Genomic DNA, 72089 nt, shown 5'->3' on the forward strand with positions numbered 1-72089 from the left:
TGAATCAGTATTGAAAATAAATTAAATTGAATTATAATTGAAAAAAATATATAATTCACTTTGAAACTTTATAGAAAAAGTTAAATCTTATGAATTGTATCCTATGCATCATGTTTTTACCAAGCATATAAAATATAAATAATATTTCTACATCATTTTTCTTCTTAGAAATAAGAAAATGTTTTCTTAATAATATTTTACAGAAACTCAATGCTGTGGTTTAATATTAAAAACAACAAATATCAATACTTGGTGATAGATAATGCAATGAATTAATCATTTCTGACTTTTAACAGCTAGGTCAACCAATGTGAAACTTTTAGAATTCGACACAAAATTGTATTAATTTGAATCTTGGTATAAGCCACATATGGAGTATATATATAGCTAAAAAAAAATTTAAAAAAAAGCATTTTTAAAGCACTAAAAGAAATACTTAGAAGCAATTTTTTGTAAAAAAAGAAAAAGAAGTAAAAGCATGTTTAAATAATCATGATAAAATAAGTTGTTTCTAGCTGAAAACTGTTCTGAAATTTTTTAGCCACCATTAAAACTTAAATGCATAGTTATAAATTTATTCAATATGCTATTGCTTATTCTATTCTTTAAAATAATAACTACTTTATTCAATTATGTAAAAAAAATAATTTTAAATTACAATTAGTTACACTTCATTTTAAAAAAATATTGGGAATGTTTTTTTTTTTAAATATTTAAATAAAAAAAAATTTATAAAATATATGTTAAAAAAAATACTCATAAGATTAATTAATCATGCCGAATTAATAAAGATGTGTAGAGAATAAAGTAAACTAAAAAAAATCGAAATAAATTCTAATTACTAATGTAAATTAAGTGACTGTACCCCTATTATACTTTTATAAAAAATTTTAATATTGTTTAATACTTCTTTAATCAAATGATAAAAAAAATAGTTTCAATAATTTTGAAGTTAAAATATAGTGAGTATTGTAGCTAAGCATTTTTGTCCGAAGATCCTTATATTCAATATTATTTAACAAATCTGAGATACATTTATAGTTAATTTTAGTTATTTTTAAATCAGATGATAAAGAGATTAATTAAATATTTTAGAAATGACAAATCTGAATCACATAAGATTCCTTACTGCATTTGCTATAAATGTTTAAAAAAAAGTAAAAACAAAACCTAAAATCTTACTTATCTGAAATCCTGTCTTTAGAAATTATTGAAATTTTATCAATAACTAGAGTAAGAACAAATCCAGCGAAATAAGATTACAATATAAAACCTAAATATTTTATACAATTGGAGAACAGTCTCTCAGATATGAACTCCCAAGATTATAAAACCGTAATTAATTCTTTATTGAATTAAATGGAGAGAAAAAAAAATTTGAATTGATGAAGCACTGGAACCATATGTAATTAGAAAATTAGTGAACAATCCTCAAGTTAAGTTCAAGGATTTTGGTACTGTTCTACAAGTAGACCAGAGAGAGAATGCTGTTGGTTTTAATGTAAACTATGGCATTACATCAGCAAAGAAATTATCGAGAACTAAAACAAAATTTATTTTTGTTATTGAGGAAATATTAACTAATGTTTAGTTTGTCTTTGTGATCAGCAAAAAATAAGTCAGGTTTTTGGATTGATTTCAAAAGGCGAAAGATAAAGCCTGAAATCCGGAGTCTCTAAAATGCAGCAAAATTGCATGCATGAATGTAGGAATCCTCTATATCCCTAATAAAAACTAAATGCTCCCTGAATTATTAAAAGAAACTGATATGAATTGTTGAAAAAAAACATGTATAAAAAGAACACCCAATTAAAAAAAATAAAGATGTTTGAATTACTTTCATTTCAGTCACTTTTATGGTGGCAGCTTTTTTTTTGTATGAAAGATAATATATATTTTACGCCTTGAAATTTGAATGACTAAAAAAGTTTTGTTTTCATTTCTTGAATCTTTCTAAAGATTCAATGTTTGTTTTTAAATAATGCCTCTAATTTTAAACCCAACATTACGCTAAGAATAATCTTTTTGCTTGCAAGAAATATAATTAAAATTATGCTAACCAATCAAAATCTTGTACTTATACAAACATTACTTGCTTCCTGTTAATATCGTAATGTTTATAAATGTTCGATTTCATATATCTTATGTATGATTCTTTTTAAGCTCTGTTGTGTAGAAAATCCTTATTACTGTGTACACATTGTACTATTAATTTAAATCTTGTGGCATGAAGATTGTCTTCTATATGTCTGGTACTGTATATCTCAGATTTTATAACATGAAATTCGTGTGCAATGTCGATACTGTTTTAATTTTAAAAAATTTGTCTAGGAATAATTTTGTATAATTTATTTTTCAGGAGTTGTAATTGTTCAGTTTCGTAAAAATCATTTAAAAAAACTTATTTTAAAATACTGTAAGTATAACAGAAGTTTTAAAAGTTCTGAAATTATTTTTGTTGAACTGTTACAAAAGTCAACAACATTCTAATAATTTGTTTTACACATTTTTTTTATTTGATATACCACTTCATTAAATGAAGTAAATTTTTTTGCATTCCAAGTTCCAAAGAGTACAAAAGAGAGCATTAGGTGAATTGATCTATAAGTTTTCTAAATTGTCCTTAAGTTTTTTAAAAGGGATATTTTTTAAACTGATGAGCATATAGAAAAAAAAAAATTTTGCGTTATAAGGGTTACTTTTCTTATAAAAAAATGGATATTTTAACTGAATGTTTCTGTAAAAATAAATACATAACTTGTTTTCTTTTATTCAATAGGAAAAATATTTGATGTTTGAAATTCAAATTAAGTTTTAAATATGCCTAACATAGAATGACTAAACAAGGTTACTAAAGCGTTAAATAAACTAAAATTTTTCATTTTTCTGAAACTGTATTTTAGCAGTCTTGTTGCAGTTATTTATTGCATAATCAATGTATCTTGATTTCATTTTATGTACTTTTTAAAACCTGTAATAAATGAGTACTTCTAGTAATTTAAATAATTTTATCTATGAAATTTATATTAAATTGTTTAGTAATTCTTAATCTATTGCAGTTTATTTGCATTAGAAGTAATAATTTCATATTGTATTTTTTTCCTTGCTTCCATTTTTATAAAGCTTTTGTTTTCTTTTTTGTGTGCGTTTTTTTTTAACATTTTATTCTAGTACTATGCTTTGATCAAGCATTTCAATAATTTTATTTAGCCAACTTTGCAATTTCAATAACTTTTAACATAATTAATGAAACATTGAACATTTCCATGAGACAACTTAAAACTTTATGTATCTTATAATTTATCAATTATATTGAAGATTCTGATATATATAAACGATATAAATATAATTTATAATAGAAGTTCTGAAATAACCAAGAGCATAATAAGCTATTAGTTTTAACTTATTTTATTTTACAATTCATGGATTTAAATTTTGTTTATTTTTAAAATAATTTTAGCAGTATTTTGCGTTATGATGCAAGTGACATTTAAACTTATTGCAATCAATTGATATTTATCATAACACTCTGAAAATTTTCATAATGTATAAGCTGTTCAATTTATTTATAACATACCTATTTATAACTTTATAAAAAATTAGCATTTCTCAGGACAAGGTTTATTTGAAAAAATTCTTCATTAAGATTTTTAAAAAAAAATCTGCTTCCAATTTTAAAAATATCAAAGATAATTTAACAATTTTGAAATAAATGTTCTAGTGTAACTGTTAAACCCTTTAATTAGCAAGCTACTTGGGGAAAAAAATTTGTCGAGAGAAGGTGCAAAGCAACTAGGTTCAATCTTATACTCATTCCATTATAAAAATACTTTACTAAAGATGCTGTACCTAATTAGCTTGTTTCAGATTAGGTCTAACTATATGCATACCTGCCAACATTTAATCCTTTCAAGGATGATTTTTCCCAGTGGTAGTAAAATGGAATTTAAATTACAATTTCAGGCTGAAACATACGCTGCATTTTGAACAAGCTTATGCGGACTATCACAACAGCATTACATATTAATTTATATGCTTATTTTTTTAAAAAAATTGTGGTTAATCAAAAAGATTATAAATTAAGTTTATATAAATGCAAGGAATATATAGAAAGCATAAATTTTACTACCGCTTTAAATACAGATATAAAATTTTTAAAGTTAACAGGTATGTATATGGGACCACATTTATAAAGTTAAGTTATTGTATCGAATACATGTTTGAAAATTACTTATTATAAACACCAATTTTTAGACTTGTATTATCAATAACAAACTGTTGATCTGACAAGATCCTTTTTATAACCTAAATTAGTCAGATTATTTTGGAGATTAATAATTTTAAAAGAAAGGCTTAGTAATTTTGCCTTAAAATCAATAAAGCAGTCTCTTTTGTTTGATGATGTGATTGAAACTTTTACCTATGTTAAGCATGAATTTTTTTCAATAAATATTTTTTCATTATAAAAGGTTCTAGTACATTTATTTTAACAATATGTATTATTTTATAAAGTTAGTTGAAAGGAGTATAGAAAATGCAAAATTGAAATTTTCATAATACTTAAATGCCTTGCATTTTATGATAGGAATGTAGTTGCATTTATAAATTGTCAAGTGTGACTTAACTGATTTTAAATTTAATTAATAAAATATTGATTAATGTTTTGTTCCCATTAAAAAAACTTTTGTCTGTCTCAGGTTTTTTTTTTATATATATATCAAAAACAAATTATGTGTAAGTAACCAATTTCAATGTTGTATTTCGTAAAAATGGATTTAGTCACAAAATGAAGCAGGAAATTTATTTTTTCTTCTAATTTATAACAATGAAATTTTTAAAAAAGCAGCTACATAAATTTTTTAATACAGTAAAATCCTGACTAACCTAAAACTTCAAATAACCAGAATTTTTGGAAATTTATGCAAAAACACTTGTTTCATTTTTTTTCTTTCAAAAGATCAATTAAGTGCTCAAAATCCACTGTATAATACCAGTAAATTTCAGGGATTCGGAAATTCTTCTCTTTATAAACATAAGATAATGGGAAAATAAAGAAAAGAAGAAATTGAGAGGATTGTATTTAATGGTTTTTTGATTTGTGCCATTTTAGTTTCTTTGAATTAAACTTATACAATCTTTGATATATATTAGAAAAATAAAACAAGAGCAGGAATAATGAATATTAAGTAGATTTGGATTAAATGCAGACGGTTTCTGTAAAAGAAAATCCTTTTTTCCGAAATATGTAAAAATATGACGAACTAAGATTTTCAGCATTAGTTTTGTTTTAAATTAAGAAAGAATGATTGTATATATATAAACTGTTTTTTTATGACTCTCACTTTTTAGGAGTGTTTCTGATAGTCTTTATAGTCACTTTTTTTTCTGAAAATACAGTAATAAGATCATCTGCTTTAAAGTTTAGTTTTAACAATTAAAAATAGTATTTTTCAGTTTCTTTTTAATGGCACTGCAATTTTAAGAGAACTTCTGATGATTTCTTTTTATTGTCACTTTATCCTAAAAATACAATATAGAAAAATGAGTTCTTCAGTTTAGCTTTGTTTTAATTCTTTTTTTAGTAGCTACTAATAAGTCTTTTTATTTATATCTCATTATTTTCTATAATCAAAGATTCTGATATATTTTTTCTTTGTGGCATTTTTTTTATTATTATTGTTATTATTAATTTTCGTTTTTATCACATCTTTGCCTGGTAAAATCAATAATATAAAGTAGCAGGAATTTCAGTATTATATTGGCAACTGATAAAAAATATATAAATATACAAGTTGATAAAAGAGATGATAATAAACTAAGATTTTTTTGTTCTTTTTCTTTATCCATAATTTTTATAGACAGCTACTTAATTTTTCTCTAATCATAATTATTTTCATAAGCCATAATTTTTTATTTTTATCATGGCATTGAATTATTTGCCCAAAAAATACGATACTATTACAAATTTAGATTTTTGGCGCTCATGGACAATATAAAAACAAATGGACAAATATAAAAACAAAACATAAAAATATTACTAGCCATATCATCGAAATGTATTTAACTGTTGCAAATGCTATACACTGCTTATTATCTAATTCCTTTATTGCTAGAATATGACCATACTCCTCTGGTCCAACTGTCTTAAACATGTTTTTGTCATTCATTTAAACAAAAATAATTAATTTTACTTTAAAAAAATTATCTATAGAGTTGTAAAAACAAAAAAGGGAATGTGAAGCGTCTGTATTTAGGTGTTCAAATTTCATTAAGGGCCATAAAGGATTAATTTTTTTTGGTTTTTTTTGTTTTAACATCTGAGTAGGTGAGACATCAAAAAACTATGAGGGTAGTTTTTTAATTAAATTCCACTAGGAAATAAAAACCAAATGAAAGAAAATTTTCAAGAAGCAAATTTGTTTTCAGATTCTATTTACGTATCTCTTTTTTTTCAGCATATTTGCCAAGTTTGTTTAAACACTTACCATACCTTACAACTAGATTTAGAATACCCTCTTCATGCAAACTTATCGCCGGCTCTGCTAACCTAGAGGTCACATCGGTTTTTTCGTATTTGTCATCATTGTAGTGAATGAAGTCAAAATGATGTTTGAAATATCAGAAAAGATGAAAATCACTCAGTTGAGATCTGAACAGCGGAGAGAGTCGCTGTCATAGAGTAGCAAAATTCCATGTCGCTGAGCACAGTTGTTATTAAGGAATTCTGGAACAAGACACAAGCACGTCACGTACGCGTGCGTCACCTATTAGTTTACACAACAAAGCAGCCCTTACTTAAAAAAACATTGTAATATTTTAAATAAGATAGACACTTGGAAGTCAACGAAAAGCTTTATTTTAAATACAAATTAAGTGATTTAAAACATTCTTATGAGAAAAAAACTAGATAAAAATTTGAAATCAATAGGTTTAAAATTTTTAAAAAAATAGGATACATAACCATGAACACCAGCTACTCCTTAAAAACCTTTACGTTTTCAAAATAATTTTTTGCTAAAAAAAAATTAATAATTAGCATAAATTTTAGAGAATAGAAACGATAAACATTTTTAAGATTCAGTTTTGAAAAATTATTTGTTCTTAATTGATATTGTTCAGCATCAAGAAGTTAAAACTTTAACTAATTTTAATCAAGTAAATAAAAATCTCATTATAATTCCTGAACTCAGTAAGAAATAAATACAGCTAATAACTAACTGGTCAATCAAAAATATGTGACCTTAATTAAAAAATTGCACATTACAGCAAAAATATCTAAGTATTTAACAGATGTAAGAAAATTATAATCACTAAAAATTAAATGAAAAAAAATGATTTTGAATTTATTTCAATTCCCATTAAACAGTAAAGAAAAAAAATATTCACATATATTAAATATGTGCGATTTTTTAATCATTAAATAAAAAAAAATTTATACATTTTGGAGAAAAAGATAAGAACAAAACTAAAATTGGTTTTTACAAAAAACACCCATTTTACAGATAAAAATCAAAACATTATAATTTTAATATTCCTATTAATGAGAAATATAAGTTGTAAGAATTATGTGTCTGAAATGAAGAGATATTTTTTTTAAAAGAGTAATGTAAAAAATAAATTTTCAGCAATAGCTTTTACAAAATACATTTCAGGTAGCAATAATTTTTTATTTCTATATGAATTCTATATTAGGGAAACAAATACAAAACTATTTCTAATTTTCCTCTGTTTATCAGAAACTTTTTGGTTCTAGGAGCATAGTTTTTTAAATTCATCAGACACGATATCTTTTTAATGATAGAATTTTTCACTAAGAAATACAATTACGTCATATATATATATATTGGGTTGAGTAAAAAATCATTGCATTTATTTTTTTTTTTGGCAACAGATTACAATAATGCAGTTTCTGAAATTATTAAAGCATTTGATATATTTGCTGCTATATCATTATGATCTAACTGTTCATTTTTACCCTATTTTTCTGATTTGTTTCAAAAAGGGGAAAAACATGCTTCAAGCTTGTGAGAAATTCATAAAGTTTACAGCAAAAATGCTCTACAAGAACGTCAAGGCCAAAATTGGTTCAGGAAATTCCATGCTGATGATTTTGATTTGAAAGATTTTCTTCAATCAGGAAGGCTTACCAAGATTGATGATGACATATTAAAGACATTGGTTCAGTCAAGCCCACATTACACGAAGCAAGAGATTGCACAGATATTGAAGATTCATCAAAAAAGTTTTTGTGTCAATCTAAGGAAACTGGAATACGCAAGCAAGCTCGATATTTGGATTCATCATGAACTCAAAGAAGTTTAATTGGTGACTCAAATAAAGAGCAGTGATAGGTTCATGAAACGTGAAGAAAATATCATTTTTTGAAGAGAGTGATAACTGGTGGTTAGAAGTAGATTGTTTACAATATGGCGTGCAAACTGTTTTTGTCTGGAAGTGATAAATCATCCTCAATGAATTCAACAGCAGAACTTCATTAAAAGAATGTTATGCTCTCAATTTGGTGGAATTTGTAGTGTTTTTTATGAGCTGCAAGAAAAAAACGGTGTAATAGTTTCAGATATGTACTGTAGACAATTGAGCAGTTTGAACATAGCTATCATCCAGAAATGTCCGGAACTAGTCAAACATAAAAGAGTAGTATTCCTTCACAACAACGCGAGACCAACTCACGTCTTTTGTGACCCGTCAAAAAATATAGGAGCTTGGGTGGGATGTATTGTTCCACCCAGCATACTCACTAGACATTGGGCTGTCAGACTTCCACTAGTTTTGATTTGATCAAAACTCCTTGAGTGGAATAACCTTAAATTAAGATGAGGCTGTAAATCAGCACTTTGTTCAGTTTTAGCAAATAAAGACAGGTCTTTCAATGAACCAGGAATTATGAAGCTCACCGAAGGATGGCAAAAGGTATTTGAACATAAGAGAACATACATGATTGATTGACCTTTAACCTTTATTTAGACCCGCTATGACTTTTTACTCATCCTAATATATTAGCATAAATTCAAACTATTACATATTAAAAACTAATTTTCCAAATTTTACCTTTTTATTTACGATAAAAACAATTAATGGGGATATCAGGGAATTAGTGGGTATTAGTAGCTGCGAGTATTTAATGCTGTTCCAATGTATATAGGAGCATATCCACAAAGTAAAATTAATTTTATCATCTAAATGTTTATAATACTGAAACAGGGTTCCCACTCTTTTATCAAAGCCAAACTTAATGAGTTTTAGAAACTTTTCTGTTGAAAAAAATTAAGTACATTTTTAAAAGACGTTACAATAATATAATAATTATTTATTATCAAATATACATATACCCACAGTAACAGTTATCTACCTTTTTAAAAAAAATTTCATTATATTGCAAGTACTGATAAAATTGTATTTATTATGGAACTGTTTATTTTTCAGTACAGTTGGGCATTTTAAAAAATATTTCTGCTTTTAAAAAATTTGCAGCTACTTATTACACTTTAAAATATCATACACATTTAATTCTTCAAATTTTTTAGAAATAATTGCTTCCTTTACGAACTATAGTTCAAAAATTTTGGTTACTTCTTTTCTATAAACGCATGCACTACCAATAGAATTGAATTTCTTGGACTCTGTCGATATGGTAGATCAATGTGGGTACCTCGATACTGACAAAAAAAAGGTACAATTTCTTTTTCGCATGCAATATCTCGCTCACCCACACCCTATTCTATTCTTTCAGAAAGCTCCACATGGGGCCTCATTCGAGGCAAAAGGAAGAATATTTTAATAAAAGAACTACAACAAGGGCATGTTTTCTTACCTTTGCCTGTATTCTTGTCTCTTAAAATGCTCTACCCTAAATGCAGAATCTCATTTTAGACAAAAGAGAACTGAAATCTTAGTTTTAAACATTTTTGTAAGACTAAAAAATTGTCTTAATCAACTAGTGATGCTTGAAATTTAGAACTTTTAAAAACCTTCTAACAAAAATAAGTATCCTTTAAGGGCCTTAATTTTCTAAAATAAAATTTAAGGACTTTCAATGACCATGGGAACCCTGTGAAAACAAACACTATTATTAAAATCATACATATATATATATATATTTTCACTAATTATACACATAGAATTACTAATTAAATTTATTTCAATAATTAAATACATAAACCTTTTGGTAACCAAGTCTTATGGAAAAAGAAATTTTTTACTATACATGAATAGGATAGAAGGCTCTTATTAGGGAAGAATTTGAATTTTAATTTAATTGTACAACATTTATTTTAATTTTCAAACAAGAAAAATATGATTGATAAATATATTGAACCCTTTCAAAATAAATTTTGAAACATTATGATTATGCGGGAAACTACTATCTCTAAATGATAGTGCAATACACATTTCTAATCATCAATCATGGTGAGCAATCGATATTTCACAGTTCTTTTGACATAGATTTCGTCCAAGATCTCCTAGATTGATAATAGGTGGTCCTATCACTCTTTTTTTCATGTTTAGAGAATTCAAGATGTTTCATGTATATTGAGCGGTGAGATCAAAATAAATTGTGGTTTGAATTACATTCTCGAGACTTTTGTTATCGATTGATTCATTGTCATTGGAAAAATTTCAGTTTGAAAAGAGCAAAAATGTCTAACGCCTGTATTTGGAGTTATTTTTCAGGGAATTAAATAAAATTTTAACAGTTCAGTAAGGACACTCTAATGAGTATTAAAATAACATTGCATTTATAGAACAGCAAACGGTACTTCAGGTAGCAATGGTTATGATGAAAGGGCTACACTAACAGGGGGAGGAGGTGTTATTAAAGAGCATAGACTATATATATATATTGCGCACACACTTAAAAAAAAATTTCTAAAAACATAACTAATATAATATTTTACTAATAGAGATTAAAATTGGCTTATACTTACTAGCAACAGAAAATTAAACACTTTAATTGATAAAACTCGCAGCTTACTTATGAAATATACTGTATATAATACCAGGGGTCTGTTTAGAAGAAATTTGAGTCCGTTAACGGATCCTTCACAAAATATCTTTTCATAAATACGGATCCTTCACATAATAATTTATCTTTTAATCGGACCCTTCACAAATTTGCTTATCTTCATTATTGTTTTGTTAATGGAATAAACCCTTCCTGGGGGTGGGGGAAAAGACGGTTCGAGACAAACTAAGTTTCCCTAAGTTTAAATTTCAAATATAGTATTCTAAGAAAATATTTCTACTTTTATAAAACATCATGTACACATTCTTATTAATATTAAACCATATTTTTTTGTAAATAATTAATTGATCAATTTATATTTGTTCATAAAATTAATTAATAGAATATTATGTACATAACAATTAATTTCTGGCAATTTTTTAAACAAAATATTCCAAATTTAAGAATTGCTTAAGTTTATCTAATGCGTAACACATTAAAAGTGATACATTTCTAAGTTGTGTTATTTAAAATACGTCAATTGAAATTATTAAAAATGTGAGTAATTATGTTTTGATTATTCGTCCAAAATGAATATTCTATGCTGGGCAGTTTAGGCTAAATGCCAAATATAGGTAAGTTGCATCTCTAATTTAGTAGCAACAATTGTTGAGCAGAATCCTTTATCTATTTACAATTTAAAAACATTTTGAAAAGGTTTTTAGCAATTTTTGCAATAACAGGACCCTATTTGCACAAATTCAGAAAAACAGGATCCTGGTTAAAAGAATGTGACTTAACACTTATTTTATATTCACAAATTATAAATAGTTTTTTTCACAATTTTACAAAAACAGGACCTTTCACAAAATGTCTGGACAGACCCCTGAATACAATAAGTAATAAACTGCATAGTAACAAACAAAACAAAATATTTAAAGAAAAAAATATTAGTATCCTTTTTATCATTTGAATAAGTTTCACATTTTTAAATAAGCAAATTCTTAATTTAAATAATAAAAGCAATAATTAAGGGTTTTTAGATTATTAATAATAACAATAAAAATACCTGCATAGTACAATTTGCATTAATAATACATTTTATGGCACATGTATGTATCACAATGGCAAAATAAAATAAAATGAAGTGATAATGAAATAAATAACATGAGATACATAAAATAAAGCATAAAATGAATTTTCTGTATTCATAAAAAGAATAATCTCTCTTTAAAGGGCAACCATAACTGACGATATCTGTGGGTCAAAAACACAGCTAAAAGCTGGAAAAGAAAAGAAAAATATAATGAATAAAATATTAAATGCATAAAAAATATCCAATTTCTTAAGTTACAAGCAATTAGAAGGGAATGTGAAAAAACTTTTTGAATTGCTTAGTTTTTGTATTAGCTTGTCTCACACTTTATTATTTAAAAAAAAAAAAAAAGAAAGAAACTAGTTTCATATTGAATCAATGTAATTAAGTATTAATTTAAAAATGCAACATTAAGTTATATTTTTACATAATTAAATCAGTAAGAATATCTCATAACTTTTGTATGGAATGAAACAATATATTTCTTATGGAATGACACAATGATCAGGAACTTAATCTCTGACATGGTGGGGTATGAGGGTGAGTGCAGTCATCATATCATGCAAGTCGTGATTCAATAAGCTTCCAGCGATCCTAGTGGGAGGAACATAGTGCAGCACTTAAGTTAGTCATAACCAGGGTGGGTTGGTTTAAACCAAATGGTATTTTCAAAAAAACCAAACTTGTTTTTTTTAAAAAATAATCTTTATAAAAGTTCAATTTTTATTATTTATATAAATAGTTTTAGTTTGCATAAAACCAAATGCAAAAGTATTTTTTCATAAAAAATTTTCCACTTTTAAGTTTAATGGGAATCTGTATTTCTTTATATAAACATAAATACATAATTTTGAAATGTTTAGATATAGGTTTCCTGCAAATATATCTGGAAAAATAAATTGATGTGAGCAAAATGGTTAATAAAAAATACAGCATTACTAAATTCATTTTCTGATTCCTTTTAAAATAAGTTAAATAATGTAATAATTGAACAAATTAAAATAGAGTTAGAGAAACTTATTTTTTATCTTGTTAAAGACACTTTATGCTTGTTACACTCAAAAACATAAATGGAAATGAAATGTTTAAATTTTATACATTACTCTTCAGTTCATGTTTAAAAAGAAATTCTGTTATCAATGTAAACAAATTTGTAATGTATTATGATTTTATTCATTGCGTATTCATATAAAAGCACTTCTAACGAAAAATATTCAGAATTCATTAAGGTTGGCACGATTTAAATCATGATTAAAATTGAGATTTAAATCACTGTTTGTTTGTTTTGATATATATTAAGAAACCACTGTGGTTTTTTAAAAGCTGTTAATTAAAACAAACGGAATTTTTTATATATTTTTTTTTAATTTAATTATAAAAATATTTGCATACATACAATCATTTAATTAAAAAATGAATTCTTTAGGATATGATTTTTTTTAAATATCTCATTTCAGCGATAATGACGGTATTTCACTACAAAATAATAGAAGGGATATGCATGTAAATTATTATATTCACATGCCAGTCCATTCCATTTTTTCATTGGAAAAAAACATTGATATAAATCAAGATATTTTTTTTAAAAAGAAACCTATCTTTAATTTAAGTATAAATTAATTTTAAACAATATAATTAATGAACTAAATTTTAAGGTGTGACATTTTTTAATGCTTAATTTCATTGATTATGAAGGCTTTCACCAAGAAATAATAAGAAGAATATGCACGCAAATTTTTGTATTAACATGCAAGTTCCTTTCATTATTTTTTTTAATAAAAACATTGATTCAAATAAAAAGTGAATTTTAAAGAAGATCCATACATTAATGAATTGATTTTTTTAAGAAATATTATTAATTCAAGTATAAAATAGTTTAAACAATATAATTAATAAATACATTATTTAGGGTCTGATTTTTCTAAAATTTTATTCATTGCTAATGGCTATTTACTAAAAAATAATGAAACGGATATGCAAGTAAATTATTATATTTTAAAATAGGCTTTAAAAATCTAGACTAAATGCAAGAGTGCCACTAAACTTTTGTATCATAATTTTCCATTAAATGTATATAAAATAGCTTGTAGGCAAAAAACATATTTCAATTATACCCATTTAGTTTTATGCTTATCTAAATGCAGTTTTTACATGTAGCTCACGTACATCAAGTCTATTCAAACCAAAGTAATTTAAAATAGTTTTTTTTTTCAATGTTTTCATATCTGAACTAATCTAATCTTCATTACATATCTAATTAACAAATAGTACCCCAATCCTTAACATTCATTGGCAGGTTGAGCTTCTAAAATATAACTGTAGTGATAGTAGAGGACAAGTTTATCCCCCACCTAATTAAATAATTAAGGAAGGAGAAGTAGATGAAAAAGTAGGGTGGTTTTTCCTCTATAATTGCATATTTTTCTTATATTTCTGCATTTTGGCCACTGAGGGCCTTTTTATTTTGCCAATTGTTTTGTTTATTGTTTTTAAATGTTAATTAATAAACCTTTTGCAGCTGTTATTATACTTGGATTTATTTCAAACATAGTAATGCTCGTCACATCAGAGCAGTAAGCGCCAAAATACGCACTTACTTCCATGGGAAAATCACGTAACTCTTTTCATATTATTGTGGAAAATGGCTGTTAAAGATAGGAAAGAAGACTTGCAATTTTATGCCACTGAATTAGGTGTTGAGAACATCCAAGACTGAAAACTACATGAATTAAAAACAGCAATTGCTGAAAACACTAATTATAAAGAAAATTTTGTGAGAGAAATGTTAAATTGATTAATTGGAAGGCATAAAGAAAATGAAGAATGGAAACGAAAAGAAAATGAATGGGAATGAAAAGAAAATACAGAGTTATAATTACGAAAAGCTACTTCAAGAATCAGAAAAGACGAAACTAGATTCGAAAAAGGCTAAGCTTGATCTGGAACCCTTGGTGGTGGGCATAAATACCTATTGTTTAATGGACCAAATGACTCGTTGACCCGAAGCAGTACCCCTTTGGTTACTCTCTGCAATTGACTACTAAGGCAGGGCTAAAGAGAATAGAAGGGCTGGTTCACTCCTTTGAAGTATCTCTCGCACCGCCGATCCTCCGACGTCACTCTAGTGACGTCACTTTGGCGCAAAGCTCGCACTTTTACTTCAAGAACGGAGCGTTTGGCCTTACTAGCTCTAACTAATATTGGATCATTTCTTTTTGCGAGATATTCTAAGACATTTGTTATTTTCTATAATGACTTTCCTCAGTTNCCCAAATAGTGACCACATTTTTATTGAGACAAAGCGGGACAAATGGGATGAAATGAGAATTACAATTTAGTCAAACTTTCAACACGCACAATATATATATAAAAATACGAATAAATGTTTGCAAAAATATTTTCAACATCAACTGGAAGTAAGTCAGATGCTGTTTGAATAGTATAGGTATAGAATGTGCGCTGCACAACCTACTCCAATATTTTTTTGCTTCAAATGTTCGTTAAGTTTCGTAAAAACGTTATTGATGCCTCTTCTAGCTTTTCCACCAAAATTTACGTTAGTGTTATCAGCACAATGGGCAATAATTTTATTTTGTGAAGTTTCATCAGGCAATGAAACAAAATCTAATATTCTAATTCTAATTCCTGTTTCTGGACAAAAAATCTAAAACCTGTGGGAAATAATTTTAAATCTTTGTGGTTGGAAACATCAGAATATATGGATATAAATACGCATTTTTCTAATTCTTTCTGCAATTGTGAAAACGAATATGGTGAAAAAACATTACAAATAATTGCTTCGGTTTTTGTCCCTACACATGCATATTTTTTGTCGTATAATGTTTTGATCACTTGCGACGTACAATCCATTGATCTGAAACTTTGATTGTGGTTTATGGTGCGGAAAGCAAATAGCCCTTCCGCTAATGCTAGCTGTTTTTCCATGTTGCTAAAGCTAGCACTGCGAAAACTCCATTTTAGATGAGGAAGCGGCATTATTAAAAAATCTTTTATGCCTCTTTGTCGCTAGATGTTTAGTAATATCGTTTTTTCCACCATGTGAGACCGAAAATTCAGCGTTGCGTTTATCACGCCGTACCATATAGTCTATTTTGGTACTTTTAATAAATGGAAATTCTCTGCTTAGCTCTTCATAAAATTTGCATCCTCTTTTTTTACTCATCTTTTATTTTGTGGGTAAATACTAGTAATAAATAAAAAAAATTACTACAAAGGCTAAAAAAAGTATTAAATTTTACCTTTCTGACTGTTACTTTGTGGCGACTATTGCTCAACCTTTGTCAATCAAATAATGAGTCAAATCGAACGTCAAATTGAAAACAACAAACCGCACTGTCTAATGGTAGTCCGCACTTATCTGAATTAAGCCGAGACGTAAAGACAATGATAGCACACCACCGAGTAAATCTAACTTGGTACATTGCCTAATTCAGTTTACTCTGCACGCATTTTATGTGTTTTTTGTGTATTTTTTATTTCTTTATATTCACCATAATACTTAATAAATAATAGGAATATATTTTTACAGTACATTTAAAATAAGAAATGCAGATATTTTCTAAAAAGCGGGACATTTTTAAAAATCGGCGGGATGCGGGACAGTCCACCAAAAAGCAGGGACTGTCCCGCCAAAATCGGGACGTGTGGCCACTTTATACTAAGGTGATTTTAAATATATTTTCAAGCATGGAGATTCCAAATATCATAGCTAGAGATCAAGGTACTAATTTTACAACATCGCTGATGCAGGAGTTTATAAAAAGAACTGAATCTAGTCCTAGATATCTTTCTAGCAACGATTTGGTAGAAAGCTGAAATTAAGTTTTAAAAAATATGCTACATTATATTTTTGTTTTACTTTATAACCGCCCAGTGTTTTTACTACAGCGCGAGAATCTCGCATATTTTTTTATATTCTCGCATTAAAAAATGATTAACGCGAGAAATTCGCGCATTCTGTAAACAAATTTCAAAATTCGCGAATTTCTCGCATTTTGAAAAAAATTTCTCATTTGCGCCATTTAGAATAAAATCAGTTTCACTTTTCTTCCTGGATCTTTTATTATTTTCAACATCTGCCCCATTTCAACATCTGCCCTCTAGCTTCCCTATTTACCAGTATTGTTCAGAACCTTTAAGAACAACAGAACACCNAATAGGTATATATTTTTACAGTACATTTAAAATAAGAAATGCAGATATTTTCTAAAAAGCGGGACATTTTTAAAAATCGGCGGGACACGGGACAGTCCACCAAAAAGCAGGGACTGTCCCGCCAAAATTGGGACGTGTGGTCACTTTATACTAAGGTGATTTTAAATATATTTTCAAGCATGGGGATTCCAAATATCATAGCTAGAGATCAAGGTACTAATTTTACAACATCGCTGATGCAGGAGTTTATAAAAAGAATTTAATCTAGTCCTAGATATCTTTCTAGCAACGGTTTGGTAGAAAGCTGAAATCAAGTTTTAAAAGATATGCTACATTATATTTTTGTTTTACTTTATAACCGCCGTTGAACAGTGTATCAATTTATGAGTTTACAACTTCCAACGTTCAAGTCCATAGCCTTATAATTTTGAACTTAATCCGGAAGACAAGGAAACTCTTTTATCAAGTATTGTGAGAAATTTGCCATTGTGGAGGACTTTTTTATGGAACTAACCTGCATTAGCATTACATGGACAGGAAAACCATGAGAATTTCTCACAGTTAATCTAACGGCAAGGAGACTGACTCTAACCCATGATCTGCTTACCACTGAGGATATTTTACGTCAGCACTGCGGTTGGTCAATGCGGAATTCGTATCAACCAGCCATCGCAAGGATTCGAAGTGGGTCACCTCATTGGGGGGCAAGCACTCTATCCCCTGAGCGACCATGGCTCTGCATAGGATCAACAGCTCCTATTTTTACTTTTTGCTAATAGGAAGTCTCAAACAGAACGTTCCAAGTTGCTGTTCCAAGTCACTGTATGGCAAAGAAGCAAAAGGGCCATTTTCCATTCTTAAATTTTCTTGGGCAGGTGAGATGACTACTTGCAAGAGATGAAAATAAAATTAGAACTTACAACTGAAAATGCTTCATTAGTAGTAGCTGATAGGCAAAAATCCTACAACGACTAATTTAACAAAAGATCTCCAATTAGAAAATTCAACATAGGAGATCAAGTTGTCTTTGAATTTCGGATTCCAATAACAAGATATATGCAAGATGAAGGGGTCCAAGAATGATAGTTCGGCAACATCCTCCCTACTCAATCAAAGTGAAAATTGCCTGACAGAAACGTAAAACATGTCCACGTGGATAAAATTCGGAAGTATAATTCTCGATCTCTTGCTGTGGGAGTAATTTTTTAAGAAAGACAGTCACTTTGGCGAGATTCATTCGTATCCAGCTACACTGAATATAAAATTCAATGAATCCTTTAACAGTGTTGATTGACCAATTTAGACCAAGAAAAAGGAGAACTTAAACAGCTGTGAATTGAATATGAAGAGCTATTCGCTGGCAAAATGAAAATCGCTAAAGAAGGACCTCACCATATACGACTCAAACCCAATTCAGTGAGAAAGAAACCATTCGTTTGTCGGATTCCAGAAGCGCTAAAATGCAAAGTAGACAAACAAATAGAAGAGCTGGTGTAACAGGGTTTCGTCGAAGAAATTAATGCAGAGATAGCATATCCAATAGTGTGTGTTGATAAGAAGGATGGTGGTCTGCAGCAAATGTGTCAATTATAAAACTCTAAATGCTGTTTCAGACAATTTCCTAATGGAAGAAGCAGCAGAATTAACATCATGGGTAGGGCAAATATAATATGTACTCTAGACCTACTGAAGGGTTATTATGCAGTACCCATCGAACCAAAGTGCACAGAACTGACCGTTTTTAAATCTCATCAACAACAGTGTCAGTTTAAGGTCATGAGTTTTGGTCTGAAAAAATGCATCAGTAACTTTTCAGAGAGAAGAAAACATCTTGTTGCAGTACTGAGCTTTTTCACACGCCTACATCAATAATATTGCCATATTTTTGGGAAATAGGAACAAACACTTCAGGAACAAACAATTCATTTAAGAATCCTTTTATCCAAGCTAGGAGAACTAAACTTCACTATGAATTTCGAAAAGTGCTCTTTCGCGAAGACTCAAATTAAATAATATAGTAGGTTCAGGCTGATATCAGCCTGAACCTACTATCTCATGTCCTAAAACTAAAAAAGATCGACATAGTGTTCTTGGTTTGTGCAACTATTATCCTGACTACATTCCTAATTCTTGTGTTTCCATTAACTTAACTTATAAAGAGAGAGGCAGACAATATTATTTGGTCACAAGAACATGACGTGGCTTTTCTTAAACTAAAAAGATGTTTGGTCAAAGCTTTTTCTTTACACATGCCAATCAGCAACTTACCTTTCATTATTCATGCCGATGCATCCCAGATTGTGGTGGCTGTGTGTTTGTCACAAAAAAGTGGACAACAAAATACACCCTATTGCATATGCTAGCCAGAAACTAAGTGATAGTCAGCAAGCATGGTCTACTACAGAGAGAGAAGCATATGCCATAGTATGGAGTTTGAAAAAATTCGAAGTTTTTGTTTTCGGTTCACCAATAGAATTCTATATAGACCACACCCCTTTACCATTTCTAACTTTACCCTTTACCACACCCCTTTACCGTTTTAGTGCTTTTACATATTATTTTTTTTAGTTGTGCATAATGAATACTTTAGAGCTTAAAAAAACATTACTTATTTTGCCTTAAATTAAAGAAGTTTATTTTAGAGATAAATAAAATTGTTTTATTTTATGTATCAAATATGATTGACAATAAAATGTAAAAATATGCTATTGAAAATAAAAATATTTTGTTAAAAGTGTTGTTAAGAATTCTATAAAGAATGAAGAGGAAAAGAAATAGTTGTTAGCAAAGGTATTAATAAAATAGTTAGTTCACATGCATAATACCTGTAATATATTAGTATTAGAGAAAAGCACTAGGGTTAGCTCGAGGATCTCTCTGGTTACGATAGCGAACAGTCAGCCATACTCCCACAAACTAAAGAAAGTACATGAATTAAACAGGTTTTAATTAGTACTCAAATCTTAACTTACATTTTCCCCAGTAACAAAACATTTATTCATTAAAGTATATAATAATAGCAGTATTTTTACTAAGATTTAGGAAATAAGGTTGAATTCCTTTACTTTTATGCTGTAATCTTTGTACAGTGAGCAAAAAATAAACAATACACTATAAAAACTTTTTGATTTAAAGGTTGAATTTTCACATACTAGGACTCAATTTTAATGGTTTGAGGGGGTAACCTCTAATATATTAATTCAGATTATATTTAAAGTTACAAAATCAGACACAAGAAGGCAGTTTCTCTCAATAACATACTTTTTTTCCCACGGATTTGAATTTCTGAACCCCCAAAATATAAGAGTAGCCGCAATCTAGGAAATATGGTCCTCAATATGTTGAGAAATAGTTTGCTCAGGAGAGCGGTCGAAATTTTGAGCCCCTAAATCTTAATTTTACTTTGCATATTTCACCATATCTTAATAGCTTTTTCAGTGAACATAATTTTTTTTGCACACAGATATAAAATTAGTTTGTCAAAAGATAGCAAAAAAAAAGTTCCCTAGCAAAAAAAAAATATTTTTTTACTATTTTATTTAGCAATAGTCAAAAATTTTGAACTGTAAGGTACAGAAATTTTATCATTTTAAAGGCAATTTTATATCACAAAATAAAAATGTGAACAAAATCAGTCTAATTGCTCCTGAGAAATCAAATTTTAAAAGAAATCAGATTATTAAAATGCAATTTCTCAGGAACTATTTGACCGATTTTGTTCAAATTTTGTATTTTGCCATATAAAATTATATTCTTTAAAATCATGTAAAAATTGGTATACCTAGCAATTTAAAATTTTTTATTTTTAAATAAAATAATAAAAAATTATAATTGTTAAAAAAAATTTTTGGCACAGAATTATTTTTTAATAAACTTTATACTTTCGCGTAAAAATTTTCACAATTTGCTGAAAAAAGTTTTTGCTATGGCAAAAATATACAAAAAGTAAAATTACATTAAGGGATCCAAACTTTCAACTGTTCTCCTGATCAAATTACAGGGACAATATTTTGGGTTCAGAAATCATAATTGGTAAAAAAATGTTTATTCAGATAAAACACGTTTTTATGTCTGATTCTGTAACTGTAGATATCATCTACACTAATTAATTAGCATATGTGAGGTCATCCTTTAAAACTATCAAGTTCCAACAAGTGTCAAAAGGTTATTCCATGTGTTTCGCTTTTTTTAGGGGGAGGGACACTGTACATCATGGCTTTATTATAAAGAATAACTTTTAATTAAAAGTAATTCTCAAAAATAATACAATAATTCCAAATTTCATTAAAATTATAAATTACTGAATAAATGTAAGCTTTTTCCCACTAAATAGTATTTACAATAAAAGAGCTTGATTATAACCATCTGAAAACAAAGGGGTTGAATAACAAAATATTTTACCTCAGTGAAGCTAAAAAAGAGTCCGATCCCTCCACAGATTTTCAAGCTGTTATTAATTGCATTCCTAAGTATTTTCCAACAAGGAGGACACCGGTTAACTTCCCCAGCACACGAAGAAATCTAAAACATTCAAAGTAATCAAAAATAATTAAATACCTGAAAAATATAACCAAGCTAGTCATAGAGTTCTGGATAAGTAGAGACCATATCTATGTTTTAAATACTAAGTAGTAAGTTATCAATTTTTTATATTTTACATTCAAAGGACCAAGAAACCAATTAAGTCTATTTACTCCATTATGAACTCTTAGTATATTTATGACGTTTGATAAAAATTTCAGAACTTGATGCATGAAGCAGTCTTTAGAGTATTACTTTTAAAAAAAATTCTTGTATTAGGACTTAAGACATTTCTTATAAAGTATGCTTTTAAACTGGCAATCACACTTTATGAAGAATTTGCAATTCATTTTAGATTAAACTTCATCATGCATTATTGGAAACACATCAAATTTTAGCATGAACAAGGTAGCTTTGTTAAGGGTTTCACAAGGTAGCCATTGATAGCTTTGTTAAAGTTTTTTTCCCTAGCAAGTTTTAAACCAAATTACACCAATTTTTTAAGAGAAAGAGTCACCATTTCATTATATTTTAATTTATATGACACTTCAAGCAGGCACATTAAATTAATATAAATTTTATGTTTTATTAGTTTTAACTTAATTTACTGAGTGGTCATGTTTTTAGAAAACATCAGCTAAAAATAATAATTCACAAAAAATTATATTGTTTTAGCTACTAGAAATACTCTTGATATTAAAATGTTAGACACACACTATCTCATAAAATGGGATAGATTCTCTAATTTAATTAATTCTTCATAAAGCATAGTTCAATTTATATTGTTAAAAGACAATTGCTTATTTATTAATGATAAAGGAAAATACAATAAAACTTCATTGGTCACGAAATTGAAAAACTTTAACCTTCATGATTCCTTGGTGCATGCTTTACTATTTTATTTTTCAATTTAACAATTGCTCTTTTTACTTTTGACAATAAGCATGCAGAGGGGGTGAATAGGAAAAAACAAAAACAAACATCCTAAGGTAACATAAGGTAAAATATAAAGAAATATATTAAAGAAGCAAGTATTAATAAATAAAAAAAACTCTCTATTTAACCTATAAAGTTTTCTTACAATGATCAAGTCATAAACAATTTCGATTATCTATTATTTTTAAAATAATTTTAAATCAAACATAATGATAATAAAAGCAAAACACTGATTCAGTGAAATTAAAATATAAGTTTATTAGAGATTTTATTTTATTTAAGATGACTGTAGAGAAAACAAATAAATTTTTAACTATCTTAGAAATATTATTATAATTAATTATACATGTACAAAAATAAAATTTTTAGGGTTAACAGCCAAATTTTTCAGAAAATAGTAACAAAATTAGGAGGGTTAAGGAAACAAAAAGAGGAAAAAATAGAAGAGTCAGAAAGAAAATTCAATTTAATCAAGTATATGATTTTTAATATGAGCTTTACGAAATACTTAGCTAAAATAAAAATGCAACATGATTAATGAGATTAAAACAAGACATAACCAAAGTGATAATTGCTTTGTAATAAGAAATTCATGAAGCATATTAAACACACACATTTTAAAAAATATTAAATGCATTTGTTTATAACTTTGTTCAATTCCAAAAATTAACTCAAAACTTTTAGCCACTAATATATTAAAGAGTTTTTAACCTTAATAAGTTTTTGCTTAGCTAAGTGCATTGCTAAGTTTTTCAGACAGTTCTTTTAGTTTTGCAATTTTTCTGTCTGAAAGTGGTTTTGACTGAAGATAAATTTTGCATTAAACACTAAGGAAACAATTCCAACTTGCATTGTCAACTAATAGCAGAGCTCCAGCTGAAGTTATAAAACTATAGTTAGTCGGAAAGTGGTCAAAATTTTGGTTGAAACAAATTATTGAAACTTGGTTTATCAACCGATGCTGAAATTTGAGTAAAATTAGGGTGCTCTAACTACTTGAAAAGTAGTCAGAATTTTGATTCAATAAATACTTTCGGCATTAATATCATTATAAATTCTGGTTGTGGATGTGAAAAAACGATTGAAACGATTGTATTGTCATCCGGCATAGAGCTCTAAATAAAATTTGAGCAACTTAGAAAGTAGTCAGAATTTTGAATTCGGTTCAGTACATATTAAATCAAATGATTATTTTCAATAATTTCTAAATGAAAACACAAATAAAAAGAATCAAAATAATAGAATTTTGAAGTAACTTAGTCATTGTTTGTCTGAACTGAATATTGAGCTTGTCAAAATTATTTCTGGTTTTGAGATTTTAATATAAATGAGAAGGCTATTATAATAGTAAATTTGTAATTGGTCTATGATAAAATTGATACCACTTTTTTTAAACCATAGAGTTATTACGTAATTACAATATTTCCCAACTGCATCACTTTTTGCAAAATCTTTGTAACAATGTTTTAGTTCTAAAGATTCTTAGCCTGTTAGGAATATTTTTACTAACAATTAAGTGAAATAAAAAATGATTATATCGAATCATTAATTTCAAAATTTATTTAATTATGCATTTGCATAATTAAAGTAAAAACAAAAAAACAGATTAAAATGTTTTAAAATTTATTTCAATTCTGAGAAACATTATTTCAAATTTAAGTAACAGGAAATTTTTTACATGCAATAAAACATTCATAATTCAATTTAAAATTAATAGCTTTCTTTCTATCGGTTAAATAAATTTTAAAAAATATTAATTATTCACTTTTACCACTGAATTTAATTGGTAACACAACAGGAAAAGTTATTAACTCTTTTATAATGGAACCCTGAAAAAATTCTGGGGGGGGGCACATCAAACAGTACTAATAAAAACGAAAATTTTGAAACAATATATTGAACATGATTTTATCATTGAACATAATAACTTTTGTTTAAGGCATGAGTATTACAGTCCCTAGCAAGAGTTACTTTAACCCACATTTATGACTAATAATAATCTAAAAGGTCTATTAAAAACATTTTTTCACAGGCCGAATTTTATAAAAATTAATTTTAAAAAAATAGACTAAAATAGCCCTATTATCAGTTATTGTAATCCTGATGAAGGTAGGAGAAAAGTTATATCTTATTTCAACCGCTTTAATATGTCACTATCTTAATCTTAAGTTCAGAAATCAGGATTTCCTTAACATTTTATTTTGAAATAATCAAAAAAAATGGGGAAAAATTCGGAAAACTGATTAATAAAACTTTCAAATTGTAGTCAATAGGGAAGCCTAAGAGAATCAATGTTAATACGAATTAATTACTCAATATTCCTAACTAAAAAAGAACCAACAGTAAAAATGTCAAAGTAATGAATAAATTTTTTTTACATTTTGATAATATACTCCTCCACCAAGTGGTGCATCTGGTGGCAAGCTTTGATTCTCAAATCCATAGCAGCGGAAAAAGGTTTGCGCTTTAATCTTTATAGGTAGCTTTGCTTTGCGCCAGCCTTCCATGGCGATTTGGTGCTGTTGTTCTGCACTAACAGCTAAGCAGGCGCATGCTATACTGAACTGAATTATGAACAATAAAAAGAGTATCAGCATGTACTGAAAAATTATCAAGGATTAATATACACAAATTGAAAAAGCATCTTAGAACACTATATAATAAAGATAACAAAACATTTGAAAGAATTAAAAACCAGAGAAATTTAAAAACGCGTCATTACTTTTAATTATCTATCTTAATTAATTTAAGTTCTCTAAATTATTTTTACTTTTAAGGACTTAAGATAGAAGCAAAGCTATCCTGTTCTAAATGAAGCAAAAGAATATATAAGATTTACATAAGATTATTTTATGAAGATTTTTCCAATACATAAGGTCTCAATATATACAAATCTCAAGAATAAAAGAAAATTGGATTTTTAAGGGAGGAGGGAGGAAAAGAGAATTCTCTTTTCTGATCATTGAAAAGTGACTGGAAAATAAAAAAAATATCAGAAAATGGACATTTGCATATATGGAACTTTTTGTACTATGCTGAATAAATTTAAACTTGCTGAATGGTTTACATATTGCTTTGGAACTATATTCAGAATAGAACTTGGATTAGAGCTTTTTATTAAATTAAAGCTTATGGTAATTTAACTCTATGTATACAAAATATTTGAAATGTCAACAATATAGAACAATATTGAACAATAGTTGAAATATTGAAATGTCTAATGTTAGAAAAAGGTAGGAGGTTTTTGATCCTCAGTTGAAGAGTCGGAAAGGTTAGGTGCTTCTCTGTTTATCAAGCGCTCGTCACCAAATCACCCATTTCAAGAACAAGCCATAAAAATACAATTACTGTCTTTTATACAAAATGTTTTGTTTAGCTTTCGATGCATATTAATTAACTCAATAATTCTAAAAAGGGTTTTTAAAAAAATTAATTTGATACAGAGGCGGATAATGCGTTAGCATAAAAGGTTTAACAGGCTTCATACTCAAAAAGAAGAAATTTTTTTCCTGACTTTTCAAGGTAGATTTACGTAAACTTTCAAGATTTAAAAAAAAAATTTCAACAAAATTTATATTTAATAAATTAATCCATATTCATTAAATCAAATAAAATAAAAATTAAACAATGATCTTAATCAACACACAAGCAAAAAGTAAATAAATCAGTGATAAAAATGTAATATTCATAATCCTTAGTTGTGAATTAATTAGTAATTCAATTATCTGAAAATATGAAACAAAGCGGCAAGAGAACAAAAAATAGAAGTTTATCTTATTAATCAACAAAATGAAAGAACAACTGCTCAACAACTAAGTCATCTTAAAAAAATTATAAATAAAAATATTAAACAAAAATTTTTGTATTTAATTGAAAATAAATCATATTCAAGCAACTGACTAACGTTTTTAATGGTAAGGGAAAAAAAAGAAGTAAAAACTATAAAATTGCAATATATTAAAATTTTCTATTTAAAAAAAAAAGAATTATAAATAAGATGGAAAAATATGAGAGAAAATAAAAACTATGATGGTGAAATAGGGAAATTACAAAAACACTTATTTTAAAGATAAATACTTAACCAACACAAACAGAAACTAATAAATATATAAGTTAATTGATGCCATTCATTTAATTCAATTATTATAATGTACCAAATTATAATAAATTAAATAAAACCAAATTATAATAAACTAAGGATTTATTAAATCATCAATTTAACTAACATAAAATAAAATTAATGGTTAAAAAACGCAACATATTTCATACCTAATTTTAAGGGACAGAAAATAATAAAATACAAGGAAAATTTAATAAAAACGTCTAAAAATTAGCAAATAAAAACGATAGTAAAGCTGCGATCTGTTTCATGAAAAATCATCCGCTTTTAGTAATAAATAATGTTATTAGAATATTTATGTACAAAGTATGTTCTGCTTTTATTTCTTTTACTACACAAAAAAAAAATATAAAAGACAATTTTTAACAAAAGCAGATGTGATTCTACATCTGGCAAGATGTAGAATGCAGCACCTTTGAATAATCAGAATTAAATTTAAAATATTTTTTCTTTAATTGATATAAAATAAACATAGCAGACGATTGAAAAACGTTTTGTTCATAATAAATTAACGCATTATCTGATATTATAAAACAATCAGACATCAAGGATAACGAAAATTGAGAAACAAAAGTGAATTTTAAAAAAATAAAGCACAATTAAGCCAGTTTTTTGTAAAAACACTGAAATGAATTTTATGAAGTTTGTAAACACATTTTTTTGCTACTCTGCCTCGTACACTTTCACAAAAGTGCAATGCTACATCTAGATTAATAATAAATTGAATACTTCTAAAAGGATACAAAAAATAATAAAACTTGGTGATGTTTCACAGCACCAATAAGGCCCATCAGCGATAGCAGAAATAAAAATACACCACATGCTATAATGCCACCAACAATTGCTAAATTTGTGATGATACTGGCGACCCTACTATAAGCTGCAACACCAATCAGAATAAAAGAAACAAGCTGTAAAATAAAAAGAATAATAATCAGTTCAAAAATAAATTATCACTTAGTCTTATAGTAAATGTAATTTTAAAAGTTTTTTCATAAAACAGTATTTAAAATGGAAGCATAAAAAAAAAAACATGCAGCATAAATTTGAAAGTATACCAGCCAAAATATTTAGACCTTCGTCATGATAATACAAACATTTAAATACAGAACTACAGTAATTAATCTCTTAATACATATCACTATCTTTTTAACTGAATATGACCAGGTTCTCCAAAAATAAAAATAGGTGATCCTGTCACTCTTTCTTCATTCATAGAAATTTACGTTTATTGAGCAGTTACAGCCAAAGAAATATAGGTTTGAATAATTTCCTGTAGACTTTTGTTACCCATTGATTCACTGTCAATGGAAAAATGTTTAACACTTGTTTTTGGAGTGATTCTGTAAGAATTAAAAGAGAAAAAAATTAGGGTTGCTTTTTTGGAATTAATAGTTCACTTCGGAAGTTCTAGTGTGTTAAAATGACATGGTGTCCATGGCACAGTAAACAGGACTTCATGTATTGGTCATTATAATACTTGATAGCAAAATTAATTTGCATGTATTATTTATTTTATGAGAAATTTAATTATTCAAAGTTAATTTAACATTAGGTGGCCATTCAAAATGAAAAGTATGATTTAGGTACAGGGAAAAGCTGTAGTTGAGTGTAATTGAGATGGTGAGAAGTATGTGTTGATTTAAGCCCCATTTTAGGGCTCAGATTCATGCTAAATTACCCAATGTTGTTTTGAATATTACCTGTAAACAGAAACTAATATATATAGACATACAGACCCACTTATAACAAGCTCACATTTAACAAGATTTCGGATTTAACATACAAAATCTGGAATATTTTGCTTGGTACAAAAATTTATTAGAATGTGCTTTTAGCAACCAATTTTTGCTTTTTCTCACACCTCTTTCAGAAAGCAAATTTTGGAAATAATGAAAAACTATAAGAAATGCACTGCATATTATCAATTATTTAAAATTTACTAAAGACAGTTTGGTATATAATTATTATGAAATGAGTTTAAGCGTCATTTAGAAACAGTTGAATCATTTTTTTCAGTCATCAACATGTTCAATTTTTAAATTTGACTGCCAGTTAGTCTGAACAGCCTATTTTCTCCTTTCTAGAAGATAAGGAAAGAATTTTGAGGGGACTTGAATATTATCAGAGAAGTACCAGAGTATTATAAAAGCATTTTCAGTTTCAGAATCACATGAAAAACTCTTTTTCTCACATCTACCTTTTCTTGAAAATGTATTCTTTATTTAGTTGCTTCAAATGTAAAGCGTATGAAAAGCTTTATCACCTAGAAAAATGCTTTCTCCTCAAAAAAAAAAAAAAAAAATTAAATTATAAAACTGTAGAGGAAGAAGAATGAAATGCAGCAATAAATAAGCAGTATGGACTTTCTTCTTCAGACGAAAAATGAAATTTTTTAAAGCTCAACCTTTTTTTTTAAAAAATATTAAACATTTTACAGAAATGCTTACACATTATTGTTAATAATTAACAATGCAATACAGATGCAATATCTTATTTTCTTTACTATTCAATGTAATACTAAAATCTTCATGCAGAAATGAATGGGCAAGGCTTTCTTTTGCTTTTCCAGCGAAACTTGCTAACACATAAATGACGTTAATGCATTGTAACTCGTTTTTCAAGGTGTCTTCTGCTCATAGTGGTTTTTAATTTTTTAAAAATTAACTAATGACCAGATTTGAAAACTTCTTCAACAGATGATTTTAAACAAAAGTAAAGACAACTAATTTAACTAAGCACAAATAAATTTTAAAATTTTACAAAGATGTTATAGTTAGAAAATGGTTATTTGAGTTGAACACAATTTAGAAATAAATATCTCTCATTAAGAAATTAAACTGAAGAAAGCTTATGTTTCTAAAACAAACATTTCAAATCACATTATTTAAATTTTTTAATTGGCTGACAAATATTTTAAAAGATTAAAATAAAATGTTGGTAGAGTGTAAACTTACAAAAAAAGGAAATTACAAAGGCTTATAGAATTTTATAGGATTAACTACATAGATTTGAAAGTTAATTCTCATGAAACTTTGAAAGATGTTTTGGTTTTTGATTACTCGCAATTTTGATTTTTATATTTTAATTAATGGAAAGAAAACTTTTTGTTAGCACTATTAATAGCACCTTTTAGCACTCCATGTAATCAATAGAAAACTACCAATTACAATTTTCTCTCAAGAAATTTTACAGCTTGGTCCTCAACATTTGAAATTTTAATACAGTGCAGAACCTCTTATCCGGAAACCGGAAAACCAGATAACCGGAATGAAATTCGGAACCGGAAATTAATTTTCTTCCATTAAAATAAATTTGTTTCTTCCAAGATTTTGAGCCCATTTTGTTATTTAGAGCGTACGGCGTATCGAGTTGACGAAAGAACTGATTTAGAGGACGAATCAAAAGCCGTTTGTAGACGAATCTCAAATAAGCACAAATAGCTTATATATGTTATTAATGTTAATAATAACATTAATAACATATATAAGCCTGTATATAATTTTTATTTCATAATTTCTTTCCTTATTTAAACTTAAGTGTATTATTATTTATCATTTTTTATTATTTCTAAAACTTTCAAAATAATTTTTTAATTTCGTTTTATAAACATTAAAAAAACGGCATTTTGTAGAGATTCAGAAAACCGGAAAAATCAGTTATCCGGAATCGTGATGGTCTCGATCGTTCCGGATAATCGGTTCTCTACTGTACTTGTTTTTTTGTTATTAATTTTAATGATAATACAATGACTATTATTTACTTACAAATTATTAACTCTTGATTTGTTCAAATCTAATAATTTAATTTGTCATAAAACTAATGGCTTGTTGGGATAAAATTTTTAAGCTAAATTAATGATTAAAATCACAACATACATAATGTACTAGTATCCTCAGAAATTTTTTTCAGAGGGGGTGCAAACATGCAAATGAAAGAAAATCTTAAAAATGTTTAAAAAATCAATTTTTATTTATTTATTTTTTTAATTCAAAAAGTATTTTTATACGTGTTATTGGAAATTTTCAATTACAAGTTTAATATTTTATTCAATGATGCTAAACCTAAGATCCTTAACATGAAGTTTAAATTTTTAACATTATATAAACTTAAATGGTAAAAAAATAATAAAAAAGTTATAATCCTTTTAACTAAGTGCAATATAAGCAAACAACAAAAAAAACGTTGAACAGCTGTATGTAAAACTGCAATCTTTATGTCATAAAATAAATAACAAAAATCACCATCACAAAATTTAGATTTATTTTGATTTTCAGAAGAAAAAAAATAACAAAAACCAATTAATAAAAACTGTCAATTTGGCCTTTTTTATTCCAGATTATGCACCAATGGCAAAAGTCCCAGTTGTAATACCTTAGAAACGTCACTGGAAATTGCAAAAATAATAATCAAAAATAAAAANAATCTCACATAAGCACAAATAGCTTATATATGTTATTAATGTTAATAATAACATTAATAACATATATAAGCCTGTATATAATTTTTATTTCATAATTTCTTTCCTTATTTAAACTTAAATGTATTATTATTTATCATTTTTTATTATTTCTAAAACTTTCAAAATAATTTTTTTGTTTCGTTTTATAAACATTAAAAAAACGGCATTTTGTAGCGATTCAGAAAACCGGAAAAATCAGTCATCCGGAATCGCGATGGTCCCGATCGTTCCGGATAATCGGTTCTCTACTGTACTTGTTCTTTTGTTATTAATTTTAAAGATAATACAATAACTATTATTTACTTACAAATTATTAACTTATTATTGATTTGTTCAAATCTAATAATTTAATTTGTCATAAAACTAATGGCTTGTTGGGATAAAATTTTTAAGCTAAATTAATGATTAAAATCACAACATACATATTGTACTAGTATCCTCAGAAATTTTTTTCAGAGGTGGTGCAAACATGCAAATGAAAGAAAATCTTAAAAATGTTTAAAAAATCAATTTTTATTTATTTATTTTTTTAATTCAAAAAGTATTTTTATACGTGTTATTGGAAATTTTCAATTACAAGTTTAATATTTTATTCAATGTTGCTAAACCTAAGATCCTTAACATTAAGTTTAAATTTTTAACATTATATAAACTTAAATGGTAAAAAAATAATAAAAAATTTATAATCCTTTTAACTACGTGCAATATAAGCAACAACAAAAAAAAACGTTGAACAGCTGTATGTAAAACTGCAATCTTTATGTCATAAAATAAATAACAAAAATCACCATCACAAAATTTAGATTTATTTTGATTTTCAGAAGAAAAAAAATAACAAAAACCAATTAATAAAAACTGTCAATTTGGCCTTTTTTATTCCAGATTATGCACCAATGGCAAAAGTCCCAGTTGTAATACCTTAGAAACGTCACTGGAAATTGCAAAAATAATAATCAAAAATAAAAATAAAAAAAGAGGAAAAGATTCTTTAAAACTTCAATTGCTTTCCTTTATATTTCTCACAGTTTTAAATTGAAGGGGAAGATGAGAACAGTCTACACATTAGCTACATAGATAATTATACTTACAATGTAAATCAGATTCAATGCAATAAGAGCATTTTTTGAGCAAGTAAAACTTCCACACATGATGCAAAAATCAAATGGTACAAATCTTTACACAGGATGTAATATGAAAATTAACAGCGATCCTAAAATTAAACAATTGGTAAACATACATATTTGCAGAATACATGTAACAATAAGAGAAGGAAAACTTAACACTATAAAAAATACAAATATATTTACAATTAAACTTCTTCCTTAAAAAGTACCAGTCTCCATCTTTAGATATTAGTTCAGCGATAGATTGTACCTGAAATAAATTAATTCAGAATATTTTTAACAGTTAATAGAGTTTACTTATTGCAAAATGGTGATAAAATGAAAATATATACAATCAACCCTTAATGTCTTAAACTTGAAGGGAGAGAAGAATTGGAAATATTTAAAATTCCAGTTATCAGAAGTTAGGTTATCAACAGAAGGAGCAGAATTTCAAACAGAAAAACCTTTTTTTTTTTTTCATTATGGCATAAAATGATGCTAGTTCAATATTTCTAACATGAATGATAGCAGCTCTCAGCAGAGATAAAAAAAAAAAGTATTTTATAAGTTTTTGCTATTAAGCACAATTGAATACTTTCTGATGGAAGATGAAGGTACAGTAATTTGTGAGAGACATATAACGTTCTTGTTATTTTCCTCATCTCTACCTAACCAAAACTAGCATTCCAACTTCATTTTAAGTTTTTTACCTTGAGGACCCTGCTTTAATGAAAGAAAGTAAGCAAGCATTGCCATTTAAAAATTTGTAATTCCATCAATTATTGTAAGAGTGAAATTTGTACTCATTTGTAACAATGAGAGCTTGAAAATAATTTTTTAAATCTTGAGCATGTACCTGATACCATCATACAAAATTTCATTCTTTCACTTAAAAAAAGTATGCTTGTCAAGGGATCATATTTCAGCAAGATCGTTTGTAATCATGCAGTACATATACACATATATCAAGGTAATCAAAGTCCAACATTCTGGTATGCAAAAAATCAGGCAGGGCGGGAAGTTTATATTAAGAGAGGTTATATTATTTTGTGGATCAACTTATCTAAAAAACTGATATGGTTCACTATTAATGTTACGGAAAAGCCTTGCAAGCATTCCCCATTGTTATGACATAAAAAAAAGGAGAAAAATTATTAATTGTAATTCCTTTATAAAATATAACAAGGGATTATTCACACTTGCTTAAGGGAAAAACTTCAAATGATAATCACTGCATTCTTCAATCGATTTATAGAAGAGGATGTGAATTATTAATTATGTGAATCAGTTTCATATTGAATAATGAATTCTGAAAGAGAATTTAAACAAAGAAATAATGTTTAAAAAAATTTTAAGCTTTTTATATTGCATCTCCCTACCCAAAAAGTAGTGTATTACCTTCTAAGAAATTTAAAAAATTTTAATTTACTTGCAAAATTTTCCAAGCACAAGTAACATGAAAAGACTAAAAATTTGAAATTTTAACAGACAAGCAATATATAAAAGTAATATAGAATGTAAAAAAAAAAACCTGACTTTTGTAAAAATGATAAAAATTTAACACAATAGAAATGTTGCAGACAAATATTTTTAGGCCCACTTTTCAATTAAAGTTTTCAAATTCTTTTTTTACAGTAGTTGTATTTATAATTTTCTAAATTATTCAAGCCGTTTTCTTGAAGTGCATCAATGTTTTTACCAAGAAATATTTTATTTTATTCTTCCTCTTTACTCCTTTCAAATTTTTCATTTTGAACGAAAAAAATTTTACTTTAAAAATATAAATATTCAAACACATGAAAATATTAAAAAAATATTAATTATTATATTAAAAAAAAAAACAGTTCACACTTCTTTTATGAAAAAAAGTTTCAATCTGAAGTTAAAGACTTCAGTATTTTATTTAAAAAAAAAATTTGCACATTGGTCTTTATTCTGAAGTTTAGGAATTCAGTATTTTTTAGGGTCATATTTGATAAGTGGCTGTAATTCTCAAAAGGAGGAAAACAATCTCTAATTTCAACTATCTTAAGCTGTGAGATCCTAGTTTCAAATATCAGACAAATATTATAAAAAAATATATTTATTTACGTTGTTGAACACTAACAAAGAAAAAACTTCACCTACATATCTCAATCAGATATGGGTAAACGATGTACTCGTAAAATATTCTTAGAGTCGGATGTTCCAGAAAAAGGGGACAACTTGTTCATAGGAGCCATGTTATGATAGGTCATGTTTTGTATTATTTTTGAAAGTTATCTAAATTTTTCAAATGACAATCAAAAATTAAAGCATTAAATTTAATATTTAAGTTAAAATAAGTTTCAAATTAATTCTACCATAGATATTATTAAACCATATAAATATTTAAATGATAACACTCATTATTATTATTCATGACATTTGATTTTTTTCAGGTAAGTGGTATCTTTGCAAATTCAATGCATGAACTATTTGTTTGTTTTTTATTATTATTATTATTATGAGTAATCTTTTTATAAATAACATCAGAAATTTTATCAAGAATTATGCATGGTCCACTAAAATTAGGAGTAGGTTTTCTAGCTTTGGGGTATTTTAAATCTTCATACATTAATTGTATCGTTAGGGTAAAATTCGATATAAATGAATCTAGCATCATATTATTCTTTGGTTCCTAACAGCAATTTTCTAGCTTCTACCATTAGTGGGTAAATTTCTTCTGATAAAGGGTGTGCAAACGGGAGAGTGCCAAACATTAAATAGCCTGGTGGAAATTTAGTTACAGAGTGTGGAGTAAAACTACATTCTTCAGTTACTTCCCTTAATAATTTAAACATAAATTTTTTTTTAGAAGAATCATGAATTTTACATTTCAAACATATAGCAACAAATGTTCAACTTTTACGTTAGTTTCTAGTCTCAGGGCCGCAGTTAACAATTGTTAAATTTTACAATGTTTTAGAAATTTTATAAAATAAGAGGTAAATGCTGCATTTCGATCACTCAAAATACTTTTGGGAATTGGAAAAATTTGGTGTAAAAAGTTTATAAGTTTTTGTTATTGATTTAGAAGCAAAAGACCACATATATGGAATGGAATGATCAATTATTAAAGTTAAATGGATGCAATTATGAATTGCAAAAGATGTGAAAAATGGTTTCCGTTTCAATATTTATATTGCTATAATTGTAATTGTTTTTAGAATATACCAAGATAACATGTCAACAAGTTATCTTGGTATATTCTAATATTGGTAATAACATGTTTGAGGAGCCTTTTCTATATTATATGCTATAATCAAATATACTAAATAGTAAAAACCAGTGGAATAATCTTCCTCATAAATTTTTTAACCACACTAATCCTGCATGACCTGCTACTGTATAATTTTTTTAATAGTTTTTTTTAAAGAAGGAGAATGGAATGCTATAGGATAAGAGACATATAAAACATCTGGCTGCTTCAAACATCCCATTGGCTTGCTTTAACAAAGACATGACACTGTATTTTAGAATATGGTTATGTTGTATTCCATTCTTTTTGCTGCTCTGTTACTTTGTTCATGAGAGTGCAATGTGTCCAGAGTGCAATGTGTCTGTTTATTTCAAGTTTAACATGTTTTAAAATAAATAGTTTTTCCATGGAAACTTTGTTTTTGTTTTAATAAAATTAATATTTATTTGCAGTGACATTCTTGTGACTTTTTCAGCTGTCAAGGTTGTGGGTCGCGTCTTAGAAATAACCAAAATTTATTACCATTGTCATGAATTTCAAGTGTGCATTAACTTGGATTTAGCTGGTACTTCTGATCATCAACTTTGAATAGAGAATTTTCGAGGGCTGTTCCCGACTGACATTTGCAAAGTTGATTGTCAACTTTAGACTGAAGCTCGTTATTAGAATTCACTTCAAAACGCTGTCGATTTCTAAAGGTGCTATTTTCGCCGATTAAAATTTAAACCAAAAACTCTTCTAAAGGATTTACTAAAGTTGGCAAAGCTAATAGTACATATTTTCTAAAAGAACTTTAGTTTGGAAACTGAATCATCACACCATTCTTTAATGGCTACCACTAAGGTATATGAAGGTTTGAATTTAGCATGGATAGAGCGAAGATACTCTTAACTTTAGATCTTGTTCTTAAAATTGTTGAATTATAGTTCTTTCGTTTTTTCGTTATAATTTTTGTATATCTATAAATTTCGTGAAATTTATAGATAAAGTTACTAAATTCATCAAATTGGAAAACATAGAAAGAAAACATTTAAGTAATCTTCATGGACTGAGGAATTTGGAGTTTATCCAAAACAGAACCTGTCTTAATTACAGACGTAAATTGAAAAGAAAGTTAAGAATACCGCTGGAGGTGGGATAAGGCATATACATTGATATTTCTTAGTGTCGAATCTGAATACCAAAGTTTGATCTCAGTGAGCACTGATGGTGTTATCCCGTTTTAAAAAAACAAGAGATTGTGATAACTAAAATCCAAGCAACTAGAATTTACATCATTTTCTTCCTTACTCAAAGCAGCTTAAAGATAAAGAGCTTGCCTAGTTAACTGGAAAGTTAGTGTATATAGTTTAATTTTTTATCAATCTGTCTTCCAAGTAAAGCAGTAAGTTTTCCAAATTTATTAATAATAAATAATACCTATCATTTATTAATCATTTTCAAAGGTCACTTAAATGAAATTATAATTAATTTACAAATAAACAACAAATTAAAAATATATTTTTGTAATGTTTTTGTTTAAGTTTTAAAAGTAGAGAAGATGTCCTTTTAAGAAATATTTTCTTTTATAAAACATTTTAATATTTTCTGAAATACATTGATCAGCAATAAAATCATTTCTCTAGCTGTTATTATCTGCAGAAATCTTCCTAGGAATAAAAAAGGGCAGGGCACTTCCTCACAGAAAAAGGCACTCAACAATATAGAAATTCATCAAATTGAGTATATTATGTAATAACTGAACTTGATCAACATTTTTTAAATAACCCTTTCATTACATTTCATGCATATATTTCAAAAAGTAATTCTTAACACATTATCGAAACAAGAGATATATTTGTAGTTAATAAAAAAAAAATTAAAGGCATGCTAAAAGACAATTTCTTAACATAAATTTTTTTTTTTCGAAAAAAAAGTAAACTAACAAAAAATTATTAGCTGACAAACTTGACAGCTTTTTTTGAATAATTTAAATAGAAAATTGTGAAAAAATATACATTTAACGATACATTTCTAAAAAAAATAGTATTTATTTAAAAAATTAAAATCATTTCAAAAATTCACTAACATATCCTCCTTCCTGTAAAAAAGAAAAACTTATAAGAATTTAACCAGTAGAGAATAATCTTAACAACGTAAATATTTTTTAATAGAAAATCAGAATAAATTTATAAGCACTGATAGTTTTGCCAGTGTGTAATTATTATTTAAACAGTGAGAAATTTATTATTTTTTTTAATGGAATGTGAGTAAAAAGGCAGTATTTATATGAAATGGCAAAGAGAGCGCTTTAAAGGGATCAAAGGGCAGATAGGGTGGTTCGTCCTTTTAAAAATACTTAAGGAGAACAGTTATCTTTTCTTAATTATGTCTTCCTCAAATGTTTTTAAGTGCAATTAATTTTAATTTTTTTTAAAACTTCAATTTTAAATTATTTCCTTAATTTTAAAACTTTTGTTTTATTTTAGACTAACAAACATGAAAAAAAAAAAGAGAATCAATAGAACATCTTAGTTCCAATAATTTAAACATGCAAATTTAAACTTAAATGTGATTATAATTGAAAAACAATGTTTTAGTCACATCTTTGAATTTTTTCTTCCTTTCCTTATAGATTAAATTCTGTTAGCATTATACGCATTTTTACTTATTTCATAACTTTTACTAGTTACTTAAGCCATCATAAAGGAAAATAAACAAAAAATTTATATATATACGTATATTATATAAGGGGGCTGGGAAGGACTTGGTTGGCAGGGTGCTAGACTTGCATTCGTGAAAACGGGAGTTTGAAACCAGCCGGCCTAAGACTCCCCATGTAGTAAATGGTGACTGGTACACATTAAATCTGTCGGGTCACTAAGTCCTCTATGTTCCCAAAACAAATAATACTTCTGGGGGTACTGAACTGGAGATAGATCATTCTCTGGTTCAAGACAAAATTATGATCTGTGGATGAATAAATGGGTCCATCCTTTAAACAGGTGTGATGTATGGGTGTGGCAGAAGTCAAATTCTTGGCCATATATGGTGCCACTGGAAAACAACAATTGCACACCTTGCCTTAATAGCCAACGACAACATATATAATACATATAACATGGATAATATATATATATAACATATGCAATATATATAATATATATATAACATATGTAATATATATAGTATATATATAACATATGTAATATATTTAATATATATATAATACATATATAAATAACATATATATATGCATAGTATACAATTTATATAATATATTTATATGTATATAATAAATATACATTTATACATGATCTTTTACATTCCCTAGGCCTCGCAAAAATATCCTTAATAAAGAGCTGAGTCAACTAAAATATTCCCTGAATGCCTATTCACAGGTCTATTAAAATAAAAACAATAAAAACCTGGACCATAAAACCTTTTAAAAGTAAGCATTTCATTCAGAGCATTGCTTGTTGTATATACGTCTAACATGTTAAGTACATAAAAAGATTGTGTCATACAGGGGCCAAAATACAAACTACCTGATTAAAACAACAATCATGGCACTTAACATAATTTTATAACTTATTTCTTATTTTATTTCAATTATTAACAATGAATACACATTCGAAAAATTTCCAGATGCTGATTTGTAGATTGTAGACTAAAGAAGAGTGCGACGAGTTTTTTGCATTAGCTTATAGCTCTGTATATCCATTAATGCATGCTCACCTCATTGGCTGTTGTTGTTCATTTACGTCGCACTAGAGCTGCACAATGGGCTATTGGCGACGGTCTGGGAAGCATCTCTGAGGATGATCCGAAGACATTTCATCACAATTTTAATCCTCTGCAGAGGGGGTGGCACCCCCGCTTCAGTAGCCCGACGATCTTCACCCGAAGTCTCGCACTTTACGGTAGAACAGTTTAACGAGGACCAATACTGCACATCTTCGGTTCCTACGCAGACTAATCCAAGTGGTCACCCACTTGGATTAGTCTGCGTAGGATCACCGAAATCTAGCACACTGACCACAGTCAGTGGTGCTTGATTTCGGTGATCTGCTGGGAACCGATCAGTCCATTGCGGGGCTTTATTTACGTCGTACTAGAGCTGCACAATGGGCTACTCGCGATCGCAACGAACTATAGGAGGCGCTGCTGTATGAAACGAATTCCTGTGATTTCCATATGAACAATCATTCAGTTGCTCTGGAGACGTCTTTAATGTATCGTGTAGCATTGTAACGTTCCTTCTTTATCGTGGCTTACTAAAGTTAAGAGAGAAAATTGTTTGATATTCTCTCTTATGCAAGCGAAAACAGCAGATCACCGAAGTCAAGCATCACTGGCTGCGGTCAGTGTGCGGGTGGGTGTGAATCCCTTTGNCGTGAAGTGCTCGACTTCGCTCGCAGGTCGTCGGACTACCGAAGCGAGGGTGCAACAACAGCAAGCGAAAACAAAATGGTATATCTTTTTTTTAGAGAAGAAACATCCAAAACACACCATATTCGAGCTAAAATCTAATGCCTGCGAAATCGTTTTACTAAATTTAATGATAAATTATGAAGGGCCTATTTACTTTACATTCCATAGTTCTAAGAATCATATTACTTCAAACATTAAAATATGCAAAAAGTATACATAAGCTCATAATTTTATATAATTTAATTTTGCAAAAAAAGGTTTTTTGAGAACAATTTTTATCAAAAAATTTTAAGTTTCAATAAAAATCATTATTTATAAACTAAAAAATGTAAAATAAAGAATGCTTACGAAAAAAAAAGCGATTCTGAAAACTCCTCACATTAAAATAAAGAACATTCATGTTTTTTTTTTTTTTTTTATTCTAATAATTGATGATAATTTTCTATAGAAAACCATTCTATAGAAAATTATCATCAAATAAGAAGAGAAATTATTTGCAAGTGAAATTTTTTATTATAAAAATCATAACACTTACTTGCTTTATTAATCTGGAGAATTCCAAAATGATATGTTCTTCGTTTGAAAACTTTATTCTCAAATTATATATACATAGATTATCCCTTCATTACTTTAAGATGGAAATATAAATAAACTTTACTATTATCGTAATAAAATTTTATTATTATTGCAAGATCTCAATATGAATTTTAGTATGTAACTTAGAAACAGAATAGCTGAATTCTAGTATTAATAATCAACAAAAATGATATTATTTCAAGTAATTCGGATGATTGTTTATTGTTATTTTCCGAATTATATAGATTCAGAAGAATATTCTATAACTATTACAGTTCTCTACGCTCTGAAATCATTTTCATTCAGCGGAATAAAATGAGCAATGTTGACTTCACTTTAATTTGTAATGCATTATAGACAAAAGAAATTTATTTTATCGTTTTACACCCATCTGTAACAGCATGCGATCACGAAATTGGAAGTTATGTTGTTGATAATAGAAAGGTAAAAACTATGAGAAACTCTTCAAATGTTGAGTGCGCTCTATTTCAGAAAGATTTATCAATGTTCTGGGTAGTTTTTTCAAATTCTTCTACCTTTTCCTTAGGGAAATTCTGCTTTTTTTTGGTGCTAAAAAAAAAGTGGCGTCCTATTCTGCTAACGATTCTGATAGACTTAATAAATAAAAGCATGAAAATATCTATCCGCTAGAGGGCATACTCAAGAGTTGCGATCGCGAATTATCGACTGTGAGGGAAACATTCCTAAGGATGATCCGAAATCATGCCATAGCGATTTTGATTCTCTGCAGAGGGGATGGCTCCCATGCTTTGGTAGCCCAACAACCTGCTCGCGAAGTCAAGCTTTTCACCGTAGAGCAGTTTAACAAAGACCGATACCGTACGCCCTCGGTTCCTACGCAGGTTGATCAAAGTAATCACCACCAGCTCACTAATAAGAGTCACTGATGCTTGACTTCAGTCTTCTATTGGGAACCTTGTCTTTGCTAACGGTCCACTGCGGGATGATCTATAACATGAGGTTGCAGTAAAAAGTCAGAAATTGTTTGTGGCTGAGAAGAATTCAGAGAGGTATTGGAGTTATGTCCGAGGATTGAAAAACAAGTTAACGATATCGGTAAATACTGAATTTTGGAGAGATAAGGACAGATTAAGTTCCTTATGAGCATTCTGGAATGACAGACATTCCAGGAGGATGATTTATTGATGCGTTAGCGGAGTAGCACAGTATTGAGTGAAAGTGTTAACTCACATAAAGAAACTTGAAGATTTAAACATTTCTTTATTTCATACAGTACCATCTCGATACAGCGTACAACTGAAGATATTTAAACATAAATATATCTTAACAAAAATGTTGGTACGTCACCGGAAACAACAACACAGTGACGTGACATAGTGAAGAGACAAGACAGGAAGTCGACAAGAACACATGCTTACAACAATGCATGCTTTATATACAGATTCCATAATGATATGCACAGACGACGTCACTTACGTTATCTGAAAAGAAAATATCTGTTGCCAACACACGACCGAAAGTTAATTCTGTTAACTTAATGTATTCTGAGGAGTAACAAACCATTCCAACATACGGCCCCACGGTCGTGTGATCTATATCAGAGAAAAATATATTATTCACAACTTCTTTAAATTTATTACCCATTAATGGTTTTGTTAGGAAATCTGCTAAGTTATTCTTAGAATGAATANGTATATATATATGTGTATATATATGTGTGTGTGTGTGGAGATTGGCGTTAGGTATAAGATGAATCATAAGCATGACTACGCTTTTTGTAACAAACAAATTTAATTAAAAAATAACAAGAGATATAGAAAACAACAGCTCCGTCTGAGCGCTTGGACAGAAGAAAAAAGTAATTTCACATATAATAAACTACTGAATTTATGTAATTGTTGATAACAATAGTTTGCTTGATATTTGATAATTGAGAACTGATAACTGTACTAGCTCACTTTTTCATGTTTGATCACAGAGCTGTAATTTTTCACTGAATGTTATTATTTTGTAATTTAACCATGTTAATTATTTACTAAGCAGATTGTTTTTACTTCTTAGAATATTATCAGAATTAAATAAAACCCGATTTCAAGTTTATATTGTATGCTTTCCCCATTAGCGTGTGGAAAGTCATAGAGGAAGGAAGTACGTTAGTTTCTCTCTTGATTTTCATATAGATTAAAATCTTTTAACTTGAAACACTATATGTAACTGAAAACTGCATTAAACATAGTTCTAAGGAAAAGTATCATGGAAATTTTAAAAAATATTCTGATTAAATAAAAAGGAAAATATTAAGTAAAGGGAAGATATCGTAGTACATTCCTATACAACTGCAAAGAGGAGGAGAGGGAAGAGAGAAGAGCTAAAGGCATGAAACCGGTCTCACCCCGCATGGCGTATTCGAGTGTTGCGATCGCGAATTTAAAACGAAGCCAAGAGTAACGCCAAGCCAGAATAATTCGTATTTAGTTTAAGATGTATCTGGTTGGCTTAGTTCAAAAATTGCTTTTTACTTTAAGAACGCAGAGGATCAAAATTGTGATGGCATGTCTTCGGATCATCCTCCGGGATGTTTCCCAGACCGTCGCCAATAGCCCATTGTGCAGCTCTAGTGCGACGTAAAGTAACAACAACAATTAAGAACGCAGGTCGTCGGGCTACCGAAGCGGGGGTGCCATCCCCTCCGCAGAGGATCAAAATTGTGATGGCATGTCTTCGGATCATCCTCCGGGATGTTTCCCAGACCGTCGCCAATAGCCCATTGTGCAGCTCTAGTGGGACGGAAATTAACGACAACAACAACAACAACTTTAAGAAACTAGAGTTACACTTCTCTTTCATTTTAAAATTGATAAAAGGAAAAAAAAACATAATAATACCACTTTAAAAAAAATACTACGAAAAATATCACATCCCTATTTTTTGGTGAAAAAGTACTGTAGTATTAAAAATTCTACGTATGGCAACCCTGGTGAATTGTTGCCATAGGTAGAGAGTTTTGTTTTACGCCACCTCTTGACCATTTCGATCGCCAAGTCTTATTTGAACTTGCCTTTCGTCGTTAGCGCATGCGCATTTTTCGCAGCCGTTGTGAGTGGAGACATTAGTCTGCGGTTACAGGTTGCAGATTTTATATACAAAGTATCAGGCATTCATAGTGAAAACGCGTCACCTTGACATCATAACAAACGTTATCTAATAACACAAATATATATCAGACAATCTGATAACAATTTCTTCACCGGTCACAAGTGGTCGTTTTTGCCTATGTAAATTTTTTTACTGTTTTTTTTAACTCGAACATACCTTTCTTGTAAAATGGTTCACGCTGTTGAAGATAAGGTATGTGTATTAACTTAGTTTTAGATTAATGTACGAAATTTTTTCTTTCCCAAGCACTTACAAAATATTTTCTTTGAGGGTGTTTATTCTTATCATATGTATAAATGCTTTCTTATTACTGTTCTAAGTATGATTCGTTTTTGAAAGTAGCGGCGAAATTACCCCTTCTTTTACGCTGTCAGGGGCATCCCCAACATAATGGGTGGGTTGAAAATTTTGCTGCCTGGTTTTTAGCACATTTTGGGGAGGGGCGGGGGTTTCAAACTTTTAAAGGAAACTATAGTCCGTTTAGCGGAAAGATAGACTAGATGTAAACAAAGATACGCCACTTGGCGGCTCCAATCTCACGTGGAGCTGAACAGACTGCAAATATTTCTTAACTTTTTTTTTTCTGACTCATACAACTATGGAAAAAGGAAACAGTTTGCCATTTAGTCAATTATAAAAGAATCGAAAAAAATGTTTTTAAACAGCTATAAAGTATATGAACTCAGTTTTTGCACACCCTAATATCCTAATATGTGATTATATACCTACATGTTAGACTTAAACTTAAAGGAACTATATTTAGTACTGTTATAAGTTTAAATTCTGTAAAACTAAATTCATTAATTAGATTTTACATTGAATTAGATTTTGAAACTTAAAATAAACGCAACTCATTGTAGAAACATTAATTCAATTTTGGTTAAAATTGAACAGTATACGTTACTAAAGTATGTAGATTCTATTACATTCGATGTTAACTTTACGATTGAAAGATAAGTGTTTATTGTGCCTTACTGTTTCACCAATTTGCAAAAAATTTTAAAAATAATTAACTTACATGCATAGCAAACTACAAATATTATATACATCCTGTTTAATTTTCGGTAAATGGGATAGAAGTTATTAGTAGTTTTTGGGCCTGTAATTGGCAAATGAAACTAAAGGGAGTATTAAAAGAAGAAATTTTTTTTCAGGAATCCATTTTAAATTATTTTTCATCTATATGGAGGGGGGGAAGCATGCTTTTTCTCGGTCCCCTCTATCTTTACTGCTAAATGCAAGTAAAAGTTATATTGATTAATATCCTTTGCTTTGAAACATCAAATACAATAAATTGTGAGAACCGTACAAAACGATTGCTTAATTTTATGCTGGTAATAAATAACGTTATTAAATTATCAATTTTCCTGCTCGAAAAGACCTTTTGTAAAAATTCAAAAAAAATCTGATAAAAAATCATAAGAAGCAGTACAGCAGAGGATTCTCATCCCTGCATACTTTTTTTTTACAATTCTCAAAAGGGAAGAGTGTTAATTTTGATTGTTAAATAGTGTCTAGAAAAAGGACGGACATTCATATAAGGGTATTTGCGTGCCTAAAGACTGTGATAAGAAATCATTCCTATTAAATCTCATTAATAAATGTCTCATTCCTAAAATTAAGGTACAGTAGGGAACCGATTATCCGGATCGATCTGGACCATAGCTATTCCGGATAACTGATTTTTCCGGTTTTCTGAATCGCTACAAAAAGCCGTTTTTTTAATGTTAAACCCAACTAAAAAAAATTTTTTTTTGGAAATAATCTTAAAAAGAAGAAAAAACGATGGAGTAATACACTAATGATTATTTCCAAAATGATGGTAAGGTAAAGATCTTTCAAAAAAGAACGAAAAATCCTAAAATCTTATGAGGAAAAAAAAATTTTTTTTTAAAAATGGCGGGAAAATTTATCGAATTTCGTTCCGGGTTTTTGGTTTTCTGATTTCAGGATAACGGGTTCTGTACTGTATAAGTTAATAAAATAAGAATTTTTTTTTTCTTGTTTAGGAGCATGAGCGTAAATGTAAATAAGAATGCAACTTTTAGATAATAAATTTTCATTACTAATTTTATGTATAATTTTCATATTTCAAAGTACTCATTGTAGTATGTAAAATAATTTGCTGTTTTATTAGCAATAAATATATTTCTTTTATGCCCATTTAATTTTATATTTATTTAAATTCAAGTTATTTTAAACTTTATTATTGAATATGTAGTTATGGTATCTACTTCTAAATAAAGACTTGTTCTGCCAAGAATATTTTATTTTTAAAAATGTTTTTCCATCTAAATTAAGTTACTTTTCATTCAACAAGTTGGTTCTCTGTGTTCTGTTGGTTCTTTGAGTAAACTAATTTATTCAGTAATTAGTTTGTAATGATTGAATAATATTAACCTTTTTTATCATTTGTGATATTAAGAATTTTAGTTGCACTTCTATTGTTAAATAATAAGTATTTATACAACTAGTCAGAGTTTTGAATGTTACATGCAAAAACAATTTAAAAGAATAAATAATAATTGAAATAAAAAAAATGCATATGTATATTATATACTTTATTTAATAAAACCTGATTTTTATTAACCATGATAAAATACTTCGATGTTTCATTCATGACCCCTAAAACCCTAAGCACGTCCTTATATAGTAGTTTTTAAGTAAAGTGTTGATATCAGAGTTTTCATTTAAACCATTAACTTTTGTGTATTACTTTCCTTTTAGGATGATTTTGACACCAAACTCTCTGCAGCCGGTGATAAATTGGTTGTTGTTGATTTCCATGCTACATGGTGTGGGCCTTGCAAGCAAATAGCTCCATTTTTTGCTGTAAATTTTTTTTATAAATTAGAATCTTTATAAATTAAATTTTTTTCTCTTTTTGACTTTATTTTTATGTTTATTTCAGGGGTTGGCTGAGGAATTCACAGATGTTGTATTTTTAAAAGTTGATGTAGATGAAGTAGAAGTGAGTATTTTTTTTCTCTCTTCAAATATTCAAAGATAACCAAATAATTAAATATACAAATATTAATTACTTAATATTCAAGTAATAATTTCATGAACCAAAAAATTTTTTTTTGCTAAAACAACTTCCTGCAAAATTTTTAATCATAATATTGAAATTTTATTTACTAATAAATCAAATAATTTCTAAAGATGCAATTATGCATTTAATGAGAATTTTGATTAATTATTTGAAGTTAAAATTTAAATTTAATTTTTAAAGCCTGTAGAGGGTCAATGATAAAGTTTTTTGTTTAAAGTTGGTCACGTGTGCTTTTATTGTAAATGAATTTACACTTTTGCAACAATTTTTGATTTTGTGCTTGAAGCATTGTTTCTTAAACTCAAAATTTGCTTTCAATGAAGCTATCAAAAATATTTATTTTAAATGGGATGAGTGATTAAGCTAGGAAACAAGGTTTAATTTTTATAAAAAAAAGAAATTCTGCCGTGAAGTTTTTGCAATAAATATAAAATATTTAATTGAGTTAAACCATTTTTGTTTCTATTTTTTGAGAGAATGAATGTGATATGTATTCTTCATTTCTGTCACTAATAATGCTTACATGATAGAATATAGCTGTGAGGAATTTTTTATATATATATTAGATAGTATATTGTTATTACATTATCTAATAATCTGTTTGAATTTCTAACTTGCAGGATGTTGCTACCTTATATGATGTGTCAAGCATTCCTAAATTTGTATTTCTGAAAAACAAAGAAAAAGTAAACTTTCAAAAATTTGTTCCATATTTATTTTGATATTGAATTTTCTTATTTCAGCAATCATCAGTTGCTGGTTTTTATTTAATTTTGTATGACTTTAGGATGTCAATGTTTAGGAGTTGAGTGTGAGAATATTTGTTCTATCAAATGTTATAATTATTTTTTCTCTTTCTAAAGAATGTTTAATAATTAGTTTTAAGTTTTTAAAGAATACCTCTAATTTTTCTGTTATTTTTTATACTCATCAAAAATGTTTATCTCTATTTTTATCTAGAATTTGAAAATTATTTAAAAATAGTATTTTTAATTTTAAGGAAACTTTTGGAGTGAACGTTTCATGTAATAGTAAGTTAAAGTAAATTTTAATCAAAATTCTGTTTTTTCTTTGTTTCAAGTTATAAATTTCATTGAATAATTAGTTTATTAGACTATTGTGTAAATATATAAGTGTAATTCTCTAACAGTTATTCAATTTTAAAGCAACAAACAATTTTGTAAGTATAAATTAACATAATTTTACAGAAAACTTATTTTTTAAATCTTACTATTAATTTGTTTTAAGTTTTAAAATCATTGTCTAAAATCTTGAGCATTTAAACTAATATGCATAATACCAGGATACATTTGAACTATTTTATGATGTTCAACTCCATACCCTTGTAATTTTGAACCCAATCAGAAGACAAGGAAACTGCTGGATCAAATGTTGAGAAAAATTTGGCTTTTTGATAGAACTAACCCGCATTTTCAATGCTTCAAGTGGATGGTTAAGGTGATTCATACTGAAGTATAATATATACCAAATAATTCTCAAATGCCAAAAACTGAGTAATGATACATCAGCAGCTGAGGATTTTGTATTAGAAATTGCACACTTCCACGAATCATAAGCTTATAATTCAACGAAATTTTAAAATTTTTGCTAAAAAACTCTGTATATCATTCTTTTATTAGTTTATACCATTGTTTTCTGATGACAATCTGTGATTATATTTTTCTTTTTAGGTTGATGAAATGTTGGGAGCTAATCAAGACAAATTAAAAGCCTTGGTTACACAGCATAAATAATTTTTACTGCTGGTCTTATGTATGCTTAGGCTTTATGCACAACTAAAAGCCTTCATTACTATTTATTTTTTAAAATTTGTTTCATATTGTAAGTTTATATTTTCGCACATAATTCTAGTAAAGATTTTATATATATTCTTGCTACTATTTCTATATAGAGACATGAAATGTTTAAAGTTGCTTAAAAAAGATATATAACATGTTATTGCTGTGGTTATAGTTATTCCAGTGTGACAACTGTCTTCTAGTAATGTGGTGCTTTGTTTAACTTTTTTTTTTTAATTCAGTAAAAAATGTAAATTTTTCTATACTATTAATAGCCATGCAGTAGTTTACTTGACCTTTTGAAATTAACATGTGAATGAGTGATTAGAAGGATAGTATTTCTTAATTTTTAAAGAATTTTATTTATTAATTTTAAGTTCTTTTTTAAAATTAATATCTTAACATTAAAAAGCACTTAAATTGTTAACTTTTTTACACGTTTTCGACTTATAATCAAAAAATTATTTCATATTTTCAATTGAAGTTTTTAAAAACAATGATCTATTCTGCATGTTGCAGGTAGATATCCTATTTATAGCTTAGTTTTTTGTAAATATGTGTACATCTTTCAGTAGCATGAATTTTATCGTAAAATAACAGTTGAGTTGGATATTATTAATGTTTTGAAATCAATCATAAGTTTGGTTATTAAGTCAATGCAAATTTATCTTACTGTTAATGAATTGAGAATGCACATTGACGATTCCTAATTTCTCAAATTGCTATGTTTTTATAGTTTTCATGTGATATTTTCTAAATTATTTTCTCTTTAATAATGGTTATCTGGATTAATTTTAATTACATAAGAATTTGTGTTCCTTAGGTTATTTCATGCTTTTATGATTTATGCATTTCAGTGCCTTTATTGATTTCCAGCTTTAATATTTGCCTTTATGTGCCTTGAGTAATTCTGTCTTAATTGAGTAAATTAAACTGTTTTCTTGTAAAGCTTGCAGTTTTTGATTAATAGAACATTGTTGAAGTAGCATATATAATAATTATGAACTATTGAAATAGCAATATTTCCTGCATAAATGTGAATTTTAAAGGAAGTTAATATAAGTTCAATTCTATAGTAAAATGCTTTAATAGATTTTCTGCTTCAGCAATTTAATGACATGTTTTAGAGCGTTTTCCCCCCAGTAAGTCTGTCATTAGTAGTTCTATTATATCATGACTGCATATAAACTTTATTAGTTTAACCCCTTAAAGCAAAAGTTTTTCCCCCCGGAAATACTGGTTAAAACGTGATAGTTTTTAAATTTTTTTTTTTAACTGAAAATAAATATGTAGGTATAGTGTGTTATTTTTTGCAATTTCAGTTGTGGTGGTGACTAGGTGGTGTTGGTGTAAAAGCTATAAAAAAATTACTGTACAAACAAAGTTTAAACAATTTTATTACAAGTTTATTTTGAATTTCAATATATTAAAATAAAATTAAATCAACTCAAGGGATCATCATTTTCATTGCTCAGACTTTCTGATAAATTGGCACATTCATTTTTTCAAAACAAGTTAATAAACTCTTAGTAAACATCAACTTATGGTTTCCTTTTATGATATTTAACGCAATAAAAATGGATATATTACCTTTTCCACACTAAATAACTGCCTTATAACAGAATTTCTAACAACCTTATAGCTTATCAAAATGCACCACTTGGTTTACACAAGAAAAGTGCTGCATAATGGTGTCATCTATGGTAAATAAATTTAGTTATAATCTAGCCTATTTATTTTTATTAAAACAAATCTCAGACGGGCATTAGAAATAAAGTAAGATTGTCCGTGTGAGGCACGAGCATGTGCAAATTTGCGGGTAATTTTTGCTCACGTCAGACACCAAATTCGTTAAGGGGTTGAAAATTCAACAATACTCCAATTTTTGAATTAGACAACACCAACATAAAATTTTTTATTTCTAGAAAGATTTTTCATTTCATTTATGAATGGCTAGTTATGTTGATTCGTGTGTGTAATTAGGCTGCTTATTATTTTTTCTCCCTTTTTGAAAATTTTATATGGATAGAAATTAAATATTCAATTAGATACTTTGATTGTTTAATTTTATTCATAATTATTTTTAGGGACCATATATTTTATCCTAATACAGCCGAACCTCAATTTAACGACTCTCCCTAGACTGGACAAAAATGTCGTAAATAAAAGGGCGGGAAAATTTCCATGAAAAAAAAATATAAATGAAATTTTAATTATTTTTTGTAAAACCTAAATACAATTAGAAACTTGAATGTAATTTATTTAGTAAAGAGAAAAATAATTATTTTAAAGAAAATAAAAATCTAACATTTTTGCTTGATAAATCTTTTTTTGTTGTCTTTAAGTACTTAATAAATTTTTGAACCATTCCAAGGCATCAATTTTTTTCTCTTGTTATTCATGTCCTTAAAAGAAACTTTTCAGTCAGTGCATGTTGTGCACTGCTGTTTTAATAAATTATTGTGGATCTGAAGATGCAGTCTTCATCACTCCTGAAATGCTATCAATATGATTTTGAAATATACTGGTGTAGGACTACCTTTTCTGAAACCATTTATGATAGTCTTGAGACACATTTTTTTCAAGCAGACTATAATAAATTTAAAAATTCAAAAGCTGTTTTTTTTTGTGTATTGGAAGTTATACAAGACTAACTCATTGGTATTTCCAGAAAATAATATTTGAGGATGCTCTAAATACCGAGATTTTTTTAAATATCGATATATAGGAAAGAATACTAAGCTGAAAAGATGTTAAAAGTAGGAAATAGTTATTTACAGGTGACTCTAAATTCTTGTTTTACTGTAATTATTTATTTGTTAAACTTAAGTGTTATAGAAGTTAATTTTAATTTGTTCTTTAATATTTTGCTACTTATTTTTCTGTGACTTTTGAATAAATCTTCACAATGTTTTTTAAACCAGATCAACAATATTGACTTTGAAATGAGTGTGTAGCTTATGAAAGTTTTTGAGCAATAAAACTGTGCATACATGCTGAGTTGATTGTTTTTATTTTATGATTTTCCTAACACAGTGATATTTGCACTCATCTCATGTTAATTATGCAGATACCTAGATCCCATACCAAAGGCTGGCAAATTAAACCCTGGTTGCTGAATAATAGTAAGTTGATTCAATTTCCAGCAAAACAATTGCAACAATTGTTTCCTCCCAAAACTAGCATACTAAGCCAAGTTTTTAGGTGAATGCTCCCTTCCCCACCATTCCACAAACATGTATAGTAAAAAAAAGAAAAATAGAAAGAATGATTATTGGCTAAAGGTTCTTCTGTTGTAGCAAACCACGGAATTTGCAACTGTGATAGCCAGGAATTAATTATGTCTATGCTTGATGGTATTTTTTAATTTGGTTGAAGTGATAATTTAACTCAAATCTCTTCTTTTTTTTATCATTTATCTAGTGCTAATTTGTTTGATAAGGATAAATTTATTGCTTTGACTTATTTATACCTATTGTTAATTTATTTTGTTGTCTTTATTTTGGTAAGACCATTTCTGTTTTTTTTTAAAATTTTTTTTTATGCTGGTTGAAATGAAATTTTCTTTCCCCTAAAACTTGGTTTTGAAAGTTATATAATGTTTTGCAGGTCGTTTCCCGTCCATTATCTTGTATCAAAATAAAATTATTCTCATCAAAATTTCTGTTTGAGGATACTGTTTGTTTGTGGCCAGGTCAGCATTATTTTAATTTCCTCTTTTTGTTTCTAAAGCTGAAGAAAAAGGATTTTGCGGGACGTTTTTCACCTAAAGTTATCAAATCAAATAAAAATTTCACGAATTTTGAGTAAAAAATTATCATTGAAAATTAAGTAATTTTTTCAACTTTCAGCAATTTAGTTGATGACACAATATTAACTGATAATTTCAAGAACCGATATTTTATTAACTAGTCTCTGTACTTTAAAGTAATTTACGATATCTTTAGCTCATTAAATCACATAGAAAAATCGTGCTGTAATTACCTATAACCCAAATCTACTTTTTTTAAATAATTAACACTATATTTTTGAGATGTTTGCAATCAACATCTGTCTAACCAAACTATTTTCTATTAGGAAATTAAAAAAATGAATAGATAACTATATGGTGTTCGATTATTCTTCGTTCACTAGCAGTTGTTAAAATTAAATATTTTATAAATTTGCTGATATTTCTCTCTCTTGAGTGAATAGTTTGTCGTTTTTAAGCCATTTTTCAGAGGAAACAGCAGTTTTAAATTAAAAATGTATTTAATCAGCTTGAGTAACGAAAGGTATAATAGAATTCACTGTTTGCGTTAGGCGCTCATTAAGGGTTGTCTCAATTTCAAGCGCGGATAATTATCTCCCCTCTGCCGCGCCGATATGAACTCTTCTACCGAATAGGTGGAGCCAAGTGCCAACTCCTGGTGAACGAACTATACAAGCAAATTCAATTAAGTGAAAAATTTAAAGACTAATTTGATCAACAATTTCATTTAGATGAGTTAACCATATTGCCGATCACACTTTGTAGTGGTCAGGGACCTGACCTTACCAGAAAGGTCATGGGTTCGAAACTCAGATGATGTTTTAAAGCAGTGATTATCAAACTTATTTCTTTTACCGCCCCCTTTGAAAATCAATTATTTTTCAGCGCCCCCCCCATTTTTTATACACCCCTAAAACTTAAAAACCACAATTTCATTACTTTAACTAATTTAGTTATAATTAGTCGGTTCTGATGTTTAAACTTACTAAACTAGAAATTTTTACCAGTGAGAGCAAATAAAACCCAACTTTATAATATTATTAATATATTTTAATCAAATTAAAAGAAGCAATATAAATATGTAATCAGTTTTCGTTTTTATACTAATCTAATGAGATCGATGAATTTGATGATATTTAATAAGTTTGTTGATATCAGGTTCAATTTTACTCAAAAGCAGTCGTAAGTCGCCGCGTTTGGTAACTTGCAAATGATTTCTCTTCTTAGTAAGCAGCGTTGTCACAGCGCTAAATCCACGTTCCCAAAAATATGAATTTCACACAAATATTAATTTATAAGAGAAATACATTGCTATTTTATTGTACTATTTTGTACTAATTTTTTAGAACGAAACTAGTTTTGTTGAATATCTTTCTCATTAATATAAGATAAGATTCTCAATTAAAATTTTATATTTCGACTAGTAAATAATGCTACTAATACGAGTAATAATAACTTGTTTAACTACGGAAAATAAATTAATATCATTTCGTATTATAGATAAATATGGGTAATTTTTCATAGAATTTTAGTTTATAATTTAGAACTGGTTCAAATAAAAACCGCCGTCTAAGCCAGCGTTTTTATTATTTGTAATATTTATAATATATAGAAATAGTAAACGATGTTTGCAATAAGTGAACTGCTTAGGCTTACTATACTATTTGACACTGGACTGTAATGGGTTAATTGTTAAAAAAGAATTTCTAACACAACTTTTTGAACAATAATTATATACTTATTTCCATTTTATATAAANATAGTTCTTGAGAAATTAAATGTTAAATATATAACTTTTTTAAAATTGAATAATTCAGTTGTATTTGACTGATTTAATACACATTAAATTTTATATTTTGTCATTTAAAATGACATTTGTTAAATTTTCAATTTAAAGTTCTTTCGTCTATTCTCTTAAATAAAATAATATAAAATAATTAATGCTTCTTAAAAATTATTTTTGACAAGGAACTATTTTTAGGAAAATGAATTTTATTATTGTGCGCTAAAATTTTTTAGTTCGTTTAAAAAAATTCTCGTGGTATGGCTATATATCAGGGATGGGCAAACTACGGCCCGCGGGCTGACTGTGGCCCGCCAGAAGATTTTATCCGGCCCGCGGATAGAATTTTAACTTGCCAATTCGTGGCGAATGTAAACAATATACATCCATTTTCTTGTCTACTTTCTTTAAAGCTATTTTTGTTATTTCTTTTTTAGCAAAGTACTGATGACCTTTCATTTTTTCTTTTTTTGTTCTACAAAACATAAATTGATGAAAATAGTTAGCTCAGACAGATTCAATTGGTAAAATGTTGAAAGCAGAAGTTCTTTACAGAGTAGCCGTAAAACGCCATCTGAAGCAGTTGTTTCTAAGTATGCCAAAGTATGAGTTCTACAAATCATTACCAATTGCTAGCTTCCTAAACTTAATATTTCATGCTCAGAAAGTCAGAGCTATGTTTGCTTCATCTTATATATGTGAACAAGTGTTTTCAACTATGAACCTCAGAAAATATCATATCTAGACTAACAGACAAACATTTGGCCTCGTACCTTAAACTAAATACATCTCACATCGAACCTCAATATAAGAAACTTTTAAAAATGAAATCGCAATTTCATTCATCTCATTAAATATTTAAATTAAAACTTGTAAATCATTTTTTTTATATTTATTTTGGAAATTTTTACTTGGCCCATCAAACTTTTTTCTCTCGATTTTTTGCCCTCGACCAAAAAAGTTTGCCCACCTCTGCTATATATATTCGAGAGTCAAGAATTCGAACATTTAAAAAAAAAGTTATGCTTTTTTTTTAGAAAAAGATGTGTCTGTTTTTCTAAAGTATTTTGAATCTTAGTATATAAAAGTTCAAACTTTTGATCATATGTCATTCAAAGTGCTTGCTTTTTTGCACATGGTACATGTGCACAAACAGAAGTTTTTTTTATATTAATTGAAAAGTTTTCAATTGATCATATTTTAATTTTTTTTATTTAAATAAATATTTTCTTTTAAAAAAAATTTTGATTTTATATTTAGAATTAACACGTGACTTAATAGCAGATGTATTTTTAATTGTTAGAGGGGGGCACCAAAATATTTTCAGTGCTTAGGGCCTCAAGAGGTCTTAATCCGGCCCTGTCTGCCGCGCCGATATGAACTCCTTTACCGAATAGGTGGAGCCAAGTGCCAACTCCTGGTGAACGAACTATACAAGCAAATTCAATTAAGTGAAAAATTTAAAGACTAATTTGATCTACATTTTAAAGTATAGAAATATTGCTCAGTAATTCAGTGGAATTTTTAAAAATTAAGAACTAATTTATATTACGTGAAAAATTTAAAAAACCAATTCTTTATTTCCGTAAACTATAGTAGCTTGTTTTTATTACTGCAGTGAAAAAAAAAAAAACTTATTTTCCGCGCTCTAATTCTTTGAAAAACAATAAAGAAACATTGAAGATGGAAAAAAAGTGACGTTAGCAGTTAGTTCTTGAACTAACTGCTTATAAAATCCCATACTAAATATAATTTTTTTCAATTAACATATTTTTAAGAAATGGTCTATTTTCTGTTCCAACTGGATTGAGGAAATGGGAGCACGAAGTTCCCATAAATGTCCGTCTAAACAAAATCTTTATCTCTAATATTTAAATATCAAAAACAAGGAAAATATTTACATATTTTTGCAACAGCGTGTCACAGCGTGTACCATGATTTTAATTTATTCTTTTGATAAATAAATGTATTTACATTGGTTATATTTTAACAAGCTATTGTATTTTCATTTTGTAACTATTATTTGTTTCCTACTTTACAACACAAGATACTTCAAGAAATTATAATTCATAATTTTTTAGAAAATTTGAAATAGTAAAATTTTATAGTTAATATAATTAGATTGTGAAAAAACAACAATTCCGAACACTAACTACTGATAAGAAGTTTAAATACAGAAAACCTAAATGAAATTGGTGCTGTCATCTAGTGTAGAAATAAACAGTTATCTTTATTCGAGAGGAAAGTGGCTGATAAAATTATTCAATTTTCTAGAAGGTTTAAAGCATATACGAATATAAAAATATGCCGACAGTACAAAAAACATCTTAACAAATTAAATTTATGATTTTTTGACTTTTTTTCTTTTTATCATTCTAATAAATAATTAAAATAACAGTAGTTAATGAAAGGAAATGTATAAAAGAGAATTAAATAATCAAAATTATTTATAAAATCTGAACGATGTTTTCCTGCTAAAAAATTTTGACTCTGTTATTTGAAAATTGAAATCCTAAAAGTTGTTTTATTATCTAGTAACATATTAAAGATAAAAATAATAATAAAGCATATTTAAAAATATATTATAATTGATATAAAGAACGCGTAGCATATTAAAATGAGATGTATTGCCTCCAAGCATTACACATAATAAAAAAAAAATCCTTTTTTGATAAAAATTATTATAAAAGTATTTCTATAAGTATTTAATATAATTTGTTACCATTACCTGTGTTTCAGTTCAATAAAACTATGTGAAATCAATAATAAAAAAAATATATATATAATAAATTATATTTATTTTTTATATAAATAAATATAATAAATTGAAATTATTCACAAAGACTGAACGATATTTTGTTACGTTAGATTTTTAATTGTGGTATTGGAAAGTTGTTTTATAATCCAATAACATATTAAAAATAAACTTAAAAATTATCAGAAAATATTAGTCCGTATTTAAAAATAATTATTATAAAATAATTATAAAAAAAAACCCAAAACATATCATAAATGATATTTACTGCCATAACACATTACATAAACTTTTAACAATCATTACTTAATGAAAATTTTTAAAAAGCATCGTTAGATATATTTATAACAATTTTTCACATTACTGTGTTCCGATGCAATCAAATATTGGGAAATCAATCAAGAAAAATGAGAAACTGCTTTATGTTACATCTGATATCCTTTTATGAGTGTAGGCGTCTGGAAGATACAAATAATGAATTTTAAGTTTTTATTTATTTTTTGAGGTAAATGTACAAAACAAGCAACGTGCAAGTCGCAAAATGGAAAACGGTATACAGTCAAACGTTAACTGGAAGGAGGGTGGAAAATTTGTTCACGTTATTGGTTCAGAAATTTTTTTGATGAAAATCGTGCAATACGCTGACATGTTTTATTATCTTATCGGCATCGATAACAATCTATAATATTCTATAATCTTATCTGTTATCTATTTGTGTTTTCTAATATTAAATTTACATTATGAATATTTAAATTAATATATTATTTAATTTAATAAATTAATATAATATTTAAATTGTACATTTCAATAAATGTTTTTATTTCGCATTTCATATTAAATAATTAAAATTTATACATCTGATAATAAATACAACCAATTACTTTAAAATATTATAGTTTAGGCGAAAATCAAAAAGTATACTTACTTTCGTTGCTTTATTTTTTAAAAAAAATTCTGTAGAAACAAATAAAAAGTTACTGTTAAGAAATTAACTAATAGGTGTAAACTGATTTATTACTCAAATTAAAGACTATTACTGACAAAAAAAAAATCGGTGATAGCTCTCTGTTTTGGTTTCTTATTTGCACATGCTTTTCAAAAGTCTTCAANTAAAAACTTTTAACACATTTATTATTTCGTAAGCATCCATCTGAGAAAAATGAATAAAAGTATTCGCTAGTGAAATTTGAGAAACATTTTAGCTAAACACGTCTTCAGCAATATTAAATTCTTTGAACAACCTATGAATGTGGGAGAAATGATGACTACCTATATTGAGCAATGGCTCAGTATGGGTGGTCATATTTCAGGAAAACATGCCTCTTTACATTCACCCTCATGTCCATGTACAGTGCGCAAAAAAAAACGGCCACCTTGAATAACTTTTGGTCTAATGATTAGATTTTCACTTTTTAGGACTCAATCTTATCTCAAATATGATAATTGATAAGTGCAGACAGTATTTTAAGTTACGAAATCAGACACAAAAACGTACTTTTTTTTGAATAAAAATACCTTCAAATTTTTTACCCCCAAAATATGGTTTCAACAGTTTGGTCAGGAGAGCACCTCCAGTGTGGACCCCTTAATGTTAATTTTACTTTTTGCGCATTTCGTTATAACTCGAGAACATTTTAAGGGAATTAAAAAAATTTTTTTTTGCATACAATTATAAAAATCGTTTATCCAAAGGTAATTCAATGTAAAATAAACTTTTTGTAAATATTTATAATTTTTTATTAATTTATTTAAGAACGGTCAAAAATTTTTTTGAATTGTAAGGTATACAATTATTTGAATCATTTTAAAGAATGTAATTTTCCATGGCAAAATACAAAATGGGATCCAAATCGGTCGGATAGCTACTGAGAAATCGAATTTTAAGTATCTGACTTCTTTGACATTCAATTTCTCAGAAATTATTCGACCGATTTCCATCAAATTTTGCTATATCAAATTACATTCTTTTAAATTATACAAAAAATAGTATATCGTACAATAAAATTTTTTTTTGACTTTTAATAAACTTTTTTGACTTTTAATAAAACTTTTTTGACTTTTAATAAACTTTTAATAATTTAAAAAGTAGCTTTTAATAAATATTTATTATTCTTTATAATTTAAGTAAAATAATAAAGAATAATAAATATTTATTAAAAGTTATTTTTTGCACGGAATTGTCTATGGATAAACGGCTTTATTAATCGTGTGCAAAATTTTTCAATCTGCTTAATATGTTCTCGATATATAGTGAAATACGCAAAAGGTAAAATTAGCATTAATCCAAGCTGTAGGAACCATATTTCCCAGATTGCGGCTACCCCCTATATTTTGGGGGTCAGAAATCCAAATCAGATAAAAAAAAAGGTATGTTTATTCAGAGAAAGTACGTTTTTGTGTCTGATTTCGTAACTTAAAATATCGTTTGCTCTTATTGCAAGGAATATTTGAAGTCACCCCTTGAAGTCATTGAGATTGAGTCCCAGAACGTGAAAATCCGATCATTAGGATCAAAAGTTATTCAAGGTGGTCTTTTTTATTTCTTTTTTGCTCACTGCACATACCCCCATGTAAAGAGAACTCTTTTCATGTTAAAGAACAACAGGGCTTAAATTGTATTTTGTAATGGCCCCTCTCCATCAACAGATTCAATTCATAAACTCTTTTCATTTAAAAGCTGTAATGTTGCTATTGTCAACACTATAACAAAGTATTCAAAAAGCTTACTCTAATGGATATGGAACTGCGAATGTTCAATTTTCTTAACTGTCTGAGAGAAAATAAATTTTTTGTTCATATAAAAAGTAAAAATTTTCGTCGGTTTTTTATGAACTAAGATTCAATCTTAAATCAAATCGATTGAGGACATCTCATTCAGTCCTTATTTTCTAAAGGGCGAAAAAAGATTACTCCATCTGTCCCTTGAAGAGAGGGTCGAAGGTGTGAAATCCACTTCGGAAATTTGATCGAATCCAAAAATTTCTAGTTTAATATTCCAAGAAAAACGTTGGTCTATGTAAAGAACTTCCCTCGTTTGATTGAAGCTTGTCGGAGACCAGTCCATGGTTATAATAATTATTTCAAGCAGTGTAAATAAGAGGTTAGAGCAAAGGCGGATCCAGAAATTTCTCCTGGGGGGGGGGGTCATAGACTCAGATCCCCGCCGCCCACAATTAATTTTTTTAATAAACAAAAAAATTTTTTTAACTATTTTTTTTTTTGAAAAAAAAAACTGGAGTTTTCAATGTTAGTCTTCTCATTTATTTTTTTCATAATGAGCAATAGAACAATACATAAATAATTCAAATATTCAACATCTTTAAATAATAAATGTAATTCGGCAAATCTGTCAATGAATGACGCTAGGAGCGCTCGGCGCACTTCAACATTATTTATGTTTACAATGAAACTATGACGAATTTAGTTTTAATCTTTCGGATTATGATTCTTGAAACAGTGAAGAGCATAATTAGATGGGGGAAAAAAAAATCGATTTTTCGACCTTTCCTAGGTGTATATGCCCCCTTAAATAATTTTTAAAATATTTTATTTCTTTTGTAAACTATTAAAAAAATTATTATTATTTTTTCTTCACTTGGGGGGGGGCTTACCCCTATGACCCCCCCCCTCTGGATCCGCCACTGGGTTAGAGAGAGTGAACTTCAAAGAAGACTTTGCTGAAGTTCTTTAGATAGACAGATCACTTGTCAGAGATAATTTGCCTATTTGTTTTTTAAAATTTATTTTAAAATTGTCCAATTATTCGGATTTTCATTGTCTAGATCGGCTCGTTAATAACCGAATAACCAGCAATCTACTGTATTTAGTTTAGTAAGCGTTAAAAAAAAAACATTGAACTGAATTGAGTTGTAATGCTTACAAATTTTAACATCAATTTAACTATAGTTTTAAATGATAAATTAAAAAAAAAATTGACCACATGTACTTCTTACATATTTTGCTTATTTCTGTAACTGTTTAATGTCAAAAAAAAAAATCTTTGAACATAATTATAAAACACTTTTATGCAAAGATAATTCATGCAAAATGTATTTTTTTGTAATATTTATTATTTTTTAGTATTTAGTTTAATAATCGTCGAAAAATCTTGAATTGTTATACGTATAAACTTTTAACTCATTTTTTACTAAGTAGTTTTAATAAACGATGAAAAGAATAATAGTAGCTCTATAAAATGCTAGAACTGGACGAAATTGATTAAACAGTTTTTTAGTAGTAAAATTTCGAAAAATCGTATTTTAATAACTTTTTATTTTCCAGAAATATCTTACCGATTCTGCTTTAAAAGGTGAATTGTGTCATTTAAAATAACACCGTTTAAAATGACGTAAAAATTTGTATAACTAACAACCGAAAAGTTTTTACATCATTATTGAATTAAAAGTTAAAAAATTATAATAAAATCTTATTTTGACCAACTAGTTAGTTTAATTGTTATATTTTGATCAACTAGTTTAATTGTATACAAACGTGTTTGGACTTGTATTAACGGTTAAAGAAATATGGCGAAGTTCACAAAAAACGAATTTAAGAGGACTAAAATTTTCAATATCCATTATAAGCTACCAGGACCTTATTTTCAGACCCAATATTTTGAGATTTAAAAATCCAAATTCGTCAAATAAATAAATAAATAAAAATAAAAAAGAAATATAAATAATTAACTAAATAAATTTGTAAGGAAATTTTGTGTCGTATTTTGTAACCAAAACTATCGTTTGCGCAAAAAAAAAATTAGCATATTAAAAATTAGCATTATTACCATTAAGACTTCATCTTAGTTGATAAAAAATTGATCATTAGAACTAAAGTTGTTAAGGTAATCTATTTTTTATTTTATGCTCGATTTCTACAAAATCTGTTAATTTTTAAAAGAGTGGACCTCCCTGCTCATTCACCTGCACGAATAAAGAAGTTTCATCATTTTGTGTGGTTGTCACGTTAGCTCTGTTAAAAAGCTTCGATTCTCGAACTAATTCCCTGAGAGCTGGAAATAATTTTATTTCACTTAGCTTAGGTTATCTCAAAAAAAGAAGAAAAAAAAATTATGAGTTTGCGACGGTTTCTGGGGTGAGTTAAACTTTTGAGGGCTGAAAAACTTAGAAATTTAAGACATTTTTTTTCTTCAGTTTTTGCCTTATAACAGTTAAATGATGCTTCGGACACAAAAATTTTGAAAACATCAAAATTTAAGAGCAGTAAATTCCATATCGAGTGGTATACTGAAGGGGGAGTTTTCTGCTCTAATTAAGGTCCGATTTAAGCCATTTTTAAATTTTTTTTGAGTGAAATTGAAGGTAAGTTATATAATGATTTCATGGTTTTATTTTGGCTAATTTCAGCCAAATTTAAATTTTTTTTTCTACCTCGAGATAATTATAGATTAACATATAAGAGATGGCAGTGCACGCCGAGCACGGATGATTGGGCATTGCTTGATCTCCATACAGTATAATTCGAAACAGACAATATCAAAAGTTAATTATTATGTATGAGTGTATCTATAGTTAGAACCAAAAAAAAAAAATGTCTGAAAACATGCCATTTTTTCATAAAATGGTCACTTGAAAAAAAAATGTTTCTTGTTGGCATTATAGCTTACATAAAAAATTTAAATTTTTGAAAATTTTCGATTTCTGTTGGTTGTAACTAATGCCATATCAATTGTTTACAAATTTCCAAAGCGACATCAAAACTTTTTTTTATTTTATTTTAATTTTATTTCCAATTTTGCAGAAATTGATAAACTCTTAACAAGAAGAATATATGCAAATGAAATAGATAAGAGAAAAAAGTCAATGACTCATTAGCAGATCAATATCTTTTCACTAGCAATCCAATATCTTTTCACTTTGGAGTTTCCGTGTACAGCCGAACATCCCATCAAGTGCTTCTTATCCATTACTTCGAATTTCCTACAGCGTGGGCAATTCAGACTCGTAAAAATACCAATGCGGTGGAGGTGGGGAGCAAGACAGTCAAAGCGACATCAAAACCGATTGAGCAGTTTTTCTACAATCCAAACAGCTCCCTCACGAAAAAAAAAAAAAAGATTTTTTGTGAAATCGAGTTTAAAGTATTTATAGCTTTTTTCTTCGGTTTCGAGGGACTTTGCAATCGGCGATGTCTGGATCAACAGTATGTTGTCCTCGAACTCGAATGTACTCGAACCTCGAATACATTTCGTTGGCTTACATTGCTTCCTCCCGAGACGCAGATCTTCCTTCTTTGCTGGAGATAGACGCACGGTGCTCTGAAAGTATGAGGTATATCTGCGTTACGCTTTTTGCAAAACTCGATCGTCATATCGCCGATTCGAATACTCAAGACATCCATCATGCTAGCAATTCCCATGAAACCGTCGTTGAAGATCCCCGTAACCAAATATTTGGCAATTTCGACCACATCTTTACCGGAAGCGTAAAAGCAGACCATACCACGGATTGGAAACGGTTGGCGAAAATTTCTATTGGCGTTAAAGGAGCGTTCTCGACAATCGCCAAACAGCTGTGCGCTTATGTTTTTGTTTTGTTTTCGGTATCGCGTATCTATCATTCACCATGTTAGATATGGATGAGGCATTTCATAGTTTCAATGAAGCGGATCTTCCTAAAAAATTCTCGATTGTCATTACCAAAAATGGTGGGAAAATAATGGAAATCCGCTTTTCTATTAAGTCATATAATGACATCTAAGCTTGGGTTGACGCATTCAGCGTTAATATCTGCACTTCAAGGATTTCACGCAGATCTCGACCAAATGAGACAAAAAAAAAAACTTATTTGCAGGTACGTGTTCTTTAACTGTATTATAATTTTTAATATACATATTTGAATAATTTGTTACTAAATTATGATTTTCTTATCCTCTTAGAAAAGACTATGTGTGCCATCACAGCAGTCGTAATAAAAGTTTCCCTGCTATTAGAAAGACCAAAGACGGCCAGTGCTCTGTATGTATTTGTATAGCCATCAAGCAATCAACTGCAACTACAAAAAGAAAAGATAAATTTGAGAAGGTAAATTTTTATTAATTCATTCATTATTTCTGATTTAATGTCAAATTTTGCATTAAATGAAATATAAAGCTTATTTTTTTGTTATAGCTCCGACATAATCGTTTGTATCTGTTAACAAAATTGTGTTTATAAGCGTTTTTCAAAAGGTCTTGATAAAACTGAGATAAAAAAATTATGTATTATTACCTCCATAACCACTTCTATATTTTCATAACTTTCATCAAATGTATTTCGAGTAGTGAACTTCCTTTCCGACTCCCCCACTAATTAAAATTTATAATTTCACAATAACTTTTAATCCTTAATAATGAAATGATTATTGCAATAAAGTTTGTTCACTTAAAAGATTTCAAAAAAATTTTTTTTTAATGTTTAGCAGAGACTTTGTTTCCAATTCCATATTCATTAATTAAGCTTAATGATTCTACTCGATAACCACTTACAATTTTTTAAAAATTTTATTAATTTTCAGTAATTATGAAATTTTTTACATATTTTTCGACGTAGAGATTATTTAGCAATAATGCGAAAAGCTGAAATTTATAAATGTATAATATTTATAAATGTTTAAGAGAATTTTTAGCAGCTATTTTACACTAATTATTTTAGTTGAAATGTTCATTACACACAGTTTTATAATAATAATCGTAAAATTCATTGAACAATTCAGTATTACATTTTAAAATGCAAGTGGAATTTAATAATTATTTCATTTTATAATTGTAAAACGGTAGATAGGTTACTTCGTCATAAAGTTTTACATGATACGAGAATATTATCCTATTGCTTTATAATGAAAGAACAACAATTTAAGTTTTAAACTTTTTGTGGAAAAGAAAAAAAAAAGGAAATTTTTTCCTGTCATTGGTGTTAGTGATTAGAGAGTCTTTTATCTTATAAATATTAAGTCAATATTGTTCCCTTTTATATAAAAATGCCTTTTGCTCCGAAAAAAAAAATTACTTGAATTCTCTCATGTTTTTGGATTTTGTCAATAGAAATTCCCTAATTATTGCAGCAAAAACTGTTAAATTTCTAATCAAGCTTTCCCTTATTATAATTTTGTGTAAATAATCCTTAATAATTATATAAATGACTATTAAAAGGAATTAATTGAGAATGTATAATTTTAATGAATTAACTGTTTGCGCAATCAGATTAATAACTTTTTTCATAATTTACAAATGGATAAAAAGTCTTTTACAGTTTAAGAGTGAAGAGAAAAATAAAGTAGTAAATTTATACGTAGTAAATTTATAAATTACGCGCAACCCGAAGGAGGTTGAAGTAATGACATTAAAATCGAAATTTCAAAAGAAAAAAAAAATCAAGTTTTAGTGTACAGTGAACAGTAAACAAAAAGTCTAAAACTAACTTTTGATCTAATGATCAGATACTTACGTGCTAGGACTCAATCTTAATTTTTCGAGAGGGTGACCTCAAATATGCCACTTAATTATAGCAGACAATATATTTTAAGTTGCCGGCCAGGTGGCCGAGCGGTTAGCGTGCCTGACTGCGAAGCCATTGGCTGCGGGTTCGAATCCCGCTCTGGGCATGGATGTTTCTCTCTCTCTTTGTGCTGCCCTCTGTTGCGTGTGTGATGTGTGAATGTGGCCCACCCTATAAACGGGTTTGTGGCAGTGTGGCGTGGGTAATGTTGCTCGCCTCCGTGACTTTGGTTCACAGGTGCCCACTGGGTAACGCGAAATGAGCAACAATTCTGGCATCATCATAGGCAAAGATTCAAATTCTGTGCCTGCCACTGGAGAAAAAAAAAATTTTAAGTTATGAAATTAGACACTAAAACGCGCGTACTCTGAGAAACTTTTTTTTCGGCGGATTCGGATTTTTGATTCCCAGTATATAGGGATAGCCGGCATTAGGGAAATTTTGTCCCAATAGTTTGGCCAGGAAAGCGATGCAATGTTAAGAGAGCACTTGGATCTAAAACATTTAATCAAATAATAATAATAATCATTTAACTTGTTGATAATAATCATAATTGTTGATAATAACATTATTAATCAAATAATAATAATTTATCTTGCTGATAATAATCATTTGCTTTGCATTGTTGAAGAATTTAGAAACAAAATTTCCAAGTAAAATAAATATCTACTTTAAAAAGTAAAAATCAGTTTTCACAGCTATGTTTTATTGGTAATTAAAATGTTTACTTATAATTATCAATTAGTTTTGTTTAACTATTTTAATGCTTAGACAAAGGATTTATTGTAATTAAAAAAGTTTTTCTTTTCTTAATGCTTAGACACAGTAGTTGAAATTAAATTGATCTGAGTCTTAAATGTGAGTTCTGTAACATATAATTTATTCAAGTTCAGTACATACATCTAGCCTCTGTTCGCCAATAGCTCAATTTTGAAATATGGTGTTTTTTAAATAAATTTTCTGATATTTTCATATGAAGGAGAGTATAAAGTTCGAGAATTAAAAATATGTGTTTAAAAAAGTTGTTAAAAATTATAATTATTATTAATATTTGACAACAATAAGGTTCGTTATTAGTGTTAACTTAAAAAGTTTCGAGATTGAAATGCCGTTTGGACGAATAAAAATGAGAATACTTACGTTTAAAATTGCATATGACAGTTAAATACAGTAGTTTTTCAATTTCTGATAACATATATGAACCTGCGTATTTGTTTCTAGGTAAAATTAAAGTCCAACCTTCTTTAATAAGCCGAAGAAGAGTTGGAATTACCAGGGGCAGCAAGAGGTTACCCTCTGGGCGTCCACCACTTCATGAGAAACACTCAAGGAAAAAAAGAAAAAGAAATCTCACTGAAAATGCGAGAAAAAATCAAGGTAACGCAACATCGCATATATATGTATATATTAATTATGTTTTTAATTACTTAATTCATTTAACAGTATTTAGGAATCTATAAATATATATTACGTATGATCGTTGCAGAATAATCTGTACGCAATATATGTAAATAAAATATATTTTTAAAACTGTGCATTTTTTATTAATTGCATTTATTATTCTAATATTGAAAGAGGTATCTATGACCTCCATAATAAATGAAGTATTTGCGGACTTTTATATATATTAAGGAATTGAATCAAATTTTCACGAAGTTTAAGATCTCATCTCATTGCAAAAAAGGTAATTTAATAAATATTTTTTAAGACTCAGATAAACTCCAGGTTTTCAGTCTGAACTGATAAAATAAAAAACACAGTCAAAACTCACATAATAACTTACAATTGTTTTCTTAATTTACTTTTAATCAATTCTCATTAAATCAGATAAAATTAGATATCATTTATATGAAATCAGATATTTTGATAAATTCAGATTAAGTTTAAGATAAATAAATATCATTTAGAGTTTAAAACTAGTGACATAGGTCATTAAATAAAAATCCCTTCATTTGTACATTTCTTCCCTCTTGAAATCAATTGCACATATACTTCTTTTGGCACTAGCGAATTTCCGATTACATTTAAATTTTAAAAATATTGATTATTTCATTTGCAAGAAATTATTAATTTAGTGTGATAACATTTTTGAATAATCTAATTTTTGCGTGATAATTTAAGCGTGATAACATTTTTGAATAATCTAATTTTTTTCTAGTAAATAATGTCTTTGTTAATTTCTAAAAACAATCTTCATAAAAAAGTTTACATTATTCTTTTATCAAGATTGATTTAATAGAGAATATCTCTAAAGTAAAACAGGTTATGTTTTCTTACAATAAAAGTTAAATAGAATAAATTCTTCAAAATAGCGTTCCAATAAAACATGGTCTTAAAATGTTACGTTATTTTTTGTGATTGGTTCATTAATAAAATATTTTTATTTCTTCGCAAATACAATTCCTGTAAAAAAATTAAAATTAAATCTGTTACATCAAAAAGCAAGATCGTTTAAAAAATATAAATTATTGGGTATTGGGTATCAGCAAAAAGCACTCCATTTGGCGGATATAATTGTGTAAGCAAATGAAAAGATTATATCTTTTTTTTTCCGGATTTTTATTAATTTTTTTCCTATTTTTCGGATTTTTTCCGGTTTCTTGTTATTTCTATTTTTATTATTATATCTCGTATATATACACCGAAGAGCCATTACATTATGACCTTCCCTGGGCGAGTCCATCTAGAACAATGGACTCGTCCAGGTTTTCATGGTTTCTCGCCAAGGAACAATGTTTTCATGGGGTACATTAGGACCCATAATCCTCATAGAACAATCCCTGACGTCTGTAAGCTACTTGNATACACACAAAATAATTTTAAATAATTGTAAAAATTATAATTTTATTTATTTAAACTTGAATTGGAATTACATTATGAACGTGATATTATATTTTGATATTATATTTCTTTCATAAAGATACATGAACCATGAATTTGCATGAATCTTATAATGGATATCAACTCAGTAATTGGTTTAAAGCCACAATTTGTTACTAACCTCTTGATAAATTATGAACTATCTCTAACATCTATTTTTAAATGCTTTGTTAAGTAGAGTGCATTTAATCAATTTCACCGTGGTTTTACCTTAGTATAAAAGTGATTTCGATGATAAAAATTAGAAATAGGTAATAATATTTCTAAAAGTACCACGAAATTTTTAACAGGTCATCTGAAAATATTTTGGGGACCACAGTTTATGGGTGATGTAACATGCAAAATCAAGTTTTATGCTTTTTAGTAGATTCAATAAAAAATATATTTATATATTTTTTTAATTTTTTGGTTTATTTATAAAAAAATGAGGCTATGAAATGGAATTTTTTAAGTAAATAAATAATAAAGGGGTTTTCATGTATTTTTTTTTTCTCAACTCAAATAAAATAAATTAAAATCTTTCCCCATTAAAATAAATATAAGTGAAAATGTTAAAGAGGTGGCATCAGTTTAGATATATGATCCTCACGAGTCAGAATTCTCCCTAAAAAGTTCGATTTAACCTATTATGAATTAATTTAAAAAATCAAAGACTAGAGTGATTATTTAAATATGTAGTAACCATATTCTTGAATATCATATCATTCTATTATTTAAATCAATGAATAAGAATAATCTGAAGTAGCTTTCAAGACCAAATTAGGAATTTTCATTCCACCATAAAAACTTTGCTTCATTATTAACTAGTTAAGAATTAAATGTGCTGTACTAAAATTGAGCAGGTAAATGTGAATCATTTTTATGAATCTGTCAAACTTTTTAGAGAAATTTTGATTAACACTAGATTGCCTAAGGAAGTCATTTTGACTGCTTTTTAATTTCAATTAGAAAAACAATGACACAATTTCTTAGGATTTTGTGACTTCTTATTCAACATATAATTTTTTTTATTGTTAATATTTACTAATAACTTGTTTTATAACTGAAAATAATATCAAAAATATTAAAAAGTAATTTTAAACAATTTTTTTTATGCCTTAGTTATTCTTTCACAATACAGTCATTTTGACTGCTTTTGGGCAACATATGTATTTCAGTCTCTCTAGTGTTAATAAATAACAGAATTTTTTTTGTATCTCTTCACATTAGTTCTAAGCCCAGATTAGCCCTCTTTTCCATTTCATTTTTAACAAAGATTCTAATTTTACAAACAGTAGGGATCGCAGAAATCTATAAATAAAATTAAAGTCAGCAAAAGGGCACTTAGTTGTACTTTTCTAATGGAAAAAAAATCCGGGCTTTCTAGGGCTAAATCTTATTTTTATTAATATTAGCCCTTCAATATGAATTTAATATTTTTTTAATATTAATGTTATCATGTGTATTAACCCTAGAAGTAAATTTTTATACAATGAAGTGCTTTAAAATGCATTGTTTAAAAACGTTATTAATTTATGCATAATAGAATTTGTATGACATTTAAATCTATTATCAATGTGAATAACAGGGCCACATGTATTGTACATCACGATTAGTTTACAAATAAATTCAGTTATAAAGAACCATCAAAGTATTGAGAAATAAAATACAGCAGAGGGTTCATTATATAAGATTATTTAAATTAGCTACACTAAATTGTAATTGCACAAAATTTGAAAAAATACTGAAGATTGAATTTCAAGAATGTATGATTATTTTGAAAAATGAAATTTTCTTGTTATGATTTACTATAAAAATAATTTGCTTCGTTATTCTAATTAATTTAATAAAACTTATGAATAAATTTTGTTTATTTTGCTAAAATTCAGAAGAATATATCTTGTTGAAACCATTGATTGTTGCGCTCGTAGAAAAGCACATTTCTCATTCTGCATCAAAATGTCATTTGCTGTTTAGCAATCCAAATCGACAACACATGATTGTCTTTTCACCTTGTGACGTAGCAAATTAAACTGTTAACCGAGCTTAGAGCTAAAACGTAAGGGAGAATTTACACTGCATGTAACTGCTTTAGACGCGCGTGCGAATGTTTAGAAATTGCATATGAGACAAACTGCTCGCGCCTGCGCGGATCGCATTGATGTTTGATCCAATATATGAATGTCATGCACAGGGCCGGATTTAAGCTAGGCGGGGCCCTAAGCTACTGAAAATGTTGGGGCCCTTACAAATACAATTCTATTTCTTCACACCTAAAGTAAACTGTCATTATTTTTTATTGTTGAGTATTAATACTAAATTACTAAAAAATTTGATAGCATTACTTGATTGTTAAATGTGATTCTGATGAGACTATAATGTAGAACCTTTCTTTTATTGCACATATATTTTGAAGGCGGAAAAATCTACAACAAAAACACATTTTAATCAAAGAGTAAAACTTTGACATGCTAGAAGAGCCATTTTATATTTAACCGAATTTTTGGTAGGAAATTCTGAATACATGTTATTTGCAATTTTAAATGATTATTATTTTTTGCTTTTTTTTTTAACGTTACATTTTGCTTTGCTGCTCAAAATCTATAAGACTTAGAAACATGAAATTATAAGGGCGTGCAGAAAATATGCATGGAGTTAGAAATAACACTAGAAAATATAATTTAATTATTAGTTTTATTATTTTTATAACCGCCTTTGAATAACCAACTCAATTTTGAGTTTACGACTAACAATGTTTAATTTGGTAGCCTAGTAATTTTGAACTCAATCCAGAAGACAGAGGAACTCCTGGATCAGTACCCAGAAGTATATATTTGCTATAAGGGCTTGGAGGACTTTGTATCCCCGAGAGATTTAACATGCACCAGTCACCATTTTGTACATAGGTATTCTTCGAACTCCCATTCTCACGAACAAGAGTTCAAAGATGATCAACTCCGTAGCCTTGTAATTTTGAATCCAGTCCAGTAGACAAGGGAACTCTAGGATCAAGTATTGGAAGAAATTTTTGTCTTCGCGGAGTTCATTCTGATGGAACTAACCCATATTTGAGTTACATGGAGAGGAAAACTTCCCACGGTTAGTCTGGCAGCTAGGGGACTCTAGCCCATGATCTGTCTACCACTGAGGATATTATGCATCAGCACTGTGATCGGTGCTAGCCGGTTGTAGAATTCTAATCGACCAGCCATCACTGGGATTCGAATCCGGTTCCATTCGGAGGCGAATGCTGTAACTTTTGAACCCATCTTCACTGAGTAATAACTCTGCGGCAGGTACCAATTTTCCGATTTTATTAATTACTACCAATTTTATTGATCTGCCTAAATTTAGTCATTTTTAAAATGTAAATGGCAATTCAATCGTAATTTTTGAGGGCAAAAAATTTAAATATGTAGTTTTTATTTTTAATCTGCAGTGAGAAGCAATCACGCGTGTTGGTGAGCAAAGTGAACAAGGGACGGAGTCTTCTAGTTTTTCTTTTAAATAATTGCTAAATTACTATTTTTTTAACATGCATATTTTTAAAAAAATAAGAAAAACATATTTCAGTATTAAGAAATAAAAATTAAGAGCTGTCATCAGTTGAAATGGAACCCATGATCTCACAGTTTTGCGTTAGATTTCATAATCAATGGCCCTAAATAAACACACCTACCTTGCAGGGTATTTTTTATTTATTTTTTTTTTAAATTTAATAAACTAAGAATCTTGATTTAGTTGAAAATCTCCGGATATGTTCTTCGTGCAAAACTATCATATACGTGTTTTTTTTTCTGCAATTATGTGACAAAATATTCTTTTAAAAATTTGACGTGCCAAAGCAGAAGACCTTCTGAAATTTTGAGGAAA

The 72089-nt window shown here is 27.9% G+C and overlaps 2 protein-coding genes across 6 annotated transcripts; one reads left to right on the forward strand and one right to left on the reverse strand.

Moving 5' to 3' along the window:
- Positions 1 to 6833: 6833 nt before the first annotated feature.
- LOC107455470 (tetraspanin-13) lies at positions 6834 to 39282 on the reverse strand. Of its 5 annotated transcripts, none has more exons than XM_016073045.4 (8): positions 39127 to 39282; positions 32581 to 32647; positions 32362 to 32483; positions 27555 to 27722; positions 25070 to 25291; positions 21636 to 21755; positions 20060 to 20150; positions 6834 to 12246 (listed from the first exon to the last, which is right to left on the reverse strand). In XM_016073045.4, exons 3-7 carry the CDS (start codon positions 32419 to 32421, stop codon positions 20076 to 20078), a joined length of 645 nt encoding a protein of 214 aa, XP_015928531.1. In that variant the 5' UTR covers positions 32422 to 32483; positions 32581 to 32647; positions 39127 to 39282; the 3' UTR covers positions 6834 to 12246; positions 20060 to 20075. The 5 variants fall into 5 exon arrangements, with proteins under 5 accessions (XP_015928531.1, XP_071043753.1, XP_015928530.1 ...); XM_071187652.1 differs by having other exon boundaries at positions 39124 to 39267; XM_016073044.4 differs by lacking the exon at positions 20060 to 20150 and having other exon boundaries at positions 39127 to 39281.
- A 4324-nt stretch (positions 39283 to 43606) lies between these two features.
- On the forward strand, positions 43607 to 51577 carry LOC107455469 (thioredoxin). The gene is made up of 5 exons (XM_016073043.3): positions 43607 to 43918; positions 46454 to 46558; positions 46638 to 46697; positions 47399 to 47464; positions 48470 to 51577. The coding sequence occupies exons 1-5, from the start codon at positions 43895 to 43897 to the stop codon at positions 48530 to 48532; spliced, it is 318 nt and encodes a 105-aa protein (XP_015928529.1). The 5' UTR covers positions 43607 to 43894; the 3' UTR covers positions 48533 to 51577.
- The last annotated feature ends 20512 nt before the right edge of the window (positions 51578 to 72089 follow it).

Source organism: Parasteatoda tepidariorum, chromosome X1 (genome assembly GCF_043381705.1).
Source record: "Parasteatoda tepidariorum isolate YZ-2023 chromosome X1, CAS_Ptep_4.0, whole genome shotgun sequence".
Lineage (NCBI taxonomy): Eukaryota > Metazoa > Arthropoda > Arachnida > Araneae > Theridiidae > Parasteatoda > Parasteatoda tepidariorum.

What these genes read in the sequence shown, in the direction of transcription:
- LOC107455469 (XM_016073043.3), top strand. Translation starts at nt 43,895, where the DNA reads ATGGTTCACGCTGTTGAAGATAAG. An exon ending in TTCACGCTGTTGAAGATAAG is followed by an intron (nt 43,919 to 46,453) that starts GTATGTGTATTA and finishes CTTTCCTTTTAG; the next exon opens with GATGATTTTGACACCAAACT. An exon ending in TTCTGAAAAACAAAGAAAAA is followed by an intron (nt 47,465 to 48,469) that starts GTAAACTTTCAA and finishes TTTTCTTTTTAG; the next exon opens with GTTGATGAAATGTTGGGAGC.
- LOC107455470 (XM_016073045.4), bottom strand. Translation starts at nt 32,421, where the DNA reads ATGTGTGGAAGTTTTACTTGCTCAAAAAATGCTCTTATTGCATTGAAT. An exon ending in CATTGAATCTGATTTACATT is followed by an intron (nt 27,723 to 32,361) that starts GTAAGTATAATT and finishes TTTATTTTACAG; the next exon opens with CTTGTTTCTTTTATTCTGAT. An exon ending in TCTTTTTTAGCTTCACTGAG is followed by an intron (nt 20,151 to 21,635) that starts GTAAAATATTTT and finishes TACTTTCTTTAG; the next exon opens with TTTGTGGGAGTATGGCTGAC.